Raw genomic sequence first — 72,089 nt, 5'->3', positions numbered from 1 at the left:
TACCTTGAAATTCACAAAAGTATTCGATATCAAACAGTATCGAATTTTTATTTGGAGGAATGTAGCGGAATATTTCAGACAAACAAAAAATCATACGTATCCATAAATGAAATCTGATTAGCTATCTCATCCTTATCAAACGTGTGAAGACTGCTTGCGTAATGGTTTGGGGATCCCCAATTGTTTATTCTTCCAGGAAATATCCTTGAGCCTAATGATAAAGGTTATGTACTGATTAACTATTCATTAAGTCCGCCAGCATTTTGTTATAAATGAAAAAGTGTTTTTTTTAATATAGATAACGAGTAGAATATATCATAAGAATATCTCAAGGAAAGGACACATGAGAAGGAGAATATCAAAACTTTTAACTATAAAAGAAGAATAGCCAAAAAGAATACAATAGTTAGAAATCTCTATCGTGTCAGAGAAAAGGTGATTTATAAGAGCTGTTAAATAAAAGGGGATAATATGAACAATGAATATGAATGTAATACATATTTGAATCACAAGTGATGGAACGTGTGGCAGACGCTTAGGTCTCAATTAATAATTCTGGGATGCCCTAATTTTGTCTAAGGTCGAGGGACGATAAAAAAACTTCAGTGCTCTATTTGTCATCCTATGACAGCTACCTGCTGAATCTCCAAGTTTACCTTTGCCAAAACACTTTGATGTGTTCTGTCATTTTTAATTAAACGACAATTTATCAAATCTTATATGAATACTAATGTACATTAATGTGAAATTGATCTATTGAAGATACAACCACACAGTTACCTAATATACCACCTATGTGAGACATGTAAATAGATCTTATATTACAAAATCTCCCCATAGAGCTAATAGTATAATCAATCGAGAGATGCTAGTTGTGACCATGGGCTAGTTTGATTGTCGATATCATGATATGTGATATGAAGTCCTTTAATCCTTGTTGATATACCTAGTGGTTTGGTTTTAACAACCCTAATCCGGATTTGAGCTAGATTAGAGGACGCTTATTCTTCCTGAGCACATGGACAGATTCCTATGCAAATCTATAGTTGTTATGTCCTGCCCTGGTTAAATCGATTTTGATTATAAATAGTGGTATTGTTATTACGTCGGTATTCCTTGTTGATTTATCGGAAAAACTAGGAAAGTCATCTAAACTTTGACATCTAAACTTTAGTATACAAATACATATATCATCAAATACGAATGATTATTGTTCATCAGGTTATATGTTTTAAGATTTACCCAATAATATGAAAAAATACAAAATAAAAATTGGTTTACCTTGATCATTTCTCTGTAATACAAAAGATTATTTCATGAAAACTTTATCTTTTTTATTTATTTTAGAAATAATCATACGATAAGTAGGGTTTCCTTGGTAAATAGAAAATAATAAAATGAATGTTATAACATAAAATGTCTGGGCGTGTTTTTTTTATTTCGAGATCGAGTCATGCAAACTAAACTAATTATCTATCTGATGGAAATGTCGCAGTGCAAAAACTATACTTTTCTTTATCGGAAATATAATTCGGAATATAAACGGAATAACTGATTTTGAGAGAAACTGTGTCAATGTGTGTTAGGAAGACACACTTGACCTAAATCTAACGGCCCTTGGGCGAATTAAAACAGCTCATTTTTTATTCATCTACTCTAGTACATACGCACTTGCCAATCATTCATATCACTTTGTTAAAACAAAGACATCTATGTATTTCATGTACTGAACTGATCTGATTGCCATTTTTGGAAGTGAGGACTAATTTTGTCCCAACAGGAGGACACCATGAGAAACCTGTCGTACGCTCGGTTGATTTAAGGCGAAGCACTCCATCCGCAACAAACACTATATTGGCAAAAATTGAAATGAAATGAAAAAAACGACCTGGGACAAGCAAAATGTATGTAATCACCTAACTCCTTCCAGTATGAAGTAATTAAGTGTGTTTTTATGATATCATAACAGTAGATGCAATTTGGAAGAATCATTTATCTGTAATACAAAATATTATTTCATGAAAACTTTGTTATCGTGTTAATTCATTAAAGAAATAATCATGGATAAGTAGGGTTTCCTCGGTAAATAGAAAGTAATAAAATGAATGTTATAACATAAAATGTCTGGGCGTGTTTTTTGTTTTATTTCGAGATCAAGTCATGCAAACTAAACTAATTATCTATGTGATGGAAATGTCGCAGAGAAAAAACTAAACTTTATCTAAAATATAATTAAAACGGAATCACTTTTTGGTAGAACACAGTGGGATATGGTAATGTTTCCCCGAAGGTTTTGTTGATCTTGAAGTTGAAGGTTGTAAATGATGACATGTAAAACATAGATCCTACGACTTCTAAACATAATGTCAAAGTGTACTATTGTTACTACATGTACATAAAAACATCAATCATTAATTATAAAAATGTTATCACAATTCGTTGATCAACAGTCTGGATATGTAAATTTTGTGACATACACGATAAAATAGATGCGCACAACAAACTACAACACCTGAAAACAAAAATGGCTTCCAACGTGAATCGACTGCTTTTGTAAACGATAACAGCTTACGCAATAAAGAGAATAATGGCCAAACGGGTCATCAAAGACAATCCTAGAATTACTCTGGCGAAGCAGTACAATAAATTGGAACAGTTCAAGCATGAAAACAATGACTGCAGTATTACGGACGCTGCTCGTATTCTGCTTGATTGCTGGATAGTAGGCCATAACAAAATCGGTAATACATTTCTTTGTATTTACACAAACTCGCTAATATTTATACAGTCTGTACCAGTACATCGCTACTGTCACTATACTATATGTACAGTGTACCACGTATATACACATAAATATATGCTCCGGAATATATACAGAACGTGTTATTTAACATTTAAACCACTGTATGATATCGTTATATCCAACTAACCCAGAGGGAATATTTCGACTTGTAAGCTATCGTGTGTTTGTTTTCACAAATGAAAATGCATCGATTTCAAAACAGTCACGTGATGATTTAAAAATAATTTCCGCGCTAAATTTAGAGGGGGATTCCCAACTAAATCGAGTGGTCAATCTGGACATAGGGATCGACTGTAAATATTGGGATAGCACAGAAACATAACTGGAAAGGAATAAAACACGTACATTCAATGATGGCCCTTTAAAAGCTTGCATGCATCTTGTTCTTCACAATTGCATCTACTGTCCGTGGGTTTACTGCCATCATTTTCTTTCTTGCTTTTCACGGAAGACGGGCGACTATTCAACATTTCTTGTAAAACAAATCGATACGATAACGATGTATTCTCCGATAAGTTCTGAGACTGACTGGTCTCCTGGTTGACAAAAATATTTGCTTTGATATATACCTATTGCTACTTTGAATGAGCGACGCAGCCTTATTTGGCAATGGCAACATAATGGCAACCTACAGACAGTATATACATATTAAATACATTTAGTAATGAAATATATATATATTCTAATACCTTCTCACACTCTCACAATACACGACTCCTCTAAATACAGTAGGATATCATCTGGGAGTAAAACTGATGCTACATTACTCCTGACCCCAGTTTCATCAACCATTATATATATATGAATTGTTAAATACATCTACCCTTCTATACTCTAACATTTTCATTTCAACAAATTTTATTGACAAAAAATGATGGAATATAGTCAATTGGATTGAATAACAGGCTATGCCTATGTAAATTCTCTCCATAATGTAGATGGCAGGATAAATGGACAATGTAATTATGTGAAATTTAAAGATATCAATTATATATGTTAATTATTTTATATTTACCGGTATATTTGAAATGAAAAATTACAAGGAAAGAAAAAAGAAAGAACATAACATATATACATTATTATATGAATAAAGGGAGGCAACTCAGTGTTTAATTAAAAGGAATAACATAAATATTCATCCACACTTCACACACATTCAGGACACATTAAGATAATGATATTCATATTTCATATATACATAAATATACAAGGAAGTTTATTATGTACTGTAAGCCATAAAGTAAACACTGACCCAAAAGTCCATGTGCTTTTATGCACAGGGTAGTGTTACCAATAGCTGGTACCAATATATAAATATGATAGTTTGCATATATGTATTTACACTGTGAGAACAAGACAAGACAGACTGGTAAACAAAACAAACACAGAAAACAAAGACAGACAAAAGACATCTAGACAAAACCAAACATGCTCAGCCACAGACATTCAATGTCTTAGTCATATAAGAAACAGGGAGAACAGGTGCAAAATGCTAAATGCAATATAAGTCAAAGACTATATTTATGTAGTTAGATCATGTAAAGATTAAAACGCCTGGATTTACCAATAAATAAATATACATCTTTAAGTATCTGCTTGTTTATAACTCCATCACAACCAGGACAACCCCTGAGAAAGATATTTACATCAGTATGATTATGATTTCCATAAGTATTGACAGAATTTAAAAGTGTACGTCTAAGATCGATATATTTTGGACACTCAAGAAAATAATGATGAACTGATTCATATTCAAAGGAACAAGTACAATAAGGGTTGTTAGTTAAGTGGTCTTTAAACAGATCAAAATTTAAATTACTGCAAAAATTTCTAAGTTGGCATAAGATAATATTTGCTCTTCTATCACCATCAGACTTAAAAATTAAAGCTGATTCACTATCAGTAACAGTATTGTTGTTTAGTTTGTGTTTGAAGGTTGTAATAGAGGGGGAGTTAAATAGATCATTTTCAGTGTTTGCAGTGCGACACATTAGAGGAAAGAAACTGTCAAAATAGTTGTGAGTCCTGCAGATTGGTGGATTAAAGAGTCTTGTTTGTCTGAGATTGTGAGGATTGTTATTTTGATTGTTAATAAAAGGAATTAGGACATTCTGTAAGTAGTCAGGTGACAGCCCATTCATTATTTTGTACATCATTATGTGTTTATGTTTATTTCTTCTTGATGATAGAGTTTCCCAACCAAGTTCATTATAAAGTGTATTGTGTGAAGTCCCTGATCTTAGCCCTGTTATGATTCTGGCTGCTTCTAACTGGACGGATTCTAGGAGTTCCTCAGATTGTTGAGTGCAGTTATCCCATACTATGTCTGCATATTCCAAAATTGGCCTAATAAATGCTATATAAATTTTGATTAGTGTTTTACGGCTTACTTTAGTTTTAATGTATCGGAGAATGTTTAATCTACTATAAGCTTTTTCATAAATATTTAAAATGTGTTGTTTCCAGGATGCGTCATATTTAAAAGTCAATCCTAAGTGTTTATGGTCTGGTGTGTCAATGATTGGGCTGTCTTGGAATGTTATTGGGGGGTGATTTTTGTTATGTTTTCTAGAGAAAAGTACAGATTTGGTTTTATTAGGGTTAAATTTTATGTCCCACGTGGCTGCCCATTCCCCAATGTTACAGAGATCATTAGTTAGACTTTGTGCTGCTTGTACTGGATTTTCATCTATTATAACATATAATGATGTGTCATCTGCAAATAATTTGATATTAGTAGTAATGTTGTCAGTTACATCATTTATATAAAGAAGGAAAAGGAATGGTCCAAGAACTGATCCCTGAGGTACTCCTGCATTTATTACCTTAATCTGTGAATGATAGCCTTCAGTGACTACTCTTTGTAATCTATCAGAAAGATAATTTTCAAGCCATAAAAGCAGATTCCCATTAATTCCATATGTTTTCAATTTATGCAGGAGACCTTTATGCCAGACTCTATCGAAAGCTTTACTTATGTCGCAAAAGATAAATCTAAGCTCTTTTCCCTGGTCCATATTACTAACAATTTCATTATAGATAAAAAGTAGTTGATTGACAGTAGAATCACCAGGTATGAATCCAGATCGATGCTTAGTTATAATAGAGTTTTCAGTTAAGTAGTTATAGAGATATTTAAATACAATTTTTTCCATTATTTTACTGAAACAGCAGGTTATTGAGATTGGTCTATAGTTAGAAATATCATTTGTTGAACCATTCCCTTTATATATAGCATTTATGTTTGATTGTTTCCAGCTAACTGGTAATATTCCTGTGTTAAGTGATTTATTAAATAAAAGACAGAGGGGTAGTGCAAGGGAGTTACTCAATTTTTTAACAACTTTAGGGATTATACCATCAGGACCAGAGGGTTTATTTACATTAAGAGTGTTGAGTTGGTCAGACACATCTTGTTCTGTAATATGAATGTTAGTTAGTGAGTAGGGAGTGTAGGGTTGTGCTGTTTGGGGTAATTCAAGATCAGGTGTGGAGGTAGAGATACTAGCAAAGTGATTGTTAAGGATTTCTGCCTTGTCAAGAGGATAGTGGATAAGTTGGTCTCGGTGTTCAAGAGGATGGTTTATTAGTGAGGTTAGTGATAGATTTTGCAATTTTCCACCATTAATCACGGGGGACCAGATTTTCATTTAGACTATTTTCAAGTTTCAAAATATAGTTTGCCTTTGATTCACGAATCAAGTCAATAGCTTCATTCCTAAGTGTCCTTAATCTTTCCCAGTAGTGGGGATTATTAGTTGCTTTTGCCTTTCTATGAATTCTATTACGTTGTCTCATTTTTAGTCGTATAGTGCTATTCATCCATGGTTTATCATTTGGATGTAAAGTAAAAGTTTTGGTGGGAATGAAACTATTGACTTGTTCGGTGATTGAATTAATTATGAAAGAGTTGAATGAATCAGAGTCTAAAGTTAAGGACAAGTCTAACCACACAATATTACAGAGAACATTATTCATACTATCAAAATCAGCTTCATTATATTTTAAAATAGTTTTCTTATAGCTTGCTTGTTTGTGCACAGAAAAGGAAATTTGAGCATTAACTGATGAATGGTCACTACAGAAGGGTGGTGATACATATGTGCTTTTAATTAAGTTATTATTATTAGTGAATATAATATCAATAGAAGTGGCACTTTCAGGTGTTATTCTAGTAGGTTCTTTAATAAGACTAGTTAAATTATGCTTTATTAGGAGTCTTGATAAATGTTCATTAAGTGGTATAGTTAACATATCAATATTAATATCACCTGTTAGTACCACATCTAATGATGTATCAGTGGCTCTGGTTAGTGTATCGTCTAGTTTAGTCCAATATTCAATGTTGCTCTCTGGTCTATAAATACATCCGAGAAGAAATTTATGATTATTTAACAATACCTCTAACCAAATCAATTCAACGTCATCTCTTTCCAATTCAAATCTTCTTTTTGTTACAACTGTATCTTTATGATAAATTATAACCCCACCCCCCGGGCCAGTGGTTCTGTCTTTTCTTACAGGAATAGGATTAAAATGTTGTAATTGGATGTCATGATCAGGTATTTGGGGATGTAAGTGAGTTTCGGTGATGCATATAATATCGTTATTTTCTAATTCAGCTTCTATAAGTGAGATTTTGTTTCTAAGAGAACGGACATTAACGTGAACCAAGTTTAGATTTGCTATGGGACCAGGGTTACTCTCAATGTCATGACAACATGATAAGACTAAGAAATGTGAAACAAGAAAATATGATATATTAGTAAAGAAACGTCGTAGTTGTAGGTAAGAATAGTACAAGCTATGACAAAATTCCCTGAAAAGAAATCGTTTGAGGAAACATAAATGATCAACCGTTACCACGTGCATCCAGGCATCTGTTCTAGGTCCACCCATTGTCGGTGATCAGGAAAGGTCGGAAATGGTGGTTTCGGTCGATCATACAGCTACAGGAGGATTCTTCAGACAAGACATATGAATAATCACTGAGCACGAATGGAGAGGGACAAAAACACATGTGGGACAGCACATCTTTCACACACACACACTCAAAACACATAATAAACACGATACTACAATAACGGAAGCGGAAGTCATAATGACTCATCAATGTGCCTGAGACGCTAGAAATTATCACAGGACCTTCGAATAACCAGAGACCTATATACTAGGGATTCGCAACAAGCTCATTGGCTTACCAAACGTCACCGCCGAGCGGAAGTTCGGGTGATTTATCCCAGAGTGCATTGCTGCTCCTACTGTTTAGACGCCATATTGAAAGTACGCCTGAAACACGGTCAGCTTTATCACAGCTCATAGAAGACTATTGTCCGATAACCAATCACGGGAATCAAACGTAAGTGTAATTTTTTTATGTAAACTGGTGTTTCAAACGTATTCCGTCGTACTTTATGTTCGGAAGACTGCACATGTGACCGTTCAACTTCTTTTCACGGCGATTACCGTGCTGGTTAGCTTATGTCGGGCCGCTTAAGTCTGGTGTTAAGGACAGTGCTACATGGTTTCAGTTTAACTCCTTTTTTATTTATTGACCAATTTCAAAATGGTTTTCAAATAAGTGTTGCTCGATAGTTACTGTATCGCGTTTAGTCAAATTTGTTGTGTAATTCATTGTGAACTTTTAGTTATTGCCCAGTGAAAATAACTAAACAAAACAAATGATGGTTATACTGTGAATGTCTGGTGTTAAGGACATGTACAGTGCTACATGGTTTCAGTTAAACTCCTTTTTTATTTATTGACCAATTTCAAATTGGTTTTCAAATAAGTGTTGCTCGATAGTTACTGTATCGCGTTTAGTCAAATTTGTTGTGTAATTCATTGTGAATATTTAGTTATTGCCCGGTGAAAATTAGTAAACAAAACAAGAGAAAAAGATGGCTGGTATATATATATATATACTATCGTCTATTTTGTTTTTAACTGGAAGGTGTATATAATTCAAACTATCCATTAATTATATTCAATTCAACTTTAATATCATATTTATGATTAGATTAGTGATTTGATAGCTATAATCTGTAGAATTTTATATAGTATAATCATGACTTCTGTTAGCATTGATCTCATGAATAATAAATCCATTTTTGAAAGAAATGCATTAATTGAAACTAATTGATAAAAGCATAAATCAGTCTAATGTAAATTAAATTAAATATTATACTTTTTGTAAATTATTTAGTGTTTCAACACAGATATTTGATACAGAATTGCAGGGATTGATCGAGGAATGAGTGTGTTGGGATATAATAGCTATATCTTTTGCACATAGCAATACATTAAATACTGCGGTATATATTTTATTGTATTGTGTGGGAAATTAATAAATCAAAATGTTATATATTTTTTTCCCCATTATGACCGATATATATATACCCCCCCCCCCCCCCCCCCCCCCCCCCCCCCCCCCCCCCCCCAAACCCTTTGGGGCATTGATCACACCTCACCTTTGATAAAGACATTAACACCTAGTCATGGGGCATCTCCTAATAAACTCAAAGGGGGTCCATTCAGACTGTAGAGTATATACCTGTATGTACCTGTACTTCTGGGTCTACAGGAAAAAATATTGTCATGGTGATCACCTGGGCTGCCCCACTCCATCCAAACCATAAGGACATTGGCCACACCTTTATTACCTTTGAGATATACATCAATCAACAGGTGTGTCTCATTGTCAACACCTGTCCTGAGGCTGGCCATGTCCATCTCCCCAAAATACTAGAGTTTACTAAAGGCATGCTGTGCAGTATACAATCTAAATATTTACCTGTACTCTGGAAGACAAAAATCCCTCAAGTGTGTCCTCATTCCCTAATTAAACTTAAATGTGTCCATTCATATTTAGATATATATGTTTTAGGTTACTTTTGAATTTACGAATCTGTTTAATCAACATTTGGGGTATATGAATTATCTGCAGGGTATTTGAAATTTGAATGTTTCAAATTTAAATCTTATAGAAGCTTCTCTGCCTATTCTATACCATAATGTATCAATACTTATTAAACTTGATTTTTTTTCAGAAAGCCAAAGAAGAAAAGATCTACCATTGGCACATGACCTATCAAAGTTTTCAATACTAATTAATAAAATATTATCAATCATCAAACATGACGGTGTTTTTTTTGTTGTTTTTTTTTTCATTTTACTTAAGACTTTTGCTATAGCATTTGTCTAATAAACAAGAAATATCTCTAAAAAAAGATAAAAGGCATAGTTTTATTGCTGGTTTTTATACTGTAAAACTGCTGGTGAAATAAATCAACGAATCACTGGTCTAGTGGTGGGTGCAGATGAGCTCTAAGGCCTATAGGTATACAAGATATATAACATTAAACAACTACAGATGTGTACAGGAGAGTGTTATATACATGTACATGAAAACTGTTCAATATAAAATTATCTACACTAATAAATTTTGTCTTTTGCAAGCCAAGTATAGATATTAACCTAAATTTGACAACTCTCTAACATTATTAACAGATAATAGTTGGATTAATTTAAAAACAGAATGTCTTTTGTAGTGATATTGTTTTATACATTTTACCCTCAGACCTGTATATAATGGACACATCAAAATAAAATGAAACTCGCCCTCGATGTCACCCAAATCACAATTGTTACAGGTTCTATTTCTTTGGGTAATATTATTATGTCTACCTATTTCTATATTTAATTTGTGTGAGGATGCTCCACATACATTTATATTTAGTTTCTATAGGTTTAAAACTGTACACAGTGGCTATCTATCAGATATCGATATATAATCTACCTTTCGAAGAACTAGATGTCTGTTAACATGTTTTGTTTTGTAACATCGGTCAATCTCTGCTCAATGCTTTTAAAAGCATAGTCTACTGGTGATTTAGAATAAAACATGTACTCAATACCTAAAGCGGCTAATTCATTCTTAATGTCACATATCCACACGTCATTCTCATTTACCATTTCATCAAGACATGTTTTCAATACCAGATTACCCGACTGTTTCAACAATATTTGAACACTCTTAATTTACTCATAATAGTTAATGGTAATCTACCCAATTCACAGTAAACAAAGTCATTGCAAGTTGATTTAGGCACCTTATTAAGTTCAGTATTTTTTTTTTACAGAATTTCTAATGTACGCTTTCGACATCTGGTGCTTTATGAAATCCCTATATTTCCGATGCATAACAGATTCCATTTTATGATATATGCATATAAAAGAATCCAACATAATTTGTAAATCTTCTGGGCAGTTAACAAATAAAGCCATGTCGTCGGTATACATTAGCAAGAAAAGATCAAGCATCTGTAATTCAATCACAGGGGCATGTCTAGTTTTATATTACAGAAATAGTCATAAATACCTATATATATTGTCAATATATATATAGGTATTTATGACTATTTCTGTAATATAAAACTAGACATGCCCCTGTGATTCAAAACTTGGACAGTTGTCATTAATAAAGTGTATTTAGATACAAAGAAAATAACACAGGTGATTATATTTCCCCTTGTAAGAGTCCGGTATAATTAGGGAAGCACTGACTGAAGTCAGTATCACTATCGAAAATATAAAAATCGTCGTCAGTATATTTCTCTATACATCGAAATTTAGATCATCGTCTAATGGCAGAAAATCGGACGACATTTTCCATATGTTTCTATATGAATCTTTAACGGAAAAATGGTGGTTTTTTCGGTAAGACACTACTTAAATATCGTTGTTCACATCTGCCGATATACATTACAGTGCATAGGTATAACTATCGCCAGTATGAAGTTATCTCGGCCAAACGCGGTGACACTCTTGGCACGGCACATATGTCACTAATATAAACAACTCTGATATCCACCTATTGCGCAGCCGCAGCGCTTGGTCTCGCTAGATCTCGTGCTAAATATACCTCCGGTTATGAGAACAATAGGTGAGGTCGTGACTCTGCGAGAAAAGCGGTTGTCGCGAATCCCTAGTATATAGGTCTCTGGAATAACGAAATATAATACATCAAAAACTTCATAGTTACTTGTTGCACACAATAAGAAATCAAAACAATCCATAAATATAAGGAGTAGATAAGCCTAATAGTTGTATCGACTTGATAGGGATATAAATAGCTGGACAGCAATAAAAAATATGTCAAAAACAACGGTGGACTCAACAAGCCCCTGTGATTTACCCGATCGCTTGCATATAGACTTAGCTGATCGAAATAATTTGTACTTCTAAATTAGAGCCATGCTATTATATAGGGAAAATAGAAAGAACGGTCAGCCCGTGTACAATAATTCAAGCCGAAAACAATTGCGCACGCAAAACACGATGTTGATACCATGTGTTAATAATAGTGCACCGTATATACATGTATCTTGACTTTTGTAGCATGGCATAACATACAGCCACAAATTATATATCTTTGTACACAAATATTTGCTTTGGATTATATAGAAGTGATAGGATTTTATAATTCACTTGTTTACGGTAAGTTGAGTTTAGCATAGTATGTTACATAATATTTTGTACTCTTACGATATGGTAATAATAAAATAATATTTGATGTAAGTACAAGTTTCTTTCTTAACATGACATCTCTCTCTATATATGTGTATATGTATACTTATTGATATGCATGGATTCAGGGTAATCATTCACATACCCTTAGTTTACATTTATGTAGAATAATTATATATGTACAATGTACCGTGCACATGATGGTACAGTTATATAATAACGTGTAACATACATTCATGTACATGGATATATATAATTATATATATAATATGTATATCGACGTCTTCAACCAAATGATACACTCTTATACAATGTATATTTACATGGGAGTTAATTACATGATGCAGTTATACACGTACTCTAGTATAGTGATTTAAAAAATATATATATATATATATATATATGACAGATTGTCAATGGGAATATGCTATATAATGATATACTCATACTATACTGCAGTTTGTATTCATTAAGCAGGTTAGAATAATCAAAATAAATACAGTTGTATTACATATAATTTTAAATTATATGTTATACAGTGATTACTACAAACATATGTATGTAACACATATGTACATTTGGTATACCAACTTGGGACATAGAAATAATATGTTCCATACTACATCTTTTACATGTACATGTAGTAATTTTAATGTCAGTGATAAAACAAAATTGACACAAAGATAACGTATAATTTTTCACATATTTACAATACAGACTTGTGCAGACTGTGTATACACACACATAAACATGTACATTTCTTCATTCAGTTTAATCTGAGGACAAACAGACTGATAAATATTTTTTTTTTATTTATTAAGAGTGTCAAATCGGTTAGATGTGGATGGTGCTGTAGGACCGGACGGCTTCAGTACTAGTTTTCGTTGTGCTTTGTGGAAAGTTCTGACACGAGATGTTGATTCTTTTTCAGGGGGGTCAGGGTAACTATCTAACTCGCTGAGGTGGGTGACTTGTGCCTTGGCACCACTAGTATGTCTAATGACAATTCTCCCATCGTTTGTCCATGTTCCAGATATGGCTCCTGTAGATTTAAGGTAACGGGCCTTAGAAAATACCATCGCTCTCTGTTTAGTAAGTGCCTCATTCACAAATAGTTTATAAGGGCGTTGTTGAGAGGAGGAGGGTGATTCGCTACCCTCGACAGTATCTTTAGCAAAAAGTGAAAATCTCGCAGCATATACAGAAGCCCGTACACGGTAAGAGATGAAGCGTACAATAATGTCACGTGGAAACTGACCAGTCTTGGGACCAACTCTGTGTGAGCGGCTGATGTCATCCAATGTAACCATAACCCCCAGAAATGAGTTACACGCATTAATGATAAGAGTGTCTGTGTTTTCATGTTCATCCTCGGGAATCCCACGAAACTTAAGGCAGTTTCTCCGCGAATATTGTTCTAGATCATCATGTCTATTATTTAAATCGGCTAACTGCTTCTGAATGTCAGGAATACCAAGTTTTGAAATAAGAGTGTCCTTGAGAAGGTCATTACTTAGAAGCTTGGAAACGACTTCGTTAATAACTTCAGGATCAGTGATTGCATTTATGGTACTAATGCTTTTCTTTATAGCTGAATTCATAGTGAATATATATATACACAGGCTTTACGAGTATGATGAAAATGTACTTATACAGTTTATGCTAGCGAAACATGGCGGCTCATTAGTGACCACTAGTCATGTATAGGTGGAGGTACAGTAGATACGGGTATATGGATCTTACCCTGATTATGCAGAAATGTTTGTAGGCCTGGTGATATCCAGCATTATCCTAGGATCAGGAATAATATATAAGATGAGTTAAACGGCACATGATGAGCTCAGGCTGGTCAATTTACATCACGAACCGAGGAGCTGACCATTACACGTCCATAACATTTGTTTGAACTCCTTGGTATCTCCCATCTCCACACATCTACCCTCTATACTTAACCATTTGTGTGGACTCCTTACTATCTCCCGTATCTATACATGACCATTCTGTATTTTCCGATTTGTTTTGACTCCTTATTGTCTCCCGTCTCTATGCATGATCCTTTTTAAAATTTCTCATTAATTCCTATGTAATTAAAATATTACAGAATGAACTAAGCTTTTCTTTATTTTTGTAGTTACTATTTTCCTCTCTTAACTTCTCTTGCTGTTTAAGAATTATCCAAAGATAAATCAAGTACGATATGTTATTCTAAACATCTGGTCACAAAGGTTCAGTAAGCCATACATATACTTTTTGAGTTTTTGTCGTTATAATGCGGTAACGTATTCTTCATATATAAATGAATTATGATGTTTTAATCACCATTTTATGACTATATGCTAGAGCTTACACTGTTAAATCCGTGATGGTATCTATTCATATTTAGCAATATTATGCATCATTACTTTTGCGCTGGTGAACTGTATGTCCTCGAGGTGTGAATGCTAGATTTTAGTTCGTATATTCCTGATCATAAGCCCCAGACTGCAATATTGCTTTGCAGCTATGACCTCAGTAAAGCAGCTATCGGGTTAGACAAGGGGAGAGAAGTCGTATATCCAAAAATATTCTACAAACCAGGGATCTAGCATACTAATACAAAGAATACAATAGTTAGGAATGCTCATTAATGTCTAGGATTCATTTTTTTTTGTATACACTGACGTTTTATTATAATGAAATTATAAACACATTAATCCCTTCGCGAAAGTTAATACTGCGTTGAGTTTTTTTTTTTTAAATTTGTGTGGTTTTTTTTTCATTTGATCTTTACCGATACGAGCTCGACGTTTTCGTAAACTAGTCATTTCAGTAGCATGTCCTTCAGGAGAATAATGTTTATCATCAATAGTCGACATCTGTCACTGAAATCATTATAATGGGGAAAAGTCCATGTATATCGTAAAATGAAACTGATGTGTAAGACTCTGTAATGTCCTTTCAATTCACGTTCTGTAGGAAAAGTTCGATTGACATGGTTAAGCAGTGTTTTTCTCATTTCATATTTGTTTATTTTCTTAAAATTAACGTCTTCACTATGTCTATAGATGAAATTGGTAACATTAGCAAAGACTATGTTACTCGTTCTGATCAGATCCTCATTAAGTCGGCACAATAGTGTGCTTGAAGATCTGGTCAACAAAACTCATTATAGATGTTGTCACTGATGTGATAATGATAGTACCGCAATGTATTTTATAACAATGGTGTCAGAGGTCACTATTTCTTCATTTGATTCAATTCAACAGACCTGAGGGTCTTAAAAGAAGACAGGGTACACTCAAAGTTAAAGTCGAGTGCATTGGAATTTCAGTTAACAGCTATAACACTCAAAAGTACAACACGTATCTTACTATGAGGATACTTAGATTGCAAATATTTTCTTGGAGATTAAAATACAAATCTTTTCTACAAGATATGAACATTCAAACAAACAGTGAATACATTTATAAAAGAATCAAAGACTTAACTATTGGCGTCTGCTATCTAGGGAAGGCAATTTAATGTTTAATTTAATGTTTACAAACATCGGTTTGCTTTGAAGCACAGCAATTTTTTTTCTGGACAGTTTCAAATTGGTATATAAAGTGGATTGGTACGTTGACGGATATTGCTACAATACTCCAGCTGACCTCTAACTAGTAATTTGTAAAAATAAACAGACCAAGTGTTTGAATACTCTTTTACGCTACTTAATTTCACAACATGGGAGAAAATAAGGTTTTCAGATACCCAAAATCCAAAGTCATTAACACTTGCAACTTTTAATAAGAATTCGTTACCCATTAAATAATTAAACTGAGTAAGTTAGAAGATAATGATTCCATATCTTTTAACATTGACATACATACGCTACGTCTTACACCAGTTGAAAACTCTATTGAGGTCATATTGTAATTGTTCACAATCTAACACAGATGCTATGTTTTTGCAAAATTTAGCGAACATCAAACTGGCAAAATATTAGCAATCCAAATATCCCGGGCACAAGGACGGATCCCTGGGGTACACCGGAAATAAATTTATATGTATTATGTATGATCAAACAGTTTTGTTAGGGGTCACTGTGATGACAACATACCAATCTAGGATAAGACAGTGGTGTCAGAGGTCACTAAGATAATAACGACATTGTCTCATCGTAGGATCAAACAGTGGTGTAAGTGGTTAGCATACGACGGGTCAAACTTCAGAAAATACAGACGGAGGGACTCCTGTTAATCAAGTATAGACAGTGACGAATGACACGTTGTTAGTAATTAGTGGCGTGTTTTGATATACAATGTAGATGCATTATAGAATATATCAATAAATTACCTCAAAGACAAGACACATGAAACGGAGGACGTCAAAACAATTAACTTTAAAAGAATAGCCAAGGAGAATACAATAGTTAGAATTCTATATCATGTCAGAGAAAAAAGGATTTTTTAAAGCTGTATAATAAAAGGGGATGATATGAACAATGAATATGACTGTAATACATGTTTTGATCACATTTAATTGAACGTAAAGTATCTTTTATGTCTCAATGAATAATTTTGCGATTCCCTCACTTTTTTATAAGGTCGAGGGACAATAGAAAACATGCTTCCTCTATTTGTCATCCTTTGGCAGCTGAATCCCAATTTTTACCTTTTCCACCAAATTTTAAAATGTCCTGTCTTTTGTAAATAAAACGACAATTTATCAAAACATGATATGAAAACTTTTGCAGTATAAATATTGAGATAAATTTGTTATCTTAAAACCAAATTATGTAACTGTAAATAGATCTAATATTACAAAGTTTCGTTATGTAAAAAATAGTAAAATCAATCAATATATTCTGGTTGATGAAGACAATGGGAAAGTTTTATGGTAGACATTAGGATATCGTTTTGAAATATCATATCGTCTTGTGCAATATAAAGTTAGATGTGTTTGATGCTTTTTCTTATACCTAGTGGTTCGGTGTTCACCACCCGAATTCTCATCTAAGATTGTAACTGATATGACCTAGACTTGTGACGAGATTATCATCGATGGCACTAAGGACGCTTCTTGTATAGGGTAACCTGTACTGACTCCCTTCGTACTTTCGTGTTGTGTTTTGGCTTTAATTTAAAATGGAACTAAAATGGTTCTGGGAATATGTAGGTATTCTTTGTTATTTTATCCACAAAGCTATCAAAGTTATTTCGTTTTAATAACAATTCTAATAAAGAAAGGCTTAGTTTTCTCTGCAACATTTTCATTACATAGGAATTATAATTATTTCCGGAGAATCGGAGAAGGGCGAGGGTGACAAAAATCAACAAGTTAGCATGACATGATCTAGTTACTGATATAATGAACTGATGACATTCACCGAAAAGTTCTGAGCTTGATTGGTCTCCTGGTTAACAAAAATGTTTTTGGAATATGATGACAATATCGTGAACATATACATATATACCTGGTGTAACTGTGGACCGAGCGATGCAGCCTTTTTCGGCAATGGGAACACAATAGCAAACTTAAGCTTCATACAGTATGTACAAATATTTTACATTTAGTTATCCAATGTGGAGATTATCCTTATTCACACTCCTACAGCACACATACAACATACACTATTTCACATTCAGAAACTGAAGTTGTACAAGCGCGACATACCACATATGACATTATAAATTCAGAACCTGTGTCAACATCTAATGTCTGAATGTTCAACGCGGAATGCGGAATGTTGAGCCATCTTCACAAAGCTGCTTTTCTATTGCATACAAAAATAACCCATCGCCACAGCCGGCTAATGTGGTCTACTACCAAAGATGTCAATTTTCACAGCAGTTGGAATAGTATTTGTATCAATTTCGTGACTGAAGTTTTTCTTTTTTCAAGAACACGTGATCGCACTTTCTTTGTAAATTAACAAAAATAACAGTATCTATATGGCACTGATGAATACATTTCTATCTTAAACGAAAGTAGCTATATGGACATGTTGAATGCATTTCTATCTAAAACGACAGTATCTATATAGACGTGTTGAATACATTTCGATATAAAACGACAGTATCTATATCGAAACGTTAAATGAACTTCTATCCAAAACGTCTTTATCATATCTTTCAAGGGAAATAACCAGTCCTTCTTTACCTGCTAGATATATGTTTTTTATAAATACACAGACATGAACAGTACTTTCCATAGGTAAACACTGATCCATGTTGTTAATATGTTTTCTATGATTTTGACGTGAATATTTAATTTAGAACTTGGTCGCTGCTGCAACATATCCCAACGATCTCTGTATCTCCTTGTATATGTAGCCAATTACGAATATAAACTCTTGTGGAAATCCACAAGGCTTGAGAGGAAATCAACAAGGTCGGAAAGGGAATCTAAAATTGGTACACGTGCAAAGATATAAATTAATTATTATGACAACTTTGGTTATTAAATTATTCAAAAGATTATTTCAGCGCGTTTATCCTAACCTACGCCACTATTTGTAAGATGTTTTATTGAAATGTTTTATTCATTTAAGAGATGGATATCAATGCTGATGTTTTATTAACAAGTCCGCGCCAGATAATAAATACAATTTATGTCTACAAAACTAGGACGGACGACTGCTGACAACACAAGACTAGGTGTCGTCGCTAATTGATTTTTTGATCTTACATACATAAAGTGATTCCTTCAGCTTACATTACCATTTCAAGTAATCCACAGGTGCGTATTTGTGTCTCTTTTCTCTTGATACATTTTGTTGATAATAAACTGGGTCTGAAGTGTTACTAGCCATTTCAGTTATGGAAATCCTGCGAAATATAAATAGCTATATTAGCAGCTACGACCACTTGAATGTCTTCAGACAAATAAAAACCAATACATTTATTGAAATACAATCATTATTTACAGGGTTTGGTTTGTAACGATACAACTTGCATGATGTAATTTTATATGCATGATTCAGAAGGGGCAAACAGGTTCAATCACGAGTTGGAGATGCTAACACTTTGTGTATTTTCAATAATATTATGCTAGCATCTTTCAGAAATATATTAAACATGAATGTATCAATGGAAATATTCGAGCGTGTCTTGTGATGTTTTAGCCAGACAGTTCCACGCTCATAGGATGCAATTATTCATTATAAATGTTTTTGCAAAATAGTGAAGGTTACAAGCACCTGTATATTATGAGGATACTGACGTAATAAAATCGAAATTATTTGTTATGGTTATACTTTTTGAGGTGTAACTATTCTTATTTTGGTGATTTTCAGTGGAAATCTGTATATTAACTAGAGGAAATAAAAGTAGTGGGTTTATTTAAAATTGATATTTTTTTTGTTCAAAATAATTGTGAAGATAAGTCAATTAATCGAGTTCAGATTAAACACATACATATGTACAGCTCCTGGGCTAAAATAGTATTTTAATTAAATCAATGGATGGAGAAATAAATAAGAAATGTTAATCGACATTTTTCCCGGACCACGAAAACGAATTGTCGGATAAAAACTCAATTTTAATAATTTTTTATTTGTGGTCCCTTGGAGTCAAGACCTTATGCCAGTGCCGAACGTTTGAAAGGTTCCACGAGAGTAGGATATCATCAAAAATACACATCGCAAGCTCTTTTCAAATTGAAAATTTAAATCAGCGTTTACCTGACCCAAGACAATTGAAATTCGAATCAAATCTCAATTTTTACAATTTCTTATTTTTTGGTCTGATAGAGTGAAGACCGTATGCTAGTATCCAACTTTAACAAAAAGTTTTACAATAATAGAATACCGTCTCCAATAAATTTACCAGGTTGTATTTAACTAGAAATATTGATTACCCGGAAAAGGAAAACTGAGCCAAATTAACTATATCTGATTTTTAGATCCCGTAGAGTGACTACCGCATGACGATGCCAAACTGTTTGTCAAGCAGAAAAAGCCTAACATCGAATTGGTATCCTGTAAATGATCCAAGCTGTTCTGAACAGCCCAGCCACCAACTAGAATCGTGTTAATGTTTTAGGTTAGTGTAATAACCTGACAAAGAAATAGTGTCATGAAAGTGCACTAAAACGAAGGAACAGCCTAACCTATGACAAACATCCTGTAAGAGAGGAACCCTTGTGGAACAGCCTAACCTAGAACTAGTATTCTGTAAGAGCTGAACCCTAGTGGAACAGCCTAACCTAGAACTAGTATTCTGAAAGAACTGAACCCTTGTGAAAATGGCACGGCGAAACTGTCCTACTTTGAATTAGCATCTTGTTAGTTCCCAAGGCCGGTACTCCAAGCTGCCAGATCATCCTAATCCAAAACTAGTATCCTGAACGTCATCATACTTCTGGAAGAGAAGCCTAACATCGAACTAGTATTCTGTACGCTTTGAAGGGCCGGTAGAACAACCTTACTTAGAGCTGATATATTTGCTGGAATTTATTTTGATCTTGCCTAACAGCCTATCCTAGAACTATTATGATGTAACTGGTCTAGAACCTGTGGATTGTCTAGCCTAAAACTAGTTTCCTGTGAGAATCACAGGCCGGTGGACAGCCAAAACTAGAGATATAGTCCCGTAAGTGATATAGGGACCACAGAGCCAAATCAAAAATAGAATGTGGGTTTTCCCCGTTTGAGCAGAAGATTTAATCGGAAGGTGAATACATCGGGGCCTACGGATTGGATATTAAGGTGAGAGAAGTTTCCAAAGTTTTAATATGTGGGTCGGGCAATATATATAGATGTAAAATATATAGAAAAACAGTTATTTTTTTGCTAGCCTATTTTTGTCAGGGGGAGGTAAGTAAGTGTGTATTTTGTTGTTAATTTAGATGAATTTTTGGTGCTGATTTCAATACAAGATGGCGGCCCCCATATAAAAAAAAGTTCAAATTGGTAGAATTTTTTATAATTCCATTTAGAGGTTTCCGAGATGACATACTTCAAAATTATTGCTACTGGACCAGTGTTGAAAACTCCATTTAAGCAGTACAGTGATAAACGTTAACATTACCGTCTATGGGAAATCATTTGGTTCCGTGGTCCCTATAGGCCCGCCGGAACAACCGATAACTACCATCTAATAAACTATCCCGATAGAACAGGCCAACCTTAAACAAGTATACAGTATGTGGTATACGTCCGACGGAACAGTCTCAACTTGTACTAGTATCCGATACGTAGTTTTGGCCTCTCGAAACAATCGTATTGTAACTAGTACGTGGTCTAAGAACAGCCTTGCCTATAACTAGTCACATGTTAGTACTCTAGGTCCAGTCTCCAGTCAGGCGGAATCGTCTTAACTATAACTAGTATCATGTAAGTTGTATTATCCCGATATAACAGCAAAATCTTAACCTAGTATACTGTTAGTGATCTAGGTCCTTCATAATAGCCTTACCTAGAACTAGTATCCTGTGATCTAGGCCTGACAAAAGAATAAAGGCAGCATTCTGTTAAAAAAGGTAAAGTAACGTTGATAGAAAGAAATGAACAAATAAATATATTACACCAGTTATTATCTTGAATGGATTTGGATATAATGATATCTAAAAAAATATATTAATTTTTCCTAAAAAGGAGTTTGCTGAAGGGCCAAGTACGTTTTTTTTTCATCTCGTCTCAACATTGGCAAATATTGGTTTTGTATTTGATGTAAGCGATACTGATTAAATTAACCGAAAAACAATTTGTCCCATGGGACCAAATCAGACCCCACTTCCATAAATGGTCATCGGGTTATGAAAGACATATCTGTCGCCTGTTTAAAAGAAGTGATGAAATAATTGACAAGTGTGTATTAAATTAAAACAAACGCCGCTAGATGTCGGTCTATTGTTGCATCTCTTGAAATAACTTGAAATCGTTTCTCTTCACAACTTTTTGCTTCCATTGTGTATACATCTACCCTTCCACACTATTTATAATATCATTATTATCTCCCTTCTTCACACATATACCCTTCTATTTTTTTGCTGTTTTATACTCCTTATTTCTCTCTTCTCCATACATCTACCCTTCTCCTTCTATAATTTACCATTTTGTGTGGACCCCGTTTTATTTCCTTTCTCCCTATATGTACCCTTGTATACTTTACTATTTGTTTGGACTCCTTATTATTTCCTGTCTACATACTTCTGGTCAAATGACTGACGGTCCCTCAAGCTACGAAACAGCTGTATGACACATTTGTTTTAGATTATTTTGTCTTTGCGATTTTCCTATGGCTTTAGTTGCATTCTTTATCAGTCAATATTTCTATTGTTTGATTTATTCTATCATAATGTCCGGTGCGTCTGTGGTAACCTTTCATTTCTGGATGTTTTGTTTTCCGTTTGAGCTACTTCGAGTTTTAGTTACAACTATCCTTACAGACTGGCATCCTCGCTTGTTGTTTAAGACATATCTACCTCTAAATCAATACACTGATCTATTTTTATTTGCTACAGCATTGTGGTCACAGAGTTTCAGTACGTCCAAAAATGATATATTATAACATGTATTTGTATAGTACCGTTATAATGAGGTGTTTTATTCTCTATAAATCAATTAATTCTGATGTTTTAATCATCATTTTATGACTATTAGCTTGGGCTGACACTGTCATATTGTGTAATGTTATTTGTACAGATTTAACAATATCATTTCTGGTTGTGTTCTGCATATCCTCGACGTTTGTATGCCAGGTTTAAGTTTTTATGGATAGAGACGACACTTCAGATTATACACAAGCATTCCTTTTATTTATTACCTAATATCAAAATATGACCATGAGGATTGAATAATGGTTTTCCTGAACTCTGAACACACACCTCTATTTGTTTGGTAATTTCCTAACTTCCTTTAAGCTCCTTTTTAATATAAATTAGCTATGCATACAGTACTTGATGAATATTGAATAATAAACGCCATCGAAGTAAGCACCTGCATGAAGTAGTTCCATTCAGATTTCGTTATGAATGCACTGTTCCAATATTTAAAAAAAAAAAGTAAGAAAATAACATAAAGGTGCATGATAGCCCATCTTTGACCTGGATTTGTATAACAGAATATCGCTGGTGGAGTAACATACTACCATCCTATGCGGGACATTAATCAAAATGCCGCTGACAGAAAACAACTTAATATCGTGATTATAATTAGAATTTTTAATATAACGATTGAAAAAATTAGATCTTTTTTTTTGGGGGGGGGGGGGGGGGGGATTTTTTTTTTTTTTTTTTTTTACTAATTTTACTTTTATTGTTATTATTATTTTTTATCAAAATGATTGAAGGATATTATGAAATGTAGCTTTTTACCTTTAAACTGCAGCGTTGCTCTGTAGCTTTGACCCTCGGTGCTAGTAATAATGTAATTATGGCATATTGAATTAGATATGTGCTTCTAGACCTTTCACACAGTTATAAAGTATTTGTATAATGTGAGCAAAAGTTGTATGGAAACTACAGACCCGTGTACGTTCGCAGTTCCGATTTAAGCGTAGCATTTCCGTAGCATTACCGTAGCATTTCCGTAGCATTACCGTAGCATAACCGTACCATTGCCGTAGCACTTCCGTAGCATTACCGTACCATTTCCGTACCATTTCCGTACCGTTTGCGTCCACTCATCGTAGCATTACCGTAGCATTTGCGTTTACCTATTTTCACTCACAGACCGTCTCATAACCGTTCGGTAGAGAATTTTGCGGAATGTATTTTTTATCGAAACGAAATTTAGTTAAATATACTTACCGAACGTCAAAAAAGAAATGTAGCGACAGCAAATAATTTGATAAGGAGATGAGAATTACATAGATACGGCTATAAATCTGTCTGTATCTTTGTATAGAAAAAATAACACTCACAAAAAACAAGTCAAGTCACATGGTCCATCGATCTTAGTGTAATAAAAAATGGCGGATCCTAGTAGCAGTCGACGCATTACGATGGAACCCAAGATGAAGATCGTGTTAAATAAACAATATTACCTTTACTGTGCTATGGTCTAACCTTTAAAACAGTTACATATCATATGCACTGGTCAGGCTACATGTATAGGGTACAAATGGTCCAGACAGTATCACACAGGTAAACTAGGGTAGTTATACTTAATTGTCAGCAATGATACAAACAACACAGCATGTGGTATACAGGTAAACTAAAGGTAAGGTATTTTGTGGACCAAGTGATATAGGTGTGAAAGGTAGAACAATAAGAGATAATTAAGCCTACAGGTAAGGCTATAGACTGATTCATATAACGTCCAACTTTAATGAGAATGCCATCGTGATCTATGGAGTTCTTCATTATTTATTTCAATTTTAAAACCCAAAGGTCTAATCATAGAATTGATAACAAATTGATAAAATCAAAGACGTATATATTACATGCGTGATATATATATATATATATGTCTCTGATAAAGTATAACAAGAGTAAATTAATTACATAGTAAGAGCAAATACGGTATATAAAGTGCATACACATGTGAAATATAACTGATGTCCTAAATAGAAATCATCCAGACAATCAAGTAAGTCTTGTTATGAACAGTAAAAAATAGACCTAATTCTGAAAACAAAATCTTCGTCCGACATAAATCTCTCAAGTGAAACGTTAAAAAACTGTCGGAAACATGACGAAAGTAGTTAAAATTAATTAGGACTCTTTTAAGAACATTACAATTTCTTACAATAATCCAGCATTTACAGGGATAAAGCAAGGTTGAGCTACTCGACCTAGTCAAAAAAAGATGTGGAACTAAAAAGTTAAATTATCCTGTAAAAGTTCGATCAAGCAGGCTATGTACAAATTTGAATAAAAGTATATGTATTAATGCCTTCATACCAGACTAGATAAGTTGAATTGTGTACAAATTTACATGTAATATAGACTATTATCGTTTAATTTTGATTTAAAACATAGAAATAAAAAAATAATAAAATAAAAAAGAACCTGTACAACTTCAATCTGGTGTACGAGTGTTGCTTGATATGGTGACCATATTTCAGAGCAGCAATCTAACTGACTGCACTAATGTACAGAGAGCGAATAACATTTTGAAAATCCAAATATGTAGATTGGCATGACCTTACCAACCACTTATCTAACATGAATTAAAAAGTTAAGATTCGGAGTGACCCATACACCCAAGTCTTTAGCATGTGTTTCTTTCTTTAGAGATTCCTCATCCAAGCTGTCGGGATACTCAGTTGTATATCTTTTGTTGCTAAACGTTATATAACAATATTTTTTTTATATAAAACGTACATTTTAAAGTTTAACACCAGTCGTAGACTCTGTCAATATCGGATAGGAGTCTTAAATATCACGTGCTGCTTTAAAAAATTTACCATCATCGGCAAAAAGGAAAGTTTTGAAAAAAAAATGTAAAAGAGAGGGTGAATCATTTGAGTCATCATTTTATAAGTCATATTCAACTTGACATTATTTTATTTTCTCTCATGAAAGTAAGAACAGGCTACTGCTATAGTTTAAACTCACTCAGGTGTAAAATTTGACATGTTGGCCTGATAATACAGGTAAATTTCCATATGTTGGCTCAGTGAGAATGAGCCATAATTGGACACCGGGGGGTTAATTGGGGACAGGTCACCTGGCCAGGTATACCATGTGCCAGACAGAAAAGAGCTAGACTGATCAGCATCTTACAGGTAAGGTGTGATAGGATGCATGTCCTCAAGGCTGTAGGGTTGCATATTGCGCCCAGTTGGCCATTGGCAACAGGCCTTTCCTAGATGTTTGGCTTCAATGTAATGTACATGTAGTCTGGAATGTACATTTATTTGTACATGTCTTAAGATCTGTCGACAGAACATACATTTTTTTTGTACAATGTATAAATCAGATAGATGACATGTACTGTAAAAGACACTTTCAAGTTTCGAATAACAATGTAAAAGCCAAAACATTATTGAATTAACATTCAATAAAAATTTAAAATATTAATATTTTGTCCGACAAAATATTTACATGAAGCACATGTACACCTGAGTCAGCCATTATTAGGCCTCTGACACAAACAGATGTGTTGTAATAGAAGCATGTACATGATTAAAATGATCGCAAACAACATCAAAATTAATTTCAAAGGTAGATTCTTCACTCTACACTAAGTCTTTATATATTGAAACAATGTATTACCTGGTTATGTCCTTTGTGACAATAAGTTAAAAAAAAAAAACAGCTGTGAACTAATTATCGTGCACTCCTCACTTCTCCTTGGGTGCAAAGGTTAACTGATTGTCACTCAACTGAAGGTTAGATCACAACACAAGTCCATTAATAAAGATTTTCAGAGTGTTATCCATTATCACGTAAACACCCAGAGTCCGCTCCATTGCAGACGTGTGATATACACGTATCTGATTGCACACGTACATTGTATATTCTTAAGTATATAATTATTGATGTCTTGTTTTGTTTTTAGTTTTTATCCCTCCCCAGCCAGAGCTTCCTCTGATCCGACATCAGACTTTTAAACAAATCGTCAATGCTTACACACCAGTAATATGTACCAGTGATTGTTATATATAGACTTGCCAGACATGTACATGTACTTGACTTAATTGTCCCCCTAACTTGTTGCCATGGGTACTAATCCCCCTCCCCACCACCATCAACTTCACCTGATGGCCATGGATATACACTTGATTAGGAGTCATCGGGCTCAGGTGTGTAAGTCATAACCACACCTGGTCAGTTTCTCCTTTTTACAATTAGCCCTATAGGGGGTCTATTCATAGCCTGGTCAATCTGTGTTCAGAAATCTTGATCTGTTTACCTGTACCTAAATTAACACTTTGATACAAGTTTTTCAATTCAATTAGTTGATTTCTTAAACCTTACGGTTTATCAGTACAAATGCAGTGAAAATATAGATAAATACATAAAAACACAACAATAAAGTTCGGACACACAGAGACAACACATACGTGACCGCAGCGCTAGTGTAGAGAGTGATTTTATTTTAAAATTAAATGCTATCGTCTTTTGTTGCCGAGAATAATAAATTTTCCTAAATTTGAAAGATCCTTATATGACCTTAATATTTCCGGTTTCTAAAAATTGTACAGTGTAGTACAATTTGATAAAACGTTCTTCCACTTTCCGATACAACATTCACTCCATCAAACACCATTGCACTGTCGTTTCTACGTGTTCGCTTAGTCTAGGATCCGCTTTTTATAAGAACCAGATAATTTATTCAGAAACGGTCGATTATTTGTGAGCGTCAACCGTAGCATTTCCGTAGCATTACCGTAGTATTACCGTAGCACTTCCGTAGCATTACCGTACCATTTCCGTACCATTTCCGTAGCATTACCGTACCATTTCCGTAGCACTTCCGTAGCATTACCGTACCATTTCCGTAGCACTTCCGTAGCGTTTGCGTTTAAGACGGAACAGCGAACGTACACGGGTCTGTAGTTTATGTTTACGTTGTCCTAAATAGTATTGCATATGTAGTAAAGAGATAAGGTGACTATGTATTGATCTAGATCATGATTAAATAGTTTACCTTGATACAATGTCATATTGAAAGAAGTAAATTGATCTCAGAATTTACTGCGTCATGTTTTCCTACCGATAAACGGGTCCACTTTTGTGACATCTCGCGTCCTCGTCTATATGAAACAGGCACATTCAAGTGTTGTTTATTATGTTACATCTACAAGCATTTCACTCTCAGCTGACCAATAAGATCATATATTTTCTATTTTTGAGTTTGAGTCTCAAATAAAAAAAATAAGAGTCGCATCAACAAGATAGACAAGTGGAGGGGAGCCGAATGTCAAACAATATTCCACAATGCATGGATGAAGCGTAGTAATGCAAAAAAGAAAATAGTTAGGAATGTCCAGGATTCAAACTTTTTTGTTTTTTATTTATTTTGTATGATTAATTAACCTAACACAGACGAGTTTATCATAATGAAATTGCAAAAAACCGATACCTTAATAGAAGGGGGGCATTCCTTTCTTCGAACGCCAGATGTGTTGTACAAAAATCTTTAAGATAAAAGAAGCTTCCAAACAAATTATGATTAACTGTGATGGAATAAATATCATATTTGTACATAAATTCACGAAGTCACATAAATATGAGCACCATAGGGCACAAACACATGTGCTGTGTTAACAAATTGATGTGTACATGAATTTAAATGAAGGAAATGGATAAAGATAAGACAAATACACAGTATACTTGTAAAATCACTTATAGTGGTTTGATGAGGTAATATTTAGTTATAGTGTCTGTGATTTGTCAGCTCAGTAACAAGTGTAACTTCGAGCAGAACTTCATTACGAACCTGTCAGTCTTTTGCGTCGACTATCAGCATATCCCACAGAACTTTCCAGATGTGAATTCCTTATTCGACTCAGCTCTCATGTCTTCCTTCGCTCTCTTCCATCTTTCCAACTGGGAAAGCGTGAACGCCATTTTCGTTTCTGTTCGTGAACTGTTCTGCGATTTACTTTCGCGCTTCGGGTCGAAGTAACATTTTCAAAAAAAAAATCTTTTTAAGAACTATAGGTTATCTTCAGGGCTTTGAGTGTTGTATTACGGTAAAGTTTATAACGTTTACTAGTTGAGAAAAATACAAGATTCCCGTTTACTTATAGCATAAACTCATTTCATCGATGGAATACGCCTTTCATAAATAATTCGGTCTATGCCGATTAGAACTCGAAGTTTAGGCAACAAGTCATTTCGGTAGCATGGAAACAAGTCCTTGGATATCGAATAATGAAACTGTGATAAGTAATTAGAGATCTAGGTTGTAAGCTGATGATGATGAACAGTTTGTAGTATCCTTGATTTCACGTTATAAACGGTGCAACAGATCGACATTGTTGATAAAGTGTTCTGTTAATTCATATTTGTTTTTATTTTAAAGATAACATTTTCATTATATCTATAGATGAAATTAACGGTACCTGCTCTAACCAGGTCTTCATTAAGTCGGCCAACCGAGTGACGCAATAATGTGTTTGAAGAACAGGTCAACCAAAACTCAATACATTTATATTTTTAGTAAAAAGTTCTTACTACACCATTAAAAGTGCTGAATTTTTCCTGCTATCCTACAATTAAATTGTTAAAGAATAGAGGAACATAAACATTTTCTTGGAGCTTAAATACCAATCTTTTCGAAAAGGCATGAACAGTTAAACAACCATTTATAAAAGGAACAAATGTCTAAATTCTGATGTCTGCTTTCTAGAAAAGTCCATTTGAAATGTTTGCAAACATCGTAGTAAGAATAATTAAGAAAATCAAAAACATAAGAATTTCAAAAAAAGCTCTATATTATGTTTTTTTTATAGATTTGTACGATGACCTTCTTACAGATGCATTTGTAAAAGATTCCAGGATTAAAAAGACCAAGCATTTGCATATTCTTTGCCACTACATGTAGTTTATCGATATGGTGGCAGAAATAAACATTTTCAAATAACCAAATTCCTAACTCCTTCACACGTGCGACTTTAACTAAGAGTTCGTCATCCCTATTTTAAAACTGCATGCAAGTCATTTATAAAAATTAAAAATACATTGGGTCCAAGTATGGATCCATTGGTTCACCGGAAGTAATTTTAAACTTGCAGGATGTCGCCCATTTTACAGTCACTTTCTGTATGTAATTGAGGTAACTGGTAATCAGTTTAACATGTCACCTCTAATAAGACCATTGGCATGAAGTTTTATGATGATAGTATGCCATTGTATGATCAAACGGTGGTGTCAGACGTCAATACAATAATTGTATTCCAATGTATGATCAATCGGTGGTGTCAGAGGTCAACATAATAATTGTATGCCAATGTATGATAAAACAGTGGTGTCAGAGGTCAATATAATAATAGTATGCCAATGTATGATAAAACAATGGTGTCAGTGGTCACTAAGAAGAAAACGATAGTATTGCATTGCATGATAAAACAGTGTTGTCGGAAGCCACTAAGATATTAACGATATCAAATAAATCTATGATCAAACAGTGGTGTCAAAGATCACTTCGACAGTATTTTCTTTAAAAAAAACGTCACGCAGATAAATCAGAAAGTGGTGCCCGAGGTCACTTAGATTTTGACAATATTATATTATTTCATTGTATGAAAAACAGAGGTCACTAGAATGAAAGTATGTCGTTGTATGATCAGACAGTGGTGTCTGAGGTCACTAAGATAATTAGGATATAATATCATTGTATATCAAATCAATGACATCAGAGGTCACTAAGATGATCAAATAGTGGTGTCCGAGATCACAATTATGATAGTATGCAAATCTATTATAAGACAAGGGTGTCAGAGGTCATTAAGATATTAACGACATTATCTCATTGTATGATGAAACAATAGTATTAGAGGTTAATATTTCCTATGTCTTTGTGTTGTTTATCACTTAACAGCATACGGCCGGTCAAACTACAGAAAAGATAGACAGAGATTCTTGTTAATGAATGAGAGAGAGGGACTTGTGACATTTGGTTATTAATTAAGTAGCGTGTTTTAATATAGATGAAAAAAGGAATATATCAATAAATTATCTCAAGGACATAACAAATGAGAAGAAGAATGTCAAAATTATTAACATTGAAATATGTACAGCCAAGAGGAATACAATAGTGAGAATTCTATATCATGTGAGGGAAAAAAGGATTTATTATTGCTGTATAAATAAAAGAGGATAATATGAACAATGCCTATATATGTAATACGTATTTTAATCATATGTGTTGGAACGTGCGGCAGACGTTTAGGTCTTAAATAATAATTCTGCGATGCCCATTTTTTTTTTAAAGCCAAGGGACAATAAAACACATTTGTTCTCTATTTGTCGTCCTTTGACATATCAATCCCTTATTTCACCTTTGCCACCTAACGTCAACATGTCCTATCTTTTTGAAAATAATATGTCAACTTATCAAAAACTGATATGAAAACAATTTTATATTAACGTAAAATCGGTTTATTAAAAATCAAATTACACAATTACCTAATATACCACCTACATGTATATGAATCACGCAAACAAATATTATATTGACCATTTACAGCATGAAACAATCAGTGGAATCTATCGAGAGACGCTGGTTGATGAAAACCATGGGGAAGTTTTATGGTAGATATCAGTAAATCAATTCGAAATATTATATTTCCTTGTCCGGTATGAAGTTAGCTGTGTTTTATACTTGTTGATATATCTAGTGGTTCAGTTTTCACAACCTTAATTCTCATCTAAGATTGTAACTTAATCCGGAATTTACCTATTATTGCATCGAGGTTGGCGTCTATAACACAGAGAACGCTTATTCCTCAGGATCACCTAGACTAATTCACTTCTTACTTTTTCATGAGTCTCTATGCAAATCTATATATATGATATATACAAACGGGAATAGGGTGAGGTGTGCGGAATGAGCGACGCAGATTTATGTCGGTAATGGCAACACAATAGCACGATCTATAATATATATATATAAATGTATATAAAATAGGTTATACATACTGATTCACACTCTCACAACACACGTACGAAATACACCATTTAGCATTCAGGAACTGAATGTTATGTCAGCTCGAAATACGAGATACGCAATTTAACATTCAGAGATACTGTATTTTGTGTCAGCTCGACATACGTAAAACCCCATTTAACATTCATAAAATAAATGTTGATCATTCAAAAACTGAATGTTTTGCCATTACGACATACTGCACACGCCATTCAACATTCGGAATCTCTGTCAGAGCGACACAAGACATACCACATTTAACATTCAGACATTGAATGTTGTTTAAGCTTGAATACGGTATACGACATTCAGAATTTGTGTTAGCGCGACATACGACATACGACATTCAGCATTCAGAATTAGTGTAAGCTCGACATACGACATTTAACATTCAGACATCGTAGAGGGGAAAATCAATGCTGATGTTCGCGCAAGATAATAAAAACATTTTATTACTACAAGGCTGGCACTCATGATTACTGATAGCACAATGCTAGATATTGTCGCTAATTGATTTTTTAACCATACATACATAAGTTATCCATTCAGCTTACATTGCCATTTCAAGTAATCCACGTCCTATTCTCCTTGATAAAACTTGTTAACATTAAACGGGGTCCGAAGTATTACTGTCGATTTTTGAAAGGGAAACCCTGTGAAATGTGAATTGATACCACCTATTGTATGTCATAGGTCAAATTAAAACCGATGACTCCAGCAAAATATATTTATCTCTCAATCATTATTTACGTACTGGGATTATTTCTGATCATTTTTCTGATGGACTTGATCCCCAAATTTAAAAAAGAAAGAAATAAGAAAATTTATATTTAGGAATTATTTTATTTTAATTATAACTCAAATGGCACATTATAAGTAAGATGAATGTATTTTTTGTTTACGTTTGTATGAACTAAATGAAATATAATTTTCTATAGAATGTGCTGGAATAATGACAACACAGTATAAAAGTAGCTCCATAACTCACGGAACAAGGAGAAATAGTTTGTTGCATTCGAAATTCACCAGAGATATATTTTAAAGTAGATATTCCAACTTGACAGAATAACGGATAGGTCGAAGCTCCCACCTCGTTTCTTGTAATTTAACGACTTTGACTATATCAACATATTATTTACGTTAATTCTACTTATTCATACAACCATTTGGATCCCAATGTAAATATGTTCAAGTTATATTGCCATCCGGATTATCGTCTTTACTGATTTTTTTTTTTTTTTTATTCGAAATAATACCCGTATGCCAACAGACAAGTAAACAATTCTAGTGGAGCATTTATAGTGTAACACGTAGTGCTAAGCAGAATATCGAAACATTCCACAACAGTTTAAGATTTAACTAGGTCCTTTTCACAACCAACTGCTGCTTAGTTTTCTACCTCGTCATCAGATTATTTGCAAATGATCCATCAGGTGGAATATAGTATAATTTTCAAACAAACTATACTTGTTTTTAAAACACGCCGGATTTTATTTATCTATTTTAAGTTTAAGTATTTCGGAGCCATCCATGTTAGGAGACGGCAGAACAGTAACCGCTTCTTGCTTGATTTTGGCACTGTGATCAGGACCCCTTTGATCTATGGGATTTTTTATATTTAAATAAGGAAAATTGTTTATGAAAATAGCTCATCTCCATTGAAAATATCCTACGGCTTCCAGTAGGAACGGTGCCTTGACCGTTTTCCACTAATCTTTTGCTATCTGGTCCACACATCACTCTCTCCACTGATTACTCTGCAGAATTAAACGAATCAAAAATGTATAATTTTAATGCATCATTTCAAATCCCCATTTCTGCGACAGTTTTATAACTGAAAATGAGGACACCAAGATATATCCCATGTATTCTAGGTAGTGAAGTGACTAGCGAGTTGAAATACAATCATTACTAATGGAGTTTCTAGCGATACAGTTTGTATGATGTAATTTATATTCATTATTCGGGAGTCACAAACTGGTTCAATCACGAATTGATATGTAGATGCTATTCACTTTGTACATTCCTAACAACCCTATGCTAGATTTTGATAAGATATATTTAATATAAACCAATTTGACGAACGAAATATTCGTTCAACGTCTGTGTTTCAGCAAAACAGCACAACATGTACGTCAAGTACAAATTTATAAAGATAAAAGTTTATCTAGGTGACTCTACTTTGTCGTGACTCGAAAATATACTTAATCTCCATGCTTGTATTATGACACGGATGTTGAGTAAGCATTACTGTTAAAGGATCGTAACACCCATTGAATAAATGGAAGCATATGTAAATATATTTATATATTACAAGCTTAATGTGTCAACCAATGTCTGAATGCCAGTTTGAGAATGACACATCATAAATCAGCAATGTACATTATCATCTATCGCAAGTCAATTGCACCAATGAGAAATAAAACTCTAACTGATGCTAGGCCTAGTTACTATTTTAGTAGTTGCACAACCATACTGACTAAGTACTGGTTTCGCGCTAGATGAATTTGATAAGAGGGATGTAGATGATGGATGTAGATGAAAGTGATAAGAGGGGTGTAGATGAATTTGATACCAGGGATGTAGATGAATTTGATACAAGGGATGTAGAGGAATTTGATATAAGGGATGTAGAGGAATTTGATACCAGGGATGTAGACGAATTTGATAAGAGGAACGCAGAGGAATTTGATATAAGGGATGTAGAGGAATTTGAAAAGAGGGATGTAGAGGAATTTGATGAGAGGGACGTAGAGGAATTTGATAAGAGGGATGTAGACGAATTTGATAAATAAGAAAATATCTGAAGAAACTTTCAAATATTTAGGTCACTATCATCTTTCGAAATAGATCATGTGTACACTGGATGGTGTTTACCACCTGTGCCGTACAGACGTGTGGTCATTCTGTCATTGTTGGAGGTCAAAAGTATGGAAATAAGCTACGTAATGATGATAGAGGTCAAACGTACGAAAATAGGCTACTTAATGATTATAGAGGTCAAAAGTATGGAAATGTGCTTCTTAATGATGATATAGGTCAAAAGTATAGAAATAGGCTAGATACTAATGAAAAAAGGTCGAAAGTATGGAAATAGGCTACCTACTGATGATAGGGTCAAAAGTATGGAAATAAGTTACTTAATGATGATAGATGTCACAAGTATGGAAATAGGCTACTTATTTATGATAGAGGTCAAAAGTATGGATGCAGGCTACATACCAATGAAAGAGGTTGAAAGTATGGAAATAGGCTGCTTACTGATGATAGAGGTCAAAAGTATTGAAATAGGCTACTTAATGATGATATATGTCAAAAGTATGGAAACAGGCTACTTACAGAGTATAGAGGTCAAAAGTATGGACATAGGCTACATACTAATGAAAAATGTCGAAAGTATGGAAATTGGCCTTTTAATGATGATAGAGGTCAAAAGTATGGAAACTGGCTACTTACTGATGATAGGGTCAAAAGTATGTAAATAAGCTACTTAATGATGATAGGTGTCAAAAGTGTGGAAATGGGCTTCTTATTTATGATAGAGGTCAAAAGTATGGATATAGGCTACATACTAATGACAGAGGTTGAAAGTATGGAAATAGGCTACTTACTTATGAAAGATGTCAAAAGTATGGAAATAGGCTACTTAATGATGATAGGTGTCAAAAGTGTGGAAATGGGCTACTTAATAATGATAGGGGTCGAAAGTATGGAAATATGCTTCTTAATGATGATATAGGTCAAAAGTATAGAAATAGGCTAGATACTAATGAAAAGGTCGAAAGTATGGAAATAGGCTACCTACTGATGATAGGGTCAAAAGTATGGAAATAAGTTACTTAATGATGAAAGATGTCACAAGTATGGAAATAGGCTACTTATTTATGATAGAGGTCAAAAGTATGGATATAGGCTATATACCAATGAAAGAGGTTGAAAGCATGGAAATAGGCTGCTTACTGATGATAGAGGTCAAAAGTATGGAAATAGGCTACTTAATGATGATAGAGGTCAAAAGTATGGAAATAGGCTTCTTAATGATGAAAGATGTCACAAGTATGGAAATAGGCTACTTATTTATGATAGAGGTCAAAAGTATGGATATAGGCTATATACCAATGAAAGAGGTTGAAAGCATGGAAATAGGCTGCTTACTGATGATAGAGGTCAAAAGTATGGAAATAGGCTACTTAATGATGATAGAGGTCAAAAGTATGGAAATAGGCTTCTTAATGATTAAAGAGGTCAAAAGTATGGAAATAGGCTACTTAATGAGGATAGAGGTCAAAAGTATGGAAATGGGCTACTTAATAATGATATAGGTCAAAAGTGTGGAAATAGGCTACTTAATAATGATAGATGTCAAAAGTGTGGAAACAGGCTACTTAATGATGATAGATGTCAAAAGTGTGGAAATAGGCTACTTAATAATGATAGAGGTCGAAAGTATGGAAACAGGTTACTAACTGATGAAAGAGGTCGAAAGTATGGAAATAGGCTACTAACTGATGAAAGAGGTCGAAAGTATGGAAATAGGCTACTAACTGATGAAAGAGGTCGAAAGTATGGAAATAGGATACTTACTGATGATAGAGGTCAAAAGTATGGTAAGCAGCTGCTTACTGATGACAGAGGTCAAAAGTATTGGAACCAGCTTCTTTCTGATAATAGAGGTCAGAAGTATTGGAACCAGCTGCTTACTGATGATAGAGGTCAAACGTGTGGCTATTTAATCACAATTAAGCTCAAAAGTATGGAAACTGGTTTCCTAGTGATGCTGGAGGTCAAAAGTATTGAATTCAAATTGGCTACTTAGTTATGAAAATTAGATAATAATCCATTATGCTAAAGGTCAAACATGGAAATTTTCAACTTAGTGACGTTAAAAGTCAAAAGTATGGAAATCGGGTTGTTAGTTGTCATGGGGGTCATAAGTATTTAAATCGGATTGTTTGTGATGCTATGGGTCAAAATTATGGAAATCGGTTGGTTGGCCGATCAATGATTCAAAGTGAAAGATGATATGTGTCCGTTTAAGTAGAACCGCCCATTGGTTCTAGGGATCAAAGTTGTGTACTTTGGAAAGGAAAGTAGGGAAAATATTAACAGATTTTCTTACATTGGATGCAGTGACATCCAGTTACTTACATACTCGTTAAATCTACATAGTAGAATAACTAATATATGTTCTAATATAGGATGGTGTGACATTCAATCAATTTCACACTCGTTTAATCTACATAATAGAATAGTTAACAGTTGTTCTGATATAGGATGGTGTGACATCCAATCAATTACACCCATTTAATTTAGATAATAGAATAATTAACCATACAAGAATACAATAATCTTTTATTCATTGAATACAATATTCATATTACGAAAAACCTACAACTCACCATTGTGATTCGGGTATTTATTTATAGCCCTGTTTCGCTTTGATAAACCGTACATGTGAGATTTTTTTTTTAATTATTTTAGTACCCGCCTATCCGTCCGAAAAATCTCTAAAAAAATTTTTTACAGTTGATATCCGTCGGACGCAGTAAATTATGCGTTTATTATGCCAGCCAAACCTTTGATGACCAATGCTTTGTTAATTGACGTGAATAGGGATATATTCCCAATATCATGAAAAGTATGTTTTCCACGGTTCACTATGTACTGGTTTGTACCTAATTAGATCTATATTCCCAATATAATGTATAGCAAGTTTTCCCCGACTAACAATGTTCTGGTTGTAACTAATTATGTAGCAGTGGGAAAATCACCCCTATTTAAAGTATGTTATTTCCCCCTTGTCCATGCATAGAATTCGGTGACTATGAAAATTATATCGGACCCATGAAAATAAAGACATTTTCATTTTACAGGTTGCCAAAAGTAATTTTATGGCACATCTTTTTCCAGAAATATATCCTAATGGTCCCCACTGATAAGCTTATGAACACATCAAAATTGCACATGCAATGAAAAAAATTCGATTTCAAATATGTTACAACATTAATAGCACCAAATGCATTTCATAGAATATTTTAAAACTTATATATAATCTTAAACAATACAATGTCGACAAAACATGCATTAAATGACTTGAATTTGATTTCAGACTGGTATTACGAGCCGTTACCACAGCTGAAAATTACAATTGTAATGTTGATTTTTGTTGTCTGCGAGACAAATCTGACAAATATACTGAGCAAAGATTTGAGGTCCGATATAACAAGAGCTCTATCAGAAATTAATGTATTCTACCATAAACATGTTTTGTCTCTTATTGGCAGAAGCATTGTAGACATTGTACACGGTAAGAATTTGACGAATACATGACCGCATGTAATAAAAGAAATATCATACACTCATTGTAAAGGTATGCAAGCATATGATAAAAAATCCTCTTACAGGAAGTCCAATGGTCTGGTACTCTTCGGTTTAAAGTCGGGTTATTTCTTTCACTCTCATTACTTTCCACCGGGTAAAGCGTATAGACACCACTTTTGAAGTGCTCCATTGGGTATGTAGGCAGCAAGAGAGAAAAGAATATACACATTTGCGTCCTGCCCGTGTGAATGAAGCCATATCTGACCTGACCAATAAACCCTCCTTTTTATTCGTCCGTCGATATTTCCATTGTTTTCGTTTGTTCAATTTTAGGCGTATATGAACCATCCGGTTAAAGCACAATAAAACTACAGTCAATCATCATATTACATATACGAAATTTTATATGTTGTAGTGCACTCAAGAAACATATTTTTGAAATGCCTTACCAAATTCTTGTGGTAGTGTTTCAGTTCACCCTATTTATCCGTTATAACAATCCATGACACCAGGCAGGATTGGTGTGGAATTCGCTATAACGCTTATTCACGGAACCCACACCAAAACAGTCCAGCACAATTTTCTGTGTGACCACCTGTGGGCTGAGGCTAGATCTGGGGATATCTCACGTCCCACACGATATAACATGGTATTGCGCAATAACTACACATAAATTTACGTCCTGTCGGTATTATGTGGGTTAATTCCTAATGCTCTAGCTTCCATTTCAATAAACGATGAACAAGATACATGTAAACTATTCTCATAATGTTACTGAACTTGTCCTTTGCAGAAATATAGTCCATATAGAATTAATTATAAAAAAGATAAATGATTAAAGTTAATAGTTGGTGGAACCTTTTTTTTATATTTTCACTCCCGTGGTTACTGTTAAGTATTAATAACTCCATACAGTTGATATAAGCTTAAATATGCAAATGGTTGTTTATTTAGCTGTCTTGGTATGACATGCATTTAAAAACATTAAGTCTATGATATGCGAAAAAGTATATGTTCAGTATTGCAGGGAAACAACTCTCAAATTGAATTGCGTCATGAAGGAGATTCATTTTATTTTTCCTTAAATGAATATACGCTTATTTGTGTTTAATATTTTTTTTTGAATTACTATGTCTCAGAATCCTTACTGCTTATGTCAAAGTTTTCACATCATATTCGCATACATGTACTTTAAGAATAAAAAAAAATCAGGTTGTATTTTCTAGTTCTACATTAAAGCCATGATTTCTCACAATGCTATATTTCATTCCAGATTATATTTTCGCGTTTAGCTTATAACTTATTTAACTACTAATGGTTTTATCTTGTGAAAGTGAATAGGATAAATAACAACTTTTAAGTTCATGGACCTATGCACAGGATCCTATAATGAAAATTTTGGAGCTACACGGCAGTGAAGTCGCCATTGTAAAAAGATTCCGGAACATTAGTCACCGATTCTGTTGGCACATCCCCTCTATAAATAGGCCACACGTACTTTCTACTTCAGGCGTGAATACAAATAGATTTTTAAATGGAATTACTGACGGAAATAGGTTTAATATCAAATCCGGTATGGACAGGAACTACTTACTCTTATCGAGATTCCTACTCGTTTTCCAGCACATTTTATGACGTCATAGTAACGGTGTTTATTGAGTTATACCTATCCCAGAATACGTGCTACCATACCCGGCTCATTATGGAGGGAAATATCCATTGTTCCGGTATGGCATACATTCCTGTGACTGACAGTATAGATTATGATATGTTGAGATTCAGGGACAATAAAGTACATTGCCATTGGTGATATAATAGATGATATTTGCTAAATAATTTTTGATATTTTGCGGGGTTCAAGAAACTTATTTTTCGTTAATGTGCCTATGCACTCTCGATAAGACATCTTTTACAACGAATGCTTAAAGTTTTGGTTTGATGGATGTACCTTTGCATTATGCTGAATCTATCCAACGTTAAAAATCTTAACCACTTTTTTGCAAGTTGTATGTAATTCGATATGAAAAGGGGGTGTTGTATCAAACAGAGCAATATACCATACCTATTAGCATATATAATATCCATGTGAAGTTGTAAGCATGGTAAATTCAATTTCCCAATTGTTGATTTCCCATTTCTAAAAAGTAAAGTCTACTATGACGTCTATGATGCCGTTAAACATGGTGGTTCCGTTATCACATGCATATAGGACATAATTTTATGATACATTTTTCAATAATCAGACATATAACATAGTAACGAAAAAATTAACGAGGAAGACCATTTTATGACTCTGACCGGGTCTCGAACTCACGATTTTCGGCTACTTATCGCCAAGCCAGAAATACCATGTACAAGCAGCTTAAACTTCTGCACTACATCCATTTTTTTATATATGAATATTTCACCTTTTATCCCCTAAAGTTTGTTTGATATGCTTCGTCAAGTAAGAAAACACCTAAAACCAAACACTAGAATATCAAGATTTGTATTTTTGTAAAGTAAAATAATATCAAAAGATCACATTCACGATAATTACGTAAATGTGAAAACCAAACTAGGCCAAAGAAATGAGAGAAATTACTAGAATCACAGAAATGTAAAAACTGATTGTTATACCAAATTTAGGTAAAAGGGTAAAATAAAATCGATAGAAGGCCTAATGAGCTATGGGCTTTTATACCTAAAACTGTTCCAATTAAACAGTTAAGGAGAGGTTATCGGGAAGGTTTTTTTTTTCTACGAACAGACGAACGAACGAACAGATAGCTAGACATAAAAGCATGCCGAGTGAAAAGAGTGATGAAATTATGATCAGTGATAAAACCATATCAACAATAACAATGGAAACAATAAAACAATGGAAGGATGCATCATGTTGCAAAGAATGCATACAATTATAAATATAAAAATGAAATGTATATGCAGATGTATTGGTTAAGTAGATATAAATATTGTTGCCAACAAATTATTGGTGAGTGAGGAACGGGAAGTGGTTAATGGACGCGGCTCTCCATCCCTGGAGGGCAAAAATGTGTACATTAATTTTCAATGTGTGTTCATATAATCTTAAAAGTGAGTGTATAAGTGATAGTGTTAGGGGAAGTAAAACTATAGAAACTAAATACATTGATATAGTTTCCGGAAAAGACATTTAAATGTAAATTGTGAATGTGGATGACGCCCTTTTGTTTTTCTATGAAAAAAACTTCAATTTCTAGATATGTATTTGTCTTACACATTTTTTTATTTATTTTTTTGTAGATATTCAAGATATCCATGTCCATTTAATATAAAATGAAAGTATAGTGTTTGTTTATTTTGCCATTATCATTATCGAAAACAATATACCTTAAAATTTACAAAAGTATTCAAAATATTTCATAATATCAAACATTATCGAATTTCATTTGAGGCAATTAAAAAAATCATAATTATCCTGAAAAGAAATCTGATGAGCAATTCTATCCTCATCAAACTTGTAATAACTGCTTGCGCAATGGTTTGGGGATCTCCAATGGTTTACCCTACCAGGAAATATCCTTGAGCCTCTCCCGACCAATCAGTTTCTCTGTAAGAGCTTGTGTTTAGCATGCTCATTTTTTAACTATTAAGATTATCGGCATTGGAATTAATTATTTTGCCTATATATATATTTGTCTTTGGTTAATCTGGAATCAATGTTTCACGAGAAAAAAGGGAAATGACTCTACTTGAAACTCTCCTTGTAGGCATGGTGGCCATAGCTTACCTAGCTGATGGAGCCCCAGCGTCAGGCTCTGAAAGAATCCAAACTAAGGTAGGAGTTTGAATTTCTTGCTTGTTTTGTTTATTTAAGAGTTACTACTTACGGAATCTATATCGACTAGACTGGTGGTTACTATGTTTACTTTTACCATGTTTTACTATCTACGCTATAAAGAGGATTGTTAAATTATTATTAATAATGACAGCTAATTATGAATCATTGTAAAGATTAGAACATATTAATATGCTACAGCAATTTCATATAGATAGAAGAGAGGTTAAGAATTATCAAAACGGGAAAATTATGTGGTCGATGACTTTTTATCTTTGTACAAATGGTCTTGAATACAGTTTAAGTACTATTTGATGTTATTCAGTGTAATTATACCGGGACTTCTTTAAAATGTATATAGGGTTATTGCTGGATTCAATATATATTTTTTTCGATTCTGCTGCACAAACAGGACTTCTGATCTTGGTAAAAAAAAATGTTGTTGCATTGCATGTTTTCGTGATAACTTTTATTTTCATTTTGACTTTATCCTGTCCATTTTGAAAGACGTTCTGGTATATTTTGTCTATTTTGTCGGACGTTGTGGTATATGTGGTATATTTTGCCCCTTTAGATAGTCGTTGTGATACATTTTGTCCGTTTTTGTAAGACATTGTTGTATATTTGGCCGTATTGGTAGACGCTGTGGTATATTTTGTCTATTTTGGTAAATGTTGTGTTATAGTTTGTCTGTTATGTTAGAGGTTGTGGTATATTGTGTCCATTTGTGTAGACGTAGTGGTATATTTGACCGTTTTGGTAGGTGCTGTGGTATATTTTGTCTATTTTGGTTAATGTTGTGTTATAGGTTTACTTATGTTAGAGGTTGTGGTATATGTTGTCCATTTTGGTAGACGTGGTAGTATATGGTGTCCATTTTGGTAGACGTTGTGGTATATTTGACCGTTATGGTAGACGTTTTAGTATATTTGACCGCTTTGGTAGGCGTTGAGGTATATGTTGTCCATTTTGGTAGACGTTGTGGTATATTGTGTCCATTTTGGTAGACGTTGTGGTATATTTGACCGTTATGGTAGACGTTGTGGTAAATTTGACCGTTATGGTAGACGTTGTGGTAAATTTGACCGTTATGGTAGATGTTGTGGTATATTTCACCGTAATGGTAGATGTTGTGGTATATTTGACCGTTTAGGTAGACGTTGTGGTATATTTGACCGTTTTGATAGACGTTGTAGTATATGTTGTCCATTTTGGTAGACGTTGTGGTATATGCTGTCCATTTTGATAGACGTCGTGGTATATTTGACCGTTTTGGTAGACGTTGTGGTATATTTTCTCTTTGGTTGCTGCTCAGTATATATCTTTGCTGTGTTTTCTGTTGTTATGGTGGGTTGACATAGTCTTTTTGTTTCTGGGACATTGTCTCTTATGATATATTATATTAAAAAACTATTTCGGTGATGCTGCTGTATGTTTGTCTTTATTTACTGGGTATAATATATATTGCGTCATCTTGTGGTGATGCCATTGTACATTGTATTTTGTCTTGACTTGTAATTCTATTCATGTGCCTTGGTTATTTTGTATGTTTTAGTGATATTTTACCATACATTTGATATGTTTAAGCACAGTATTTAATTTAAAGCTCCATTTGGAACTCAAAAAGGTTTTTTTTATCAAACCAACACAGCAATTTAGCAATGTTATAAATTTTCTTGGTAACAAACATTAACACTCATTAATTAAATCAAAACGTTTAGCCATTGAGATTTCAAAGTCTGATCAGTTGTACCAATAACACCATTGGTACTGTTCATGCCTGTGAAACGTATATGTTCAAAAGACAACATACGTGTACTGGAATATTTCAAATATCATATTCTATTCATAGTCTGTACTAACCTCGTGCCAACGATTATGTAGTCATGTAGTCGCTTTCCATAGGAAGATAACCATGCCTGCTGTTGGTATAGTCAACTTAACAGCTTTGTAACGCTTTACCTTAACTGTGACACATTCTATTTATGTACAACAAATGAGTTATACGGGAATACGTATTGAACTCCCTCAGATAAATAAATATGATAAGAATCGACAGGAACGCGTACAGATATCACTCAGATATATAAATATAACAAAGTTCCACAGGAATGCGTACAGAAATTCCTCAGATATGTCAATATAATAACGCTCCACAGTAATGCGTAAGAAATCCATCAGATATATATATATAAGGAAACGGTTCCACATGAGGCTGTCAGAAATCCCTTAGATATATCAAAAACCGGTTCCACAGGAATGCGTAGAGAAATCCCTCAGATATATGAATATAATAAAGTTCCACAGGAATGGGAACAGAAATCCCTCAGATGCATAAAGATACGGTTCCACGGGAATGCGTACGGAAATCCCTTAAATATGATTACGTTCAACGTGAACGCGTACATAAATCCATGTATGTATCCCAGAATAACAATAGAGGAAACCTTTCCAGCATCAAAATAACTGAAGTATTCTCAGACATACACATAGACCAGCTAGGCATTTCATTTTCCAATATGGACTCCATCAATTTAGCATATCTGCGCGGCTCTGTGTGACTGACAGAGCTTTTCTGGTAGGGTCTCTGTTGCTGACATAGCTCCTTTGGTATCCGTATAATCATTATATAATAGCTCTCTCCGATTACATTAGAAGCAGCTCAGTGCTAGGCGTACTAATTTCCCGATGATTTGAACACGATATATTTCGGTAACATTCTTCAAAATTGAAATTCTTTCTTTTTTTAAATATACTTTTAAAATATGCACAGATACATTTTTATGATGCATTTTTTTTAAATTCATCGGTTTACAAACAACTGTACATTTATACAATTCTCTATCACTGAATTCATTGTTCGAGATGTTATTCACTTGAGTGTGATTTTTACAATCCTCAAACTGCCCCAGTCGTGTTTAAGGTAGACATACACTCCTATATCTAAATACACATATATCAATGAGATATTACTTGTAGTAGAGAGTACAATAAACATAGCTCTGAGCTATTAGTATGTATATATTCTTATATTTGGCAGTGCTAACTACACGTGTACAGCGTGTGGTCTATCCTTCCACTCTACATATAAATCACTACTTATTACAGTCGGCTTACACTCTTTGTGTTACCAGCCCTCGGATATACCCCTCCCTCAGAGTTAGAGGTATATGTTTCATGTTTGAAAGCAAAATGTTTGCATATACTACTTTTTACAAAATGCTCTTTTGTCAAAAATGGTGTTTATACGAACATTTACCCTGTCTGATATACGTTGAAGATTATTTTGACGTCTAGTTTATCCAAGTTCAGCACTGCTATTTGCTAAAGTCGTTGACTGACAACTCAACCCCACCCACTTTCTCCGTCGTAACAGCAGAAAAAAAGTTCCCGCATTTCAGTTTGTTTATTCACAACAAATCGCAATATTTTCTGTATTAGAACAATTTGACAGCTGTTTCATTATTCTATGGAATAAATGATCTGATGTTGATAATAAAATTAGGCATGGCGCTTGTTAGTAAACGCTGACACGTGGTTTGCAGTAAGCAATCTGTCAATATTTACATATATATTCACACGGGGCGACTAGGTTAACGTTCGCCGTAATTGCTGCGAACGAAAATACAGGGATGTAAAAAGGACTTATCCCAGGACCTGAGACGGGGTGAAAATATGGAAATTGACAATATCCTTCTTTCGAGAAATATTTCAGAAACATCATCACTGAAAACAGTCATATTGTACCACCACCCACATAAAGGACATCTCAAAATTGTTTGTTGAGATTTACTATATGAGATATGGTTCATGTAGTAATCAGGCATCAACACACATCAACGCTCATTCTACAGTACTCTTGGGTGACATGACTTTGAGACGGTGGGCAACCCACCACATACCATTATAAAATAATGTGTTAAATGTTGTTTAAATAAAAGTTAATTCTATGCGGTATCTAACGTCAGGCAGCGTTGTAGATATTGGTCAGTGTTAATTACACATCTCGTTATCGGTCGCGTTTTAGTATTCGTTATATATGATTACCGGCCGTAAGGACTATATTCTTAAAGGGAATGTCGGGATCAAGGATAGGATGATGGCAACACACATCATGACGTAGGTCACATATCTACCTCAATGATGGCAACACACATCATGACGTAGGTCACATATCTACCTCAATGATGGCAACACACATCATGACGTAGGTCACATATCTACCTCAATGATGGACATATCTACCTCAATGATGGCAACACACATCATGACGTAGGTCACATATCTACCATGATGATGACAACACAAATCATGATGTAGTCTACATATCTAGCACAATGATGGCAACACAAATCATGACGTAGATCACATATCTACCACAATGATGGTTACACACATCATGACGTAGGTTACATATCTACCATGATGATGACAACACAAATCATGATGTAGTCTATATATCTAGCACAATGATGGCAACACAAATCATGAAATAGGCAACATATCTACCACGGTGATGGCGGCAACAGACATCATGACATAGTTAACATATAATTACGGGAATGCTTTCCAAAATTCCAGAATCTGTTTTCGCACCCCCCGAACGTTCGTGATTGTACCTATTGTAGCGATACGTTGATGATTACTGATATCGTGATCTTTTTCATATCGACCAATACGCGAATATCTCTACTTAGGCATATTGTAACTATTGTTTATGAACTATTCCATTTTTTCCAGGCGGATACATCTGCAACTGTGATAATAGACAAAGGAAGGGAGGACAGTAAAATATCTGACTTCTATGAAACGGTAGGTCAACGCTACGACAATCTGGTGTCGTATACCGAGTTACAAGCTCTGCTGAATGAGTATCTAGATAATGTGTTAAACGAGAATCGAGTGCTAGAACCAACAGAAAATCCTGACAACGTGTCTAAATTAGATGGTGGAGTAAATACTGGCATCGAAAAGAAACCCGCTGGTGAATCTGTAGGAATGAAAGGCAATGATGGACATGTATACAGCAATACACCATTACCTGATAGGGACACAGCAACTATCTCAACTAATGTCGGAGGTGCTGATTTACAAGAAAACAAAAATGACACAGATGTGATGTCTACATCACCAAGAACTACAGTAGAAACAAAACATGTAAAACAACCATGGCAGATTATCGAGAACGACACAAGTACAGGTATACACCAATCAGAGGTTGAATACCAGAACGATACGAGTACTTCACAGCCCACTGAAGTTAGGAGCCATGAAAGTTTGATCGGCAGTCATGGAGCTGTCAAAGAAAAACACGAGGCAGGGGAGAACAAACAAATGTCGGCGACAAACAGCACCATAGTTCATACAGGTGAGCTGGTAGGAATATCTAAATATAAAAAGACATGTCCATATAAACAACACCATAGCCTGTACTTCAAAAGGTGAACCGGTAGGAACATCTTAATATAAAAAAGAAACGTCTATATAAATAACACTATAGTCCATACTTCAGCAAGTGAGCTGGTAGCAATATCTTAATATAAAAAAAGATACGTTTATAAAAATAACATTATAGTCCATTCTTCAACAAGTGAGCCGGTAGCAATATTTTAATATGAAAAAACGTCCAAGAAAAAATACTATAGTCAATACTTCAACAGGTGAGCTGGTAGGAATATCTTTTTATAACGAAATAACATCCATATAAGCGTTTAATATAGTCGGGTAAGAATAACAATTAACTAAAAACACATCGATGCATATTAGACTGACATATACGATGAACTTTACTTTGCTTTTATATCGATATAACATGCTATTTCCTTTCAAAAACATAACTTGCTGGTCATCTTCCTAACGCAATGATAGTCAACTGAAGCGTACCAAACGTTGCTAATTCAAGCAGTGATAATAGTCTTATGATATTTTGTTATTTTTAATGTGTACAATTTGTTATTTATAGTCTTTGTTTCAATTTTCGTCATTGTAATATAGCAATGTTTGACTAAGCGTCATATATACACATTTCTGTTGATAGAATAGTAATCTGATCATGTATACACTTTCTGCTGTACATCTGTACGTCCTTACATTATCTACTGTTCATTAATGTAGGATCTTTATTGAGTTCTCATTCCATGTGATATTTTATTAAACGAGTCTTAGAAGTTATTTCTGCGAGCTTTGGTTTGCAAATACTAATCTCAAATGAAATGAAAACAAATTTAATATACTTTTTATCACTTAACTCAAAACTTAAACTTTGACAGTTTTTTTTTTCAAAATATAAAGGATAAAATCAAATGGAGGCAGCCATTTTGTCGCACCATTTTTAATTCATTACGTAGCGTCATTTTCCATTTTCTGACGTTACAATCCTTTGCTCACTGACACGATCAATGAAAAATGCTTCAGTGTACATCACACTCACAGCAAATTCACTGGATAACAAAACGGTCAGGTGAGAAATACAATTTCCTGCTTATACAATGAATCTGCTGTTTATATAAGCAACGCTCTGATCATACACTTCATCTGAATGGCTGCATGCAATTCTCACTATACAAACATGAGATTTTTAAGACACTTACCAATGACTTATCTGTTGCTTATACATATGATTTTCATCATACCATAAGAACCATCAGTCATTCCATCAATGTCATATCAGTACACATAATATGCATGTTATACGTACGATCACATTGGAACCAGGCGATATATCGATCACACTGTGTACACAATCTTTGTGTTTCAGATCAGAAATTGTCAACAACCAAGGGTGGTCTTAGAGGACTGGTCAATCTCTCAGACCATACCGTCCCCGCATCAATAATCACTACAAACCCGCCCCCCAACACAACCAATTCCAAAATCAAAACCATGTCCATAACTACACCTACGCCCAGCAACATAACCACTTACATAACTACACCTACGTCCAGCAACATAACCACTTACATCACTACAGTTATATCCTCCAACACAACTACACCCACAGCTATACATTTGTCCTCCTCACTCAACACAACCGCTCCAATCACTACAACTATGTCCATCAACCCAATCATTCCGATAATTACAACTAGGTCTTTCAACACAACCACTCCCATTACTACAGTTACGCCAACAACCAATACAATCACTCCCATCACTACAGTCACCTCCACCAATACAACCTCTTCCATCACTGCAGTAACACCCATTAAAACAACTACTCCCATCACTAAAATCCTGTTCACCAACACAACTACGCTCATCACTGCAAGCACGCCCACCATCACAAAAACTCACATCACTACAGTCACGCCCACCAACACAACCAACACAGCAAATCCTTTTCCTACTATAACACTTACAAACACAACCTCTTCCGAAACTACAATCATAACTACAACGCCAACTAACATGATCACTACCAAAACTACAGCCACGCTCGACAAAACAAAAAGTACAACAAATGCAACAAAGTACCCAAAAGCAACCGCTTCCAATACAGCCATGTTCACAACAACACTTACTTCTTTAACTCCCGCTGTCACAACTACATTCACATCTACATCCTCCTCCGCTGTCACAACAAAACCCACCTCAACATTATCTCCAACAGTTATGTTTAAATCCACTTCTTCGTCCTCTCCAGCTGATACAACACCTACTTCGTCATCCTCTCCAGCTGTTACATCTATAACAACCTCTACATCTGCCCCCGATGTCACACCTACACGCAATTCTGCATCATCCCCCGATGTCACACCTACATCCACTTCTACATCGTCTCCCGCTGCTACGATAACACCTAATTATATATCTTCTCGTATTGTCACAGCTATACCTACCTCAACATCCTCCCCCGCCATCACAAATGCATCTACTTCTGCATCCTCTCCCGCTGTCACAACAACACCCACTTCTATATCATCTCCCCCTGTCACAATAACACCTAAGTATACGTCCTCTCCCGTTTTCACAACAATGCCCACCTCAACATCCTATCCTACTGTAACAACAACACCGACATCTTCATCCTCTCCCGCTGTCACAATTAAACCCACCTCTTCATTCTCACCCACTGTCACAACTGTACCCACTTCCCCATTCTCACCCGCTGTCACAACTGCACCCACATCAACGTCCTCTCCCGTTGTCACAATAATACCCACTTCAACATCCTTTCCCGCTCTTAAAACTGCACCAACCTCTATAACCTCTCCCGCTATCACAACTACACCCTCCTCTACATCCTCCCCAGATGTAACAACTACACCCATTTCTTCATTCTCACCCAATGTTACAGCTCCACCAGCTTCTACATCTTCTCAAGCCGTCACAACTACACCCAACTCTTCATTCTCACCCGCTGTCACAACTACATCCCCTTCTACATCCTCTTCCGCTGTAACAACCACAACGAATTATATATCTTCTCCTGTTGTCACAGCAATACCAACTTCTACATCCTCTCCTGATATCAAAACTACACAAACATCTTCATCCTCTGCCGTTGTAACAATGATACCCACTTCAACATCCTCTCCCACTATTAAAACTGCATCCTCCTTTACAACCTCTCCTGATGTAACAGCTACATCCCCTTCTATATCCTCCCCTGATGTAACAACTACACCCATTTCTACATTCTCTCCAAATGTTACAGCTCCACCAACTTCTTCATCCTCTCCCGCTGTCACAACAACACCCACCTCTTCATCCTCTTCCGCTGTCACAACTGCACCCACCTCTTCATTCTCAGCCGCTATCACAACTACACACCCTTCTACATCCTCTCCCACTATAACAACTACAACGAATTATACATCTCCTCTTTCTGTCACAACTACACCCACATCTTCATCTTCTCCTGTTGTAATAACAACTGAACTCATTTCTACATCGTCTCCCACTGTCACAGCTACATCCACTTCTGTATCCTCTCCAACTGTTGAAACTGCATCCATCCCTACAATTTCTCCGACTGTAACTACTACACCCATCGCTATATCCTTTCGAACTGTTAATACTACATCCACCTCTACATCCTCTCACACTCTCACAACTGCACCCACTTCATCATTTCAAGGTGTAATAACCACACCTCCTACATCCTCTCCCTCTGCCACAACAACACCGACTTCTTCGTCCTATCCAATTGTCACAGCCACATCCATCTCTGCATCCTCCCCCTCTGTTACAACTTCACCTGAATACACATATTCTCTCGCTGTAACAACTACACCAACCTCTTCATCATCTCCCGCTGTCACAACAACACCCATTTCTTCATCCTCTCCAACTGTTACAACTGTACCCACTTCTTCATTATTTCTCATAACTACACCTTCTACATCCTCTCCCCCTGTCACAGCAACATCCACCACTACATCCTCTCCTGATGTCACAAATTCACACACTTCTACATCTTCTCATGCTGTCACAACGACACCTAATTCTACATCCTTTCAGGATACTAATTCTACAGCCAGTGCTATAACCTCTCACATAATCTCTTCCGCTTTCCTAGAGTTAAACTCCTCTGTAATTCCTTCCGTTTCTGTAAACCCCTCCACTCCTACTACAGCTATGCCTACTAATAAATCCTTCTCTGCTTCCACATATTCACCCATTCGTTCAAACTTATCCTCTAAAATACCATCAATTTCAGAAACAAGTCCAACGTTCAAAATATCCAATTCTGTAACCCTAACCAGTTTACCTGTTGCCGCCTCTAAAACTTCAAAACATTCTACAGTAACATCCTCTTCCATAACCCTACCAAAAACCACAATAACAACTACAACAACACCGACAAATACACGCATCCCAAAAACTACAAACAAACCCAAAACTCTAATCATACCCACAACTAAATTTACACCCAGAACTCCAACCACAACTACAAACACACCCACAACTACAAACACATTCACAACTACAACCACACACGCGGCTTCAACCAGAACAAAGAACATTATTATGACTTCTAAGACCACCAAGCCTGAAACTGCCATTATCTACACTACTACGACTTTGCCAACTACCAAGCCTAAAACTACAACCACGCCTAGTACAACAATTTCGTCAACTGTCATTCCTAAAGGCAGGCGCACATCCTCCATGCCCTCCTCACCAGTTGGACAGCCATCCTCGCCATCACAACCATTAATCATGCAATTAAGAACCGCCACTTACACAGCTGCATCCCCTTCCAGATCTGTGAGACCACCACAAAGAACTGCAACACATACAGATGCATCACTCTTCAAATCAATGATATCACCAATTAGAACTTCAACACATATGACTGCGTCACCCTCCAAATCTACGAGACCGACACAAAGAACTACCACATATACAACTGCTTCACTTTCCAAATCCATGAGACCGCCACAAAAATACGCCACACATACAGCTGCATCACCCTCCAAATTCATGAGACCGCTAAGAAAGTCATCACACATAGCTTTCGTGTCGTTGAAAGCAATAAAGCCACCGCAAAAAACTGCCTCACATACTGCTGCATTACCCTCCAAAACCATGAGACTACCACTAAAAACCGAAAAATACAAAGCTCCCTTGGCCTCGAAAGCAAAAGGGCTGCCACATAGAACTGTCACAAATACAGCTGCGTCACCGTCCCAAGCAATACGATCACCATTAGGAATCACAACATACACGGTAGTGAGGCCGCAATTAAGAACCGGCAGTGGTCAGTCATTAAGAGCTATCATGCACACAGCTACAGCGCACTATAAAGCAAACGAATCGTCATTAAAAAATGTTCACCCAACTGCAGCGTCCTTTTCAGCAAAAGAACCTTCATTAAGAACATTTATACACACAGTTGCAGCACCCTCTACAGGAAACGAACCATCATTAACATCATTCAAACACACAGCTGCAGCGCCCTCTACAGCAAAAGAGTCATACACAAAGGCCGACAGAGCACTGACGCCCTTAGAAACCACAATAGCCAAATCCGTAGCAACAAGTAAACCGTCTTCAGCAATTTCTACACAAATTACGAAAACAAACCAAATGATATTAACAAATATGCCCTTAAAGGCGACACATCTGCAGAAGACAACGAAACCTTTTATTGGTGACGTTCGAACTACAAATCTAGCTGAGAAAGCTGTGAAACCTGATAAATATTTGGAAGCTGGTAAATCTGTATCGACCGTCCCAACAGCGTTGAAATCGGAAAAGTTGAACAACACGCTAGCTGAATTCAGTTTAAAGCGTGCACAGACAAAAATAAAAAATATAATACAATCTAGGATAAATGGTAAAGATATAATTAAACCTAATTCAAACCAACAGCATGTAGAATTTGCTAAAACAATTCAAACAACTGATAATATGTTATATCATGATTTGTCATACACAGAAAAAAGCACAGCTGAAAACGTGAGGACAAATAGTTATGTTCTGCGGAAGGTTGACACAACAGGGACAACGAACCACGTACCAAACACAATCAACAAAGTAAAAACAGATATCATAGTACAGAACACAATCGACAAAGTGAGCAAAAACATAAAAGTACCCAGTTCATTCGACGAAGTAAGGACACACAACTATGTAACAAGCATGGTATTTGAACCGAAGACAAACAGCAAGGAACAAGGAACCGCGGAAAAAACGAGGACAACCAAGGACGCGCCAATATCTCTCGACAAAGCGAGGACAAACCAGGACGCGCCAAGATCCCTTGACATGGCGAGGACAATCAATGAGTTAAATATCACACCCGGAAACGTCAAGGAAAAGAGAGACAACCATGTATTGAACATTGTCGATATTGTGAGAACAACCAACCAGGAACCTAGAACACTCGGTGACAAAATTGGACAAAATTACAAAACACCACGCAAACTCGACAACGTTGGTGAAGAACCAAAACACAAAACGAATACAGGTGACGAAGTAAAGACGAACAACCATACACCAAGTACGATCGGGAGTATGAGAGCAATTGACCAAGTACCGAATATTGTTGATCCATCGAGAATTAATTACACCGATCAGAGAAGTGTTGATAAAGTCAGACGAAATCATTCCTCGGTGGATATAGTCTACATACCGAAAATGAGTGAACCTGAACAAACTACAGCCAATACACTTACTATAATTCAGAATGGTGTCGATATGGTGAGAACACATTACAGCGGACCAAAAATTGTTGATAATGTAAAAACAATCCCCAAGGAAATAAGACCAGTAAACTTCCAACCAAACAAAGTGATTACAATGAGGACAAACAACCCCCAACCAAGTACAGCGGACAAAAACGTAACAAACAACCGCAAACCAAGCACAGCTGACAAAAACGTAAGAAACAACCGCAGATCAAGCACAGCTGATAAAAACGTAACAAACAACCGCAGACCAAGCACAGTGATCACAATGAGGACAAACAAACCCAAACCGAGCAAAACTGACACAATTGGAACGTATAACCTCTACCCAGCTCACATTTATACTATGAGATCAAGCAACCCCAAACCAAGAACAATCGTCAAAATGAGGACAAAAAACCCTCAACCAAGCACAGTCGACAAAATGATGAAAAACATCCCCGTACTAAGCAAAGCCAGCACAAAAAGGAAAAACAATCCCCAATCATGGACACTTGACACAATGTCGACAAACCCAGCTGAACAAAGTGCAGTCCATAGACTTGGTACTCATTACCAAACACACAATAATGTAGACACAATGAGAACGCAGTTTTACGAGCCACATGATGTCACCAATAGGAGAAACTACCACATCGTGGCAATCACAGCCGACGAAATGACTCCAACCACAACTAAATCACGAACAGTTGACAGAAGGGGTAACAGTTACCAGGTTACTAGTCAAGACAACGCAGACAGAACGATTTACCCGGTGTCGAAAACATTCCACGAACCAAACATAGTCGATAAAGTGAGAGCTTATCATCATGTATCGAGTAAAGTTGACGGAACGACAACAAACATACACGAGCCTTATACAGTCGACATAGAAGGTACAATTCATAGCGTTTTAAATAGACAAGACAAACCAATAACTCCTTACCAACTTCAAATAAAGAACACGGGGCCGCATCACGACAAACCAGGCACAGGTGCCAGCAAAGTGAGAACAAAATACAACGAACAAAGCACCGTCGGCAAAGGGAGGACAAATCACGATGCAAATGCTTTTAATGATTGGAAAACATTGTTTTCTACTTTATACCAACAACTGCCAATCACGGGCAACAAATTGACATCAAAACAGTATCAGCGAGGGTCACAGAACCAGGAATTAAGTAATGCTGATAAAATGAATAGTCATCTAGTCTTTATTTTATCGCCCGAGGAGACACACGTTCCGAACAGAGCTGAAAAAGTGAGAACAGATCACCATGTTCCAAGCACAGTAAGTAAAATAAGTACAGATCATCACGTACCAGATAAAGTCGACAAACCAAAGCCGAATTATCACACACCAAGTACAGTCAACAAAGTAAAAACAAGTCACATGATATTTAGGACAAAATATCACGCATCAAGTCCAGTCGCTAAAGTTAATACAAATCACCCTGTACCAAGCATTGTCGACAAAACAAGACCAAACTACAATGTATCTAGTACGAAAAAAGGACTAAGGACAAATTTCCAGGAAAGAAGTATTGCAAAAAACGTAAGAACCAATTACCATAGCAGACAACGTACAGTAGACAAATTAAGGACAACTCGTCACGAACAAAGTCCTCAAGTGTCTTCTTTATCGCCAAAGGGAACAATCAAGTCAAAGACGACCGCTGGGGAAGACACTCCTCTCTTACAGACTCTTTCCTCACTCCTAGGCGCCCGTATAACGGATACATTACATAAAGGTCGTACGACTGGACGATTTTCTAGCGTTAATCCGAAGTACTTATCTAAGCAAAGCGATACACAGAACATTAAAAATACACCAGCAGTACAGATAGAACCTTCTGGAGAATCCAAATATTCGCTACGCCAAAAGACACCAGACGTACAGACAGGACTTCCCTCTGGAGATCTAAATGTCCCGGTGGAGCAACAAACACCGGTTTTCCGGAATACCAGGAAAGAAACGGAACAACGTGACTTTCCTGGGATATCCAGAACCTTACCTCCCATGTACGGAAACCAAAATTCTGCTAGGAAAGGTAAGAAATGAAATATTTACATTTACTTTTATACTAGAGGTAATACTTCTGTATACAAGTCCAATCTCGTAGACACATTTTAGTTGATATAAATAAACTATTGCATATTTCACAAAAACAATCATGCCGTTACAACTACAATGTATAAGGATTACAACTTATTTAACGACAGAGTTTACTATTGCAACTGCAAAAATCTTATTCGTCTATTTTTCAGATCACATATCAGGAATTATTGCCTCTAACTCACACCGGAGAGGAACAAAAATTGGCGGCGAGGATAGTGATGAAAACGACGAGAATGATGGAGAAAATGAATCCTATGAGTTTGATGACTGATTATATAGACAATTGATCAGTGTGTGTAAGTGAACGTTGAGTGAGGATGACTCCATTATCTGTTGTAGGCATTGAAGGCACTAGACTCATGTGTATAAAATTCATTTCATGTGTGTATAAATTATTTAAATGTATTTTATATCGTCAATTGTTGTAGATGAATATGTGCGTGACCTAACGACAGAAACTATTTATTGACTTGATCATTTTTACTCATTTTTATTCGCCATTTTTTATTTGCTTTTAAGTTGCTAAATTATGACACAGGCAATGAATTGAAGCACGGAGTAAAACATAACGAACGTTAATCAAGGGGACGACAAAGATTCAGAAAATCCTAACAAACATTCCATTACAAGTAGTTAAACATGACGTTCCACTACCAGTAATCAAACATGACATTCCACTACAGGTAATTAATTTTGACATTCAACAAAAAGTATTTAACATGAGAGTCTACCTCAATTTATTCAATTTGACATAACGATATTTAAGATGAAATTGCGATAGATATTAACACACATTCCTTTTCATGTCTTTAGATAAGGCATTTTGCAACACATTAACAACCAACATCGTTATATGTCATTAATTATGACATCTAGATACACATAAACAAACATTACGTCAACGTCATTCAACATGACATCTAGATACACATTAAGAAATATTGCCACACACGTTATTGAATTTGACATTTTGACGTTTCAAATATGTTACCAAACATTTCCCTACACCGTATTAGGCCAGGGTATTTGGACCACATTCAGATTCATACGTATGGCACTACAATACTCTTTGTCATGTGTTTTCGTGCACGCTGTTCAACATTGCAGTCAAATCCTCTATATCAAAAGGACTAACATACTGTTTTCTGATATTTCATATTCAAAATTAAACATTACATCGATTTACGTACATGACATAAACATACATGCAACCAAACAGTCCCAATACAAAACCAATTATACAACGTCACCATTCAATTGCCAAGCATGACAATCAGAAACCCTTTATCAAACATTTATAAAGAATCAGCCTTACAAAAGTGATCAGTTTAGTTGTTTATATTTATTTATTGTTTAATTACGAATTAAAGATTACATGAAACATATCTAATTATTCACTTCGTGATGATTTAATCTCAGGTTGATAAGCAAATGTTGAATGTTGATTATTAAATTTGCCTAAGTTATTGACATTAAATTATCTTCAGTGAGTTATGTTAGCAGAAAAGATATTACATTGACAATGTCGTATTGTACATATAAGGGAACTGCATTTAATTTGTGATAAAAAGTTGATAGAACAAATCTCAGTTTTTAACCTGAGATTAATTGAAATGTTGAGTAATGTGTCACTTGAACTGCAATAAATTATTATCCATATTTAAATTTAAAAAACAAAATGAAATATTTGTGTTTAATTTTGTAATATTTTTTGATGCAATGTAATAAATAATGCAATTAATAACTTTAAAGTTCTTCTTGTTTTGATTTGATGTATCTACCTTAACAGAGCAGGACATCTGTTTTACCATAACGTTCTCTTTTATCATTACGTTAGTCATCGTAACATGGATTAAAAAAGGTACCATACCAGGACATCTGTGTTATCATGACGTCATACATCGTAACATTTATTATAAACGTACAATATCAGGACATCTGTTTTATCATAACGTTAATCATCGCAACATGGACTATAAACGTGCCATACCAGTATCTACAAACCAATGGAGGAATGGTCAATTCTATTCGAACCTGGGCCATTCAGTGTAAAAGCAGTTATATGAAAACAACAAGATGTACAATCCAGCATCAAAAGTCGATACACATAAATCACATGTTGATAGAATACTTCAAAATAAACACTTACCTTTAATGTTTTATAGTGAGCAACATCCGAAATACTATGTGTCCCATTGTAAGTCCATATGGAGGTGATATCTACAACAGAAATGGTGGTACAATGCATTAGAGAGAAGCGCTGTAATATTGATCCAACTGTGATATGTAAGTAATGTTGCTGTGTTAAGCAGACACATCACAATCAAGAAAAAGAAAGTTCACGGTAGTAAAATTTCAAACAACACTTTTAAACAGATCATGTAAACAGTTCATATTAGTATAGCAGTCCGGGGATCAATTATTAGATAGCATATCGAAAAGATCCTACCATCAGATTCTAGATTGATTAGCCATTACTATAATATGGTTTGTAAAGGTAAGGTCACAAACTGATGGACTTAGGTTCGGTATGAAAATACCTTCACAAAGTGTTTTATAGCATATACATCAATGTAAATTTACATATCAACGATATATTGATAGGTAGTCCCAAACAAAGCATTTTACAATAAGTGATTATTACATTATAAAACGAATTCAGTGACAGAAACAGTATACACGGTACATCACATAATGGATGAACCTATGTATTAAATGCGTATCGTCTAATATTATACCGCAATATATCTAGTACTGCCACTGTGTAAATTACATAGGGTAGCATATGTCTCCAACATTTGGCAAAAGTCCGCGTTATCATTAGTGTAATAACATATCTATATGTACATGAAAGTAAGTAAAACTCATCACGCTAGCATCAATCTGTCTTTTCCGGTATGCATACTGGACCTTAACTTCGTTATTAGTAACTAGACCCACGTAATATAAGCGATAACAACAGAATGGCTCAATAATCTTGGTATAGGGAGATTTTTGAGGTTATCAACCTCCTTTTTGTAAAGAGGCACAAACCACACAGTACCATAATGGCGAAAAGTAAACTCTGGCTAAAAACAAAAACACGAAAGCAAGATACGAATAATAACTATAGATTTACATGGAGACTTCTACAGTTCCGGGAGAGTAAGCGTCTTCTGATTTATCGACGACACCTAAACCTGAGTTAAATCACAATCTCAAAAGAGAGTTACTGTCATGACATCGGAACAACTAGGCATTTCAACAAGCACCGAACATATATGACTTCATATCGCACAGGGAAATAGTATTCTTGGAAATGAGAGCATGGTCATGTCGATGATAACATTTCTCAAGCCCTAGGGTCTTGATTAAGTTGCATCTCTCGAAACCTTCCTTTTTATGTTTGTAGTTGAATTTTTGCAATGAAATCGTATAAATGGGGTAAAGTCTGTGAATATGAAAATCAACTGGGACATTTAATGTGATGCCCTGGGACTTGAATAGAATCCGCCTATTGTGATATAAATATAAATATACAGTAGAACCAAACTGAATTTGACTGAACCATACAGCTGCTCCGGCCATCTATGTGATGCTAAGGGCCTAAAATGTTGATGATGGGAGTCAAGAAATTGATCACACGAAACAGATAAAACAACGTAATACGGCTGTTTAGTCCTTCACATTTTTGAAAATCACCAAGTCACAGAAGGAGGATTCCAGATCAAAACATCAACACACATTACATAACATACAATACAACCACGTGATAGTTATGTTCTTAATTAAAACAAGCTTCATGAAGATGAATTAATGACATGAATGATAATTTAATCAACAATCTAATTTCAGTAAAAGAAAAATGCCTTTAATAATGATTCATTTTAAAATTCAGTAGTATGATGTCAAATTATGTCTTATTTATGTAAAATTCATATCCTTAGGCAGTATATCAGTTGACAAGGACAGAATGACCCGTGGATATACAAGGTCATCTACATAAAACTCTCTAGTTAAAGATTAGCTAAATAATTGCCTTTAGCATTTGGTCTTTAGATCATGGTCTTCGTGACATGGATTGTATAATTCATTTCGCTTCACTCTCCCTGGAATATATATGTTAGGGTTGTATCCAGCACAAAGTCAGACATGACTTAAGAGCCAAATGTGCTGGTCCCGAGTCTATTTCTAGGCCATAAGGCCAGAATGGTTTACACCATCTCATTCCATCATTTACAATCATAACATAGTTTATGTAAACTACATGTATATAAATAAGAAGAACTAAAAGAATTATGGAATACGTCTTTCATCCTTCTACAAATGAACACGGACAACAAACTAACACAACGTATTGTAAGAAGAAATATCTATGATTATTTCACATAAGTTTCAATAATTTGAGGTGTTTCAACAAGAAGGTTAGGAAGCTTAAAAAGGAGGTAACACATTTAGTGGATTTGATAAATATGTTATAATGAAAAATGAAAAATTAATGTGGAATTAAAATAGATATTATGAAATAAATGTTATGGAATGAGGGCTAATCGCCCCGGTAGGTCCCAAAAGCTTTGGTGAAACTTTTGTCCCACAAGTAGCAAAACTTACTTCAGCCAATCAGAAAGTGTGTGACCCCGATATTAAAATCCTGAAAACTATTAAGATTCAGGTGTAAAATGTAAATTAATGCTTAAATAATTTATCATGTCCATAAGGGATGAATAATTCATGAGTGTTCATGGTGTATATTTTAAATTCTTTATTGAAATGTGTTATTATTCCAGAGACACCTGTACCTTCCAGTAGATAAATGAAGCTCATTTCATTAGCTTAAATGGTATAAATTGAATAGAAATGATGTAGCCTACAATACAGCAGCTTTCTGTAGCTTTTAATATCTAAATTGAATGGTGTTATTGTGTCAATAGGGTGTACAACCAACTTACCATCAATTCCTGCAGAAATAGACTCAATTATATATAATTATATGTACAACTTAATCAGCGCCTGCTTCACCTGAACCAAGTTCCTAAAGAAAACGTGTTTCTGAGGTTTGTAGCTATTTTCTTGAGTAGGATCAACACATGGTAAATGTCAGGGTTACTTCCTTTCGAGTACTCGAGTGTGCTTTTATTTGCCATTAAACCTATACAATAACCACATTTTTCAGGTAACGAAAACTTTAATTTGATATAAATTGCACATAACTTTAACTTTAAATGAGCGATTGAGGGGATGGAGTGACCTTTTGTAATATTGAAGGGCATATAATTGTCAGTAGAGTGGTCGGAGATAGGAGATGTCAACAGTAAATGTCATCGATGTTGCTAAACTGAGTAATTTCGACGGCTGCTGCAGTCTTTAATGGATCTTTATATAACCACTGCCGAAACTTTACAGGTGGTTTGGGATCTGGTAGTATTCCGTTCCAGAATATTAAATACGTTTTAAGAAATCATTTTTTGCGTTTAAACTGTTTTCGATTTTTCATTCTACATTAAAAAGAAATTCAAAAGAAAACATATATTGATTTAATCATACATGCATTATATTTGCAAAGAAACAAATGCGATCAAACCCATGTTGAAAGCAAACCTAAAATCCGTATCCTCCAGTAAAACAGTAGTCATGGTATACACATAAGATAAAATAAAAAAAAAAACATCAATTTAGCGATAAACGGTTTAGTAGTTAAATACCTCTTACTGGAAAATAGAATTTTCCCCACGAACCAATTTGTCCAAAACTAGGTGTTACTGGTCCCACAAGCCTGTGATTTGACCTATGCTGTACTGCCAACCAGAGGTGTACAACAGGGTTCTTTTTTATCGAAATAAACTTTCAAAACAATGCCGTGTGCTGTCAAATGATTTTTTTCCCTAGCGTATGATTTGCTGCAATTCATAAACATAAAACATTAAACAGTGAATATTCAAAACAAACTTGGAGACTTATTTTCAAGTTTTGAGGCACACTTTTAGCAACATTAGAACGTCAATTGTTTATGGAAGTTATTTAACTTCTTCCGGTTTTGTACAACAAAATTTCTTCTTAATACCTTTTTGTATGTTGCATATTATGTTGAGTAATGATGGTAAAATCAATCAGAAAAGTCGAGAATCGGTTTTGTCATCAAAACGAGTAGGGCTATCCGTTTGAACAAAAATAACTCTGCTCATATAAATAGATAAGGTCGATGTAAATATGAGCTCAACTATATAACTAGATGCTGTGAAATAGTTGAATGAAGAAATCGCAAAGGAACATCTATGTATCTTATGTGCATTTCAAGCTTTATTCAAGTGTTCATATAAAAGTTTTTGTAAATAAATGACTATGTCTTTCCAAGCTATTTTTTTCGTAATTCATACTTACTTAGAAAAATCAAATTTTTCATAAACTAAAACGAAATGATATTTAGTGTTACAGAGTGAGTTCTCGAATAGTTGAGAAACTTCCTCTACAAGTAAGAATTTTATTTTAGAGGTATTTTTATTTCACCATAGTATGGAATTTGGAACTTTTTTTTTTTTTTTGCAACAAAAAAGGCAAAAAAAAATAATAATGTTTTCATATGAATGAAATCAAACTTTGCCTGCTAACATAAATAGGAAGACCAGTTCAGTTCTAGAAGTTTTTTATTGTAATTTGTCTAATATATCAGGACAAGCACCGTTACATTCATGTCATTCCTCGAAGACATATTACAAATTAGGTCTTATAAAACTGTATACAGGTTTGACAGCTCACCTCTTCATGCATTTCTAGTTAGACGTTCTAATATGAATTTGAATTTCCGTAACACTGGTAGATGTGTTGTAGCTAATATAATAATATTCATTAAGTGTTCAAAACCCCAGATGCTGACTCGTGGAAGTTTGCAATGTTGTATTATCAAACAATATATATATCATTTGAAGTTGTGTGAACAATGTAAACATATTACATTAATTTGAGTGGAATTAGGTTTAGATTGCATTAGACGGACCAGACTTTTTTTTCACCATATATTTTTTTTACTGCTATTCAATTAATCTCATGTTTGAAATGTATTGTTCTCTCGCAGAATGGCTTTCAATCATCACACATTCGCATTCATTCTTTTACTAACACAGTCTTTAATATACATATTTATTTTCTCTTTTTTCTGTTTTTTTTTTTTTTTTTTTTAACATTACTGATGTAAATAAAAATGAAGAGCAGGTACTATTTTTATTATCATTTAAAACTACATATACCCAGCAGACCAGACTCCAATACTAAATAAGTTATGGGTAATTACATTTGCAATCCCATTTATATATATCAGGAACAGGACACTAAACAAAAACACGATGGATCTCACAAGTCGATTACAACTGTCAAAATAATTATAATCAAACAACAACTCTTACCTTTAACTTATCCTTACATCGGAATTTCATTTGTCAAAATAAAAGTTGATAAGGGAAAGTCATTTTTCAAAAAAAAAAAAAACTAGGAATACAACTTGTTTGTTGAAGTAAAATCTTCGGATATTGATGGATCATTTATCGTTCTTCTGTCATGTCAGTCAAATTCACATCAAAAATACAAAAACGTGTCTGGTCTCCTTCAGCAATGGTGTCCGATCTCCTGAAGGATCTGTTCTTTTGTATACGTGGTCAAAAAGATCACGTGTCATTAAGGAGTACTGTTTGAGGCTGTGTTATATGTTAGACCAGCACGTTTGGTGAAAGGTAGAAATGTACAATCCCTGTTCGCAGTTAAATCTCTTTAGCTCCGTAATGTATGCACAATATGCAATTAGTCTCAATTGTTTATTATAAGCCTGAAGGAAGACAGTATCACGACATCTGCCCGAAACACTAAATCTCTGCTGATTACCTTGTTGACATTCCGTGTTCTAAGTGTCACCAAAATGTGACTTTAGCACATCAATAACAAATACCTGTTTAAATCTGTCTGTATAATATCGGTACTTAAACAGTTAAACATTGTAACAGTTTTATGTGGTAGTCGACATCTCATCATTAGGGTAATGGGGAAACACAAAATTTAAGCTTCGAGCATGCTGCACATACAAAATGTTTAATACGATATGCGTACTACCATGTGTTTTGTACAAAGTGATGAGATGTAGAGTATTTCTGGCATTACGTATTTCATTCACCAACTTTTTAACTACTATTCAATCACTTTTAAAATCCAATCCTTCATAAAAAAAATGAAATGCATTAAAATTATATCGATGTAATATGATTTAAATATAATCGTTGTACAGTTTTATTTTGAATTGGTATCAAGAACTGATCAGCATGTTTTTTTTACTTACCACGAGGACAATAATTTCCAGAGTACTGGGGCTCTGTAAGCTAGATAGTGAACAACCACTTTGCCAATGAAGGCACCCTCACAAGGCGTATTTCGTCTTCCGAAATATGTCTAAGTACTTTCCAAATGTTTTTAGGAGAAACAAAAAACTAATGAGTTCAATGGCGATTTAGATAAATACATGACGTGCTACATTTTGTCATTTCATAGACAAATGTTTTTGCTTGAATGGTTAGCTGATATATCCTCATCGATAAATGCTTCCAGTCCAAAGTATTCCACCTGAATGCTCATGAGCAAATTGAAAGTTCATAGATATATCAAATATATACACAAATAAGACGTAATTACGAAATAAAAACAGGAAAAACCTTGGTAATGTCTTTCTCAAGACAATGCGCTCTTGTTTTGGTCAAATATAGCTGTGCATATTTAATAAATAAGACAAAACAAATAAAACGTGATGGAAAGTTCTGGGGGTGTTATGGCACGGAAAAACCGGTTATGAAATACTGTTTTGTGATTATGCAATTACCACTTTGGAGACTAAATGTAACCCGAGATTTCAAATCCTGAATTAGCATAACGAAATTTGTCGACAACGCATCATTTAATACATGCATATAAAGGCTGGCCGGTCATGATAAGGAGGCCGCGAATCACGTTGGTGTTTCAATATCTGATGGGACAGTTCCATCAACGTTCCGTAACATGCTACAATTTTCTATAGAAAAGATGAAGGAATTTAAGGGGGGAACTTAGTTAAAGAACCTTCCTTAAACTATAGGAAAACACAAGAAAACTGTTTCTATAGAAAATGTTAAGACATTTCTTTAAGTTTAGGACCGTTGATAATACTGGAACCTGATGAATACATTTGTTAGAGTAATGGAACATACTATGATATGCATGATATGGTGCGTCTAAGGCTTGTCGAGGAATTACCAACGACCGTAGTTTTAATTGCCTGCTGGTTTATGTCATAACTACATAACACCTTTATTCACATTATCCATAATTCCATGGACGAAAAAAAGACTGATTATGATTTTTTTAAATTTAATATTACCAGTTTATAACATAGATATGGCCGTACTATGGAAACCTCGGAGAGACATTTTAGTAACCATTTATTTATCATTACTTTTTTGTCAATACATAATCGGTATTACTTTTTACAACTTATTCTTTATTCCATATTTATAAAACGTGGTAATCAGACTATTCGACAAAATAGATTGTCTGCTTAATTAGCAAATACAAACAAGGAATAAGTATTAACAAATAATCAATAACAAATAAGTACATGTATTAAGTTATAACAAATAAGTATAGAATAGTGCACACTGATAAATGCATGTTTAAACAACTGTTCAAGTCATTAGTCAGACCACATTTGGAATACGAGGCGTGTGCATGGAACCCCTACAAACAGAAGAATATCAACATGTTGGAAAATGTGCAATGAAGAGCCACGAAACTCGTCCCATGGATGAAGGAACTATCCTACAGAGAGTGTTTACAGAAGTTTAATATCCCTACACTGAAATGTAGGAGGATGCGAGGAGACTTGATTACAATTTTAAAACGGTCATTAGCTTTTTTGATAACAGAGTAACCTCAAACTTATTTTCTTTTGACAATAACCATCGAACCAGGGGCCATGAATTTAAGATGTATAAAAATCGCTGTAATACAGAACTGAGCAAGATTTTTTTTTTACATTTAGAGAGGTTGATACTGGAATATTCTGCCAACACATGTTGTTAACGCTACATCAATTATTCAATTTGAAAAACTAGTGGATGATCACTTCACGGATGTAATATATGATTATTGATATTCTGTTGTCTAATATGCTTTTACATAATATTTTGTGAAATATTTACTGATATGGACATGGAAGCAGCTAGCCTGCGTCCATTAAAATACATTAAAGTTAATTAAATAACGAATAAGTATAAAGTATGAAGTAATAACAATAAGGTATCAAACAACAACAACTAACAAAGGTAATGTTTATAATTAAGTTTTCAGGAAATTGAGTACTCCACAACGAAACACAAACACGAAAGGATCAATATAGATAGTATATCTGATAGGAAATATCAATAATTCTATTTAGAATATAATAAATAGTGATTCTAAGAAAATGCATCAGAATAAATAATGATTAATAACAAATAAGTAATAATAAATACGGAAAAACAAATAAATGCTGACAAATAAATGGTAATTAAAAATGTCCATTCAGGGCTTCCGTATGGATCTTTATGCTGGAATCCTAAAAATCACAAGCATCCTTTTTAACCCTTTTTGCTAGCTCGGCTAGACGTCTTTATCCAAACTTCTCACTGTCATTTGTACCATGATTAGGTCAGGACTACAGTCGTATTGTGAATAATCCAAATGTGGATTTTGAAGAGCTTCAAAGAGGTCAATCTTCAAATATCATTTCCTAAAACAAAGCACACTCCTATTATAATACTACAGTCGGTTCACTTTCATATCCTGTTCAGGACGTAGAAATTCCTTTTCCTCGCGTGAAAACTGTTAACGAGAAAGGCAAATGGTAGTTTCATGGTATTGGTGTCGTCTATAATGACAGGCATTTCGTGTGAACCATGACTAAGGTCGATATACTGTGGATTATGAAAGTGAATTGTTAATGTATTAATTGAGTTTGGAAACAAAACCTTCCAACAGGCTATTGGCTTAACTATACGACTGAAAGATTGCAAATATGATATACAGACTCACATTTATTTGCTGATACATATATTATTTTTTTCTTAACAAAATAGAACTGCATCATCCTGTTCTTCTGTCCTGCGGACTTTCCTCAGTGATGCTAGGGGCCAAAAGTGGACATCCACAAAGGCAAATTGAGAAATACTTTAACAAATGTTTAATCATGGAGAGGGGGTGCATTAAGATAGAAGTTAAATCATGTTGGCACACATTTTACTTGTAGAATAACATTAAAGTCATTAAGAATAGGTGATTTATTCTTACCAAGGTTATTAAGAGTTTATATATTGTGTATCGACATTTTAACGATTCATCGACAGAGCTCTGCTGGTAATCATTAAAGATTTTTAGCGAATTATCGGCAAAACTGTAATGATTCAATAGTAGAGCATTAATGATTCATAACAAGTGCTTTATCGATTCTTTAGGCAGATCATTAACGACTCATCATTAGAGATTTATAGATTCATCATCAGAGATTTGATTCATCGGCAGGGGCTGAACTATTTATCAGCAGAACTTTACCGAATCATCGAAAGAGTTTTAACGATTCAGCAGCAGACGTTTAACGAATAATCAGCAAGGCTTTAATGATTCATTAGAACTTTAATTATTCATCTGCAGGGCTTCAGCGATTCATCGAGAGAGTTTTAGCCACTCATAAGCAGAGCTTTAATCATTTAGCAAAAGGGCTTTAATGATTCATTAGCAGACCTTAAACAATTCATCGCGAGGGTTTAGGTAATTTTTGGCTCAGCTTTAACGATTATTCAACAGTCATTTAAAGATTCATCAGTAAAGCTTTTAATGATTCATAAGCAGAGCTTAACGATTAACCAGTAGATTTTTAACGATTCATCAAGGGTTTGTTTTAATGATTCATCAACATAACTTTAATGATTCACCAGCACAACTTAACGATTAATCAGTAGAGATTTCACGATTTTTCAGGAGAGCTTAACGATTGATCAATGGAGTTTTAATGCTTCATCAGTAGAGCTTTCTCGATTTTTTAGCAGAGCTTAAACGATAAATCGAGAGAGCATTAGCGATTCATCGTAAAAGCTCTGCTGATGGATCATTAAAGCTCTTGAACGATTTATCGGCTGAATCTTAATGATTCGTCAACAGAACTTTAACGGTTCATTAAGTAGCAATTATCTATCAGTCTATCCTTAACGATTCATCAGCAGAGTTTTAACGATTCATCAACAGAGCTTCAACTATTTACCAGCAAACTAATCATTTAGCAGCAATGATAATGATTCATTAGCAGAGCTTTAACGATTCATCAGCAGAAATGTAATAATTCCTCAGCAGAGCTTCAATTATTTATCAAAAGAGCTTTATTGATTCATAAGCAGAGCTTTGATGATTCACCGATAGAATTTTAGCGATTTATCAGCAGAGCTTAGACGATTCATAAGCAGAAATTTAATGATTCATCAGCAGAGCTTTGGATATCTATCAAAAGAGTTTTATCGATTCAATAGCAGAGCTTTAACGATTCGTCAGCAGAGTTTTAACGTTTCATCAGCAGAGCTTCGGATATCTATCAAAAGAGTTTTATCGATTCAATACCAGAGCTCAAACGATTCATCAGCAGAAATGTAATAGTTCATCAGCAGAACTTCTTTAATTATTCATCAAAAGAGCTTTCATGATTCATTAGCAGAGCTTTAACGATTCACCGAGAGAGTGATTCATCAGCATAAATGTAATGATTCACAAACAAAGGATTGATTGATGGAGCGAGTTATAACGATTCGCGAGTAGAGCTTTAATGATTCATCGGTAGAGCTTTAATGATTCATCTAGAGAGCTTTTAAGATTCTCCAGCAGAGCTTTGAAGATTCATCGAGAGAGCTCTGCTGGAGAATCATTAAAGACTTTTGAACGATTAATTGGCAGAACTGTATAATTCATCAGCAAAGTATTAATCACTCAGCAACAGTGCTTTTACTTTTATTTCAGTGGAATATTAAAGATTTATCATCGGAACTTTAACGATTCTTCAGCAGAACTTAAATGATTCATCAGTAGAGCTTTAATGATTTATTGAGAGAGTTTTAACGATTCATCGACAGATTTTTAACGGTTCATCAGCAAATCTTTCATAATTCATCGAGGTAGCTTTAACGATTCATCAGCAGAACTTTACCGATTCATCGAGAGAGCTTTAATGATTCATCAATAGATTTTTAATGATTCATCAGCAGAGCTTTAACTCTACAATAGCGAGTTTTAACAATTCATTTGCATGGCTTTAACGGTCAATCAACAGAGCAAAGCTTTAACGATACATCAGTAGACCTTTGACTATTCGTCAAGAGAGTTTTCAATATTCACCAGCAGAACTCAAACAATTCATCACCAGAGCTTTAATGATTCAGATTAGACCAGGTGTTCCGGGAGTTAAAGCGTTCTCTGGCTCGTCGACGACACTCGACCGGCAAATCTGAAAACATATATAGGTGAAACTGACAGAGTTTGGCCACAGTTAACTGTTCTACTAAGCTGAGCAAAATAATCATCAGTTTCTTATAAAAAAAAAATCCGTCTGTAAAGACAGGGCACAGTCTATTCCAGTGGGTATACCTTTCTTCCTCTGAGTACTAACGAGATACGCCCCAGTATAGATCAAACGCATTTGGTTGTAGCGCTTGTCGCCTTCATTGGAAAAGAACTCACATAATAAGAAAAAGAAGCCATTTGTTATATTTTTCAGAGGGAAATCATATACATAGTGTAAAGAGTGGGCAATTGAATATTTTGTTAGAAGTTATGTTTTTAAGGAGCCAAACACCAAATACCAGGTCAGATTATCTAGTATATATAGAAGAAAAAAACATTATCCCATACACTTATGATAGTAATAGCAGGAGCATTTTTTCTATAAATATTAACCAGATGTGAGTAGAATATACGAAAACCGTTGTATTGGTAGGATGTATCCCTCATTCTCTTGACACATTGGATCAATGTCACTGTTCGTAATGTATCATGTGCATTTTGAAACCCCTGCTCCAGGTTCTCATGAATACGTACGAGTTGTTTATTTAAATATGCAGGTAACTTCGCCAGACTCATAACATATGTATTTTTCTGTAACTATGAATGTCTAAATAGTAGTCTGATTTATACATTATGCATATATGCAAAATGATCAAATATATTTTCTACTTTTTCAACATTAATATTCTATTGTTAATTTAAAATTCAAAGCATCAAAGTAAACGCCCCAGTTATAGTATGTAACCGTATACATAAAAGGGTCTTACATGGATATCAATATATCATTTTATAATACGAGTTAATTAATTTCCATTTATACTAATTTCTACATAACAACAGTATAATACAAACAGGAAATCATAATTCCAGCTCAAATTGAGTAAACAAGAGGAAAAGATTTACATCGAGACTCTAGAAAAAAGATTATAAATCAAATATAAATTCCAGTAACATAACGTTCTCGAAATGAAAACCAAGTAGTACCAATAAAACTACACCCCATCTACATTATCGGATGTCTTAAAAAGTATCGAAACATTTGCTTATTGGATTATGGCGACTCAAAACCTCCAGTCTGCATCTCTCGAAACACTTATCTTTAGATCTTCAGCTGTCGACATATACCTGTTATATTTGTACATGTGTGTCTACTTAATTCGTACATATATCGACGTATCCACTTGATTGGTACATGAGTACCTACTGGAATTGTACCAGTACATATCTGTCCACTTGATGTATACCTATACATGTATATCTGCTATATTTATACCTGAACATATCCGTCTAATATATTTCCTACCTGTTACATACATTTATCAGCGGCTTACGTCACCGGAAATATACCCTCCCTAACATCAATCATTAACTCCTCGTGCATATTCAAATATAAACTAATAAATAAATTGAAATTAGAATAAATTAGCAGACATTGGGTCATGGCAATATTATAAATCAGTTATTTTAATAAGGTCGATATTTTTTCAATTAATTCAAGTTCGTGTTACTATTAAATGCTATATTAAATTATTTTAATCATCCCGCCTACATCAATCAACTATAATACTCTATCAGTGTTCAACAGGATAATGGTAAAACTGAGCCATATCTCACTTAAGTCAAGAAACACGTGTTCGGGGTATATGAGTGATGTGTGACTGTGAATACCCTACAGATTGGTGTGTGACTGTGAATCTATAGTGTTAAGTGTGACTGTGAACCTACAGTGTGGAGTGTGACTGTGAATCTACAGTTCGGAGTGTAATTGTGAACTTATACTGTGGATTGTGACTGGGAATCTACAGTGTAGAGTGTGATTTTGAATCTACAGTGTGGAGTGTGACTGAATCTACAGTGTGGAGTGTGACTGTGAATATATAGTGTGGCGTGTGACTGTGAATCTACAGTGTGGAGCGTGACTGTGAATCTACAGTGTAGAGTGTGATTTTAAATCTACAGTGTGGAGTGTGACTGGGTATCTACAGTGTGGAGTGTGGAGTGTGACTGTGAATCTACAGTGTGGAGTGTGGCTGTGAATCTACAGTGTAGAGTGTGACTGTGAATCTACAGTGTGGAGTGTGACTGTAAATCTACAGTGTGGAGTGTGACTGTGAATCTACAGTGTAGAGTGTGATTTTAAATCTACAGTGTGGAGTGTGACTAGGAATCTACAGTGTGGAGTGTGACTGGGAATATATTGTGCTGAGTGCGAATGTGAATCTACAGTGTGGAGTGCGAGTAAGAATCTACAGTGTGGGGTGTGAATGGGAATCAACAGTGTAAAGTGTGAATGAGAATCTACAATGTAGTGGGTGACTGTAAATATACAGTGTAAA

The 72,089-nt window shown here is 34.7% G+C and overlaps 1 protein-coding gene across 1 annotated transcript; it reads left to right on the top strand.

The window, feature by feature from the left end:
- The first annotated feature begins 35,683 nt into the window (after positions 1-35,683).
- LOC117322701 (mucin-3A-like) lies at positions 35,684-56,464 on the top strand. Its single transcript, XM_033877640.1, has 5 exons — positions 35,684-36,128; positions 41,891-41,958; positions 46,699-47,326; positions 48,716-56,125; positions 56,343-56,464. Exons 1-5 carry the CDS (start codon positions 35,684-35,686, stop codon positions 56,462-56,464), a joined length of 8,673 nt encoding a protein of 2,890 aa, XP_033733531.1.
- Positions 56,465-72,089: the final 15,625 nt, after the last annotated feature.

Source organism: Pecten maximus, chromosome 3, assembly GCF_902652985.1.
Source record: "Pecten maximus chromosome 3, xPecMax1.1, whole genome shotgun sequence".
In the NCBI taxonomy this organism is placed as follows: domain Eukaryota; kingdom Metazoa; phylum Mollusca; class Bivalvia; order Pectinida; family Pectinidae; genus Pecten; species Pecten maximus.
The sequence above is the reverse complement of the archived record's forward strand: the minus strand, read 5'-3'. Positions and strand labels throughout refer to the sequence as shown.

What these genes read in the sequence shown, in the direction of transcription:
- LOC117322701 (XM_033877640.1), top strand. Translation starts at nt 35,684, where the DNA reads ATGAAAGATGTCACAAGTATGGAAATAGGCTACTTATTTATGATAGAG. An exon ending in AATGAGGATAGAGGTCAAAA is followed by an intron (nt 36,129 to 41,890) that starts GTATGGAAATGG and finishes CTCTCCTTGTAG; the next exon opens with GCATGGTGGCCATAGCTTAC. An exon ending in CAGCACCATAGTTCATACAG is followed by an intron (nt 47,327 to 48,715) that starts GTGAGCTGGTAG and finishes TTTGTGTTTCAG; the next exon opens with ATCAGAAATTGTCAACAACC.